Here is a 52686-nt window from a genome sequence, read left to right as displayed (position 1 = left end):
GGACCGAATGGACCGACCGGACCGGACCGGACCGAATAGGACCGGACCGGACCGGTCCTGATGAAGTTCGGTCCGGTCCAGGGTGGGAAAACCCTGGACCGAATAGGTCCGGTCCGGTCCACAAAACCTCCCCGGACCGGACCGGACCGGACCGAACTCACCCCTACTTATGTGCATGCTTTCAATCATCTCCAAAAGAATCACATTTAATTGCAGTTAAGCGCATTCTTAGATATCTTAGTGGTACAATTAACCTAGGGTTATGGTACCCTAAACACACATCTTTCGATCTAATCAGCTACACAGATGCAGATTATGCTGGCTGTAAAATAGATCAAAAAAGCACTAGTGGAGCATGTCGTTTCTTAGGTCATGCACTAGTTTCCTGGTTTAGTAAAAAAATAAAATTCTGTTGCACTATCTACTGCTGAGGCAGAATATGTTGCTGCAGGTAGTTGTTGTGCTCAAGTTCTCTACATGAAGCAACAACTTGAAGATTTTAAACTCATGTATAATCACATTCCAATCAAATGTGATAATACAAGTACTATAAATCTTTCAAAGAACCCAATACAACATTCTAGAACTAAGCATATTGAAATAAGGTATTATTTTCTTCGAGATCATGTATAGAAATGCGATATAATATTAGAGTTCACAAATACACACGATCAGTTAGCAGATATTTTGACAAAACCTTTAACAGAAGATAGATTATGTATGATCAGAAGAGAAATAGGTATGATGCATGTTATGAATATCTCTTAAAAGATAGACCAGAGTCAATAAAAATAGAGATAGATTTTTTAAATACTTTTACATAAACTTGAGATTCTTAGCGTCATATTTGAGACGCTCATTCTCTTCATACAATATCACGTCATTCTTATCCATGGGAACCGGCAAGCGAAATGAAGAATCTAATAAAGATTTCAACTGTTTATTCTTCTGCCGAATGATTCCTTCCCTTGTGTGAGACTCTTGAACAATTCGTTGAAGTACAACAATTTGTTCTTTGAGCTTTTCAACTTCGTGATTTTTGGCTTGTAACCGCTGAGAAAAAGCAACAATAGAGGAAGAGTAGCGAGTCCCAAGACTCACCAAGCCATAAATAGCATCAGAATCTGACTTATTAGTCAGATTATTATTTTCTTGCTGCAACATGGCACCAATGGCAGCTGCAGAAAGGACAGGAGGTTGAGATGCAGAATGCCTCATGGATGGATCTAGAGAAATGTTAGAAGAATGAGCCATTGAGAAAAGAATAGAAGGCTTAAAACGAGAATGCTGAAAGAATGCAAATGAGTTATAGAGATGAGATGAAAACTTGATGCGGATTGGATGAACTTCAGGACTGATTTTATAGAGATAGCATAAAGAATAAGACAAACTATTATCTCTTCAAATCTTATTTAGTCAAAAGAAATATAAGATATGCTGGACACACATTGTCAAAAGTTTTCTTACTAAGCCAGCGAGATTAACAGTAGATTGTCCCTATTTTTCTAGTAAACGATGAACTTCTGCTGTTATCTGCCGATGTTGACCTTGTATCTGAACCCTTTCTCGTTCCAGCTCCTCTATTCGTGGTTGCAGATCATGAGCATACCAATCTGCAAATTTTTTCAACTCTTGGTTTTCTTGCTTTAGCCTTTTATTCTCACTATCCTTATTAGCAAGCTTCTGTCGTAACTCAAATATTTGCATGTTAAGATGATCAATCTCACTCACCCTCGCTATTAACCTCCGAGACATGATCGTAACAGAGGCAGCATAATGACTACTGAGCATTCTTGATTCTGCAATAATCTCAGAATCAACCTTACTAGAAAAACGGTTCACTGCTCCTATCATGGTATTGACGGCCTCAGGAGAGAAGATTGATGATTGATGCGTCAAGGGTTCCTGATTCAAGTCTGGAACATTAGTGGAAGAGAATTGCTCAGCCATTCTATCGTTGTGGAAAAACAGAACTCAGGTCAAGAAGTGATTATTTTTTTTTTGCATCCGATAGATGAAAATGATCATTTTTTTATAGCAACTCAAAGCCTTCAATCACATTTGTCAACAACATCAGGCGATTGTTTAAATCTCCAACCGCACTAAATTCATAGAGTTGGGCCTCGAGACTTTGCAGCATTTGTCGGGTCACGGACGGCTCCTTTTTCAACTATCTACAGTGACTATTAAACACATCATTTTTTTCAATCCATTTACTTGCTACCGATCCTTTTTAATGATGCCAAAAGAGGGAGAAGTTTTAGATTAGAACATTAACATTGTTTAAATTGCTAAACTTGTTATATATGCTTGGAATTATATTTATATTTTTGCTTGAAAAACTAACGCATATTTTCAGGGGGAGCTGAAGTATTAATACAGGTTTCAAATTCTATCAAGTATTTGTCATCATCAAAAAGGGAGAGATTGTTGAACCCAAGATTTCAAGTTTCATGTGATTATAAATCTACACATGGATTTTGATGATAACAAATTAATTCAAAGAATAAAGGAGTTTCAAGCTCAAATTGTCCACACAATAGAGTCAAGCACATCAAAGAACCAAGCATGAGCAAGAAGGAAACAAGTTCACATTAAAGTCATAGAGTAATGTTGTAAATCTCTTAAAATTCGAAATTAGGATTAATGCTCAAAATTAATATTTTATCATAAAGTATTAAAATACATTTTCCACATGTGCATGAATATTTTTGAAAATTAAATTTGAAAATTTTGAAAGATGATTGATTGTCATCTTTTACATGTGCATGCCTTGATTAAAGGGTTGAATTTTGAAAATATTAAAGATGATTGATTGTCATCTTTCACATTTGCATGTTTTATTTGAATATTTTCAAAAGTGATTGATGCCTTTTTATACTTATACAAAAGGTAGATGATTTTGTTTGAAAAATTTGAAAAGTAAAGTGTGCTCATTTTGTCATATACAAAAAGTAAAAGATTTTGTTTGAAATATTTGAAAAGTAAAGTGTGCTCATTTTATTATATGCCAAAAGTAAAAAATTAGGTTTGATTTTTTTTTTAAAAAGTGAATGATGTTGTCTTTGACATGTGAATCTTTTTAAATTTGAATATGAAGTCTCATATGCCTATAAATAGATCATTTGAAAGATTCACATTCACAACACCAAGAGCATACAACATTCATTCAAAACTTTCATTCTCTCTTCTCTAAGCATTGAGCCTTAATCCTTGTTCATTTTGAGAGATATAGTTTGCGCTGTATTGTTCTTATTTCACTCATTGAGGAGTGTTTTCTGATAATCTACCCATTATCAGTTTTTGTATCAGAAAAAAGCTGTGTATAACCCTTGTGCGTGTAGAAAGTATTCTACACGGGGAATAGTTGAATCACCACGTGTAAGGTGATTGCAAGTGTAAAGGATGTTCTACACGGATCCTTTGTAGCGGTGTTGTTCAAAGGTGTAATAGGTTTCTATCTCCACCTGAAGAAGGTTGAATAGTGAATTTGGAAATCCTCAAGGGGTAGCTTGAGGCGAGGACGTAGGCAGTGGGGCCGAACCTCATTAACATACTGAGTTTGCTTCTCTCTTACCCTTACTCTTCATATTTATTGTTATTTCATATTTTGTTTATATTTTATATTATATATTTGATTTATAATTGTTATTTTTTTAATATAACTCAATTCACCCCCCCTCTTGTGTTAGTCATCTGGGCAACATTTTGTATTTTCTTGCAACTAATAGACTAGACATCTTTAGCAACAAGACACGTCCACAACGCATGGCCTACATTCTCAAAACTAGATTACAAATGGGACAAATATCATTAGAAACAACCTTCCTCTTGTGTAGATTAGACATCATTGGGATAGCCTCATTCACAGCTTTCCAAATGAATATACTTACCACTTTTGGGACTTGCAAAGTCCAGATAGAATGCCAAAACTTGGACTGAGTGTCATAAAGTGAAGGTCCCCATGAGATCTTGCTACCAATTCTCTATGTAAGTAATAAGTACTTTTTACTGAGAAAATTCCATTAGAAGTGCCCCTCCAAACTAGTTGATCTCCTTTGCTGCCTGCATACACAGGGATGCCTTTGATAAGATGAACCTCAGATTCACTAAAAAGCTGCCTAATATTTTCCTCTTTCCACTAATTAATATTGGGATCAATAAGGTCTGAAACCATATTGATATCCACACTAGGGGGTCGAGCTAAATTAATCTTAAAAGAATGAGGATTTTCAAGACACCTGTCCTCCCATATTCTAATACGCTTCTCATCCCCAATCCTCCATAACAGACCCTCTTTAAGCAAGTTTAATCCAGCCACAAGAAAGATGGTCTTGACCCTATACTAGCATCCAGCAGCTCCCCATTTGGGAAGTAGTTAGATTTGAAGACCCTTGCAGATGGAGAATCAGGATTAAGTAGCATATGCCATGTTTGTTTTGCTAACATGGCTAGATTAAAACTTGTAAAATTCTTGAACCCAAGCCCTTTATGCCTTTTTGATTGACTAAGCAGATCCTAATTAACCCATTTTATCTTGGACCGGTTCTCATTAAATCCTCACCAAAACTTTTTTAACTGCTTGTTAATTCTACAAGTAATAGAATTAGGCAACGGGAAAACACCTATTGCACAAAAGGGAATGATTTGTAGGACAGATTTTTTAGTAATATTTCTTTTCCAACAGTAGATAGGCTCTTTGTCCTCCAATTTGTCACCCTAGAGTCATAGCCCATATCATATCAAGGAGAGAATGAAAAGCACTTGCTTTAGATCTCCCAATCACAGGAGGCAAGCCAAAATATCTCTAAGAGGACCATGTGGATTTAATAATGGGTTTGCCTTCCTCAAACTTATCACTTAAGCGATAACGTAATTATGTAATTGCATCCTTTTCTTTTATTTTCCTTTTAGTATTTTTTCAAATATTTTTAAATATTTAAAAAATATATATCATTTCATTAATAATCAATTCCTTAACCATTAAAAAAATTAAAATATCCGAATGGTAAATTTCAAGGAACAAAATCATGGAATCAAGTAGGAGTGTAAATCTATCTGGTCAAGTCTAGGGGAAAGATGGATCGAAACTTTCAATCCATCATTTTCTCGGATTGGACCAGATTGATAATCTCTAGTGGACCTGATTGGACTAAACCATTAACTATCAATTTGTTTGGTCTGGCCAACTTATTCTATTTATTTTGTTTCATTTTCTTTACAAATAAAATAATAAAAAATTATTTAAATTAATAAAATTAAAATTAAGTAAATTATTAATATAGATTATGTAACTAATTCATTAAAAAAATATTTAACTTTAATTATATTTATGATGTTAATAGTTGCTACTTACTAACTTAGACTTTAGTATGCATAATTATTAATAATGTCTAATATTAAAAACTAAAATTCTAACATTTTATATATTGTTAATGAATATTGAACAATTTTATTATATATAGATTATTTATACTTCCTTGCAACTTAGGTATTTAAAAAAATTATTTAATTATTTTAATTAAGTGTAAATAATAGAATATGTATGAATGTATTATATATTTATATATACTATTATATAATTTATTGTACATTATTAATTGATATCATATATTATTTAACATTTATATTGTCAATGATAATAAATTAAATAAAAATTAAATAATTAATTTATACAATTATTAATTCGGTCAGGCTAAATCCAAAAATATAAATGTCAATGATAATAAATTAAATAAAAATTAAATAATTAATTTATACAATTATTAATTCGGTCAGGCTAAATCCAAAAATCACAGACTTGGGACCGAATCGAATCCCACTCTGTCTACCATCTATGGTATTGAAACCGACAACTCACAGTTTCGGTCTAGTCGATTTTTCAGGTACAAACCGAAACTTCTTCACCCCAGGGCCAAGAATCATTTTCCATTAATAAAAGTTATGGTTTACTGACTTTTATGGTTTAGTGGCAAAGGACAATGATAGACACGTGAGAAAGTCTACCAATTACGTGTACCGACATGCGTTTTTTTTAACACTTGTGTTTGTATATTTTTTAATATTGTGTTTTTTGTATTTGTATTTAGAAAAATACAAAAAAAAAAAAATTAATACCGTCAATACAAAGTGTAGGTCGGATTTCTCAGTGTGAGTAGCTCCCGTTTGGGCCACCGCTGACTTTTTATTTTATTTTATTTTTTTAATGATTAAGAAAAAATTGTTTAATGTTATTATAAATTTTTTATATTTTTTGAAATATTTAAAAGTATTAAAAAATGATTTGAAAAAATAATAATAATAAATAAAGTTTTCTTAAGCGGTGGCGCCCAGCGGGAGCCTCTAGCATCATCCAATGCATAAACCCCACAAAGCTTGCTCAGCGCAGAAAATGTGGATTAAGATTCGGGCCTTTCCCACTCTAGATCAGGAGTAGACTTCGGCCAGTGAGTATAGGAATCCTGGTAGATAAAACTGGGAAACCGAGCAAACCTCACTGCTATCGGTCTCCATTTTCCTCTTCCGGCGCGTTTTCTTTACTTTCACTCTACTTCAAAGCTCAGGGGTGTGTTTGCTGTCGGAGAGCCAGAGACACACTTCGCATTCTGGACACTCACAAACTCGATCAAATTTGCAGGAACTGCTTTGTAATAACGACCGTAGTGTGGAAATCGCAAGTCTTCGTCTGCTAAGGTATAGAATCTCCGCTGAAACTGAAAGGGTTTTACCTTTGTTCATCGCGTTTACTTGGCTCTTTTCCTAGCTAATCATAGGTAGAATGTTGCATTACAGTACTCTCGGTCTGATCAGAAATCAGAACCTAAAATTGTAATACGTAAAAGAAAATTCGAGAAAATCAGTTTTAGTGTCGACTGTGATAGTGTATGTCTAGCTATTCGCATTGATCAAGATATTTGAATTATATGAGATAGTATATGTTCTTCTTCTTCTTCTTCTTTTTTGCTGTTATAATCAAACGATTCGAGGTTTCTGAGAACTGAGTTAAACAAGAAAAAGATTGTGCATTGACACGTGCCTAATCTTACTTTGATAGAGAGAGAAATTATACAGATTAATTTTAACATATATTAGATAAAACAGAGTGCAGCTTGTGACTCGTTTTGCATACGTTTGGAACTCTTATGCATTACGGCTGTCTGTCGCAGAATATTTCGTCTGTGAAGGAAAATGAGAAGAACTGATTGATTTCTGATAGATCTCGCTCGAGTGCGATGAAGTTTTCATCTCGTTTTAATCTCAAATTCCAGAGGCCATGTGCAATGATTTGGTTATGGATTGCTTTGGTACTCCTGCTGCAGAATAGTAGAGGACTGGTCTCAGCATCCAATTATTTGATTGGGCTTGGAAGCTATGACATTACAGGACCTGCCGCTGATGTTAATATGATGGGATACGCTAACTCAGAGCAGATCACAGCTGGGATTCACTTCAGGCTCAGAGCTCGCACTTTTATCGTTGCAGAGCCAGAAGGGAACAGGGTAGTATTTGTAAATCTCGATGCTTGCATGGCTTCACAAATTGTAACAATCAAGGTGATTGAGAGGTTGAAGGCAAGGTACTTAATATACCATGTCCCAAGCTATGGCTCTACATTTTCTTATCAATATGTATATCTTGATAGCAAAAATAATTTATTTGTCATATAAAGTTCACCTACAATGTAAGAGTGACATTTATTGTAATACATAAACTCTTCTATTCATGCAGGTATGAAAAAATTTGCTTTGTTATTTAAAACCTCTTATGATTGGTGGGTGACGAAGATGTGGGGAATCCCTCCCCCCTCACCCCAAAAATCTACAATTTTTCTATTCTTCCAAAAAGAAATTCTAGTGCAGACCGGCCCCTTCAGTTTCAATTCCTAGCTCCATCCCCAGTTGGTGCATACTGTTTTTAAAATGGATGGACTTCAATTTCTGTTGCTAACTGCCAAATTTTGAGTTTATTGGGCATTTCAGCATCTTTGTCCAACAAACTGAAACTACCCAATCTTTTTATTTGGCAGGTATGGGGACCTATATACTGAAAATAATGTAGCTATTAGTGGAATTCACACGCATGCTGGCCCTGGGGGTTATCTCCAACATGTGGTGTATATTGTAACATCCCTTGGATTTGTACAACAGTCGTTTGATGTCATTGTTGACGGGATTGAGAAAAGTATTATAGAAGCCCATGAAAATATCCGGCCTGGGTCAGTTTTTGTAAGTAATGGTAAGGGAAAGAGCTCTTATGCTTCATCACATCATTTGGATGTTAAATGTCCCTGATGGTCTTGTTTTTATGTGTCATCTCTCTCCCTCTCTTTTTCAACATTTTGCACCATTTTCTAATTTCTTAAGAACATCGTGGCACATTGATTGCTAGCATTTTTCTCTTTGCTATTAGATCTAAATCTCATGTCATATAAAATTAAAGAGATGTAGAAATTAATATTTTCAACTTTATGATATTGTGTGTGTATATATAATTTTAATTAATAATTTCAATCAAATCTAATGAGCAGGAGTAAGAATATGATCATTTGAAAACAACAAACCTTAAAAGAATCTGTATATATTTTTCTTCGGGGAAAAAATCTAAAAGCATTAGTTATTACTGGTGTGGCTAAAGATCATATATAATTGAAGGTAAACTGAGTATAAAACATGTTGCATTTGACATCACTGGGGTAATTTTTCATAAAACAAGAAAAATCAAGGTTAATCATCACCTTCTCCAATCAAGTGACCCAATATTACTTCAAGGCAATATTGACATTAAAGTTACTATCTCAATCTAGTCTTTGAAGTGAAAAGCATTAAATTTCATGCTGTCTAATATATATTTATATTGTATTTTTAATTTTCTCACTTTTATTCTTAAAGAGTTATATATTCCGATCATGGTAAATTAAAGACCTAGCTAGTAGCTTCACCCCTACTTTGAAGCCTCTTTCAGCTTTCATTTTAAATAACTCTATAGAATATATATGGTTGATGCCATTGACGTGACGGGGTTACCTGTAGTTTTAGGAGGACGCGGTGGCTTATCTTTATTCCCATGTACTTGCTTTTCATAATTATTGATTTTTATCTCTTTATCTGGTTTTGCACATATATAGCTAATGCCAGCTCTTCAGCATGCATGGCTAAAAGTTGGTTTCTTTAAAATCAAGGGCCGTGTCCTTGCTTTCTAGATAATTTTAACCATCTGCTACTTTTATGGATGCACAAGTCACTTAAATAAAGGGATCAGTAAGAACCTAAACAGGACAAATAGGGGTTCTGAAATCAGATCCAACAGTTAGATAACAACTTATATTGCAATTCTTTCATCCTGCCATGAAATATTTTATGGCGTTTTGAGAAAGTGGTGGTATATATTTTATTTGTAAATCATCGTCAACATGCTGAAATAGATTTTGGTTGTCAACTTACAGGGGAGCTCTTAGATGCTGGTGTTAACCGCAGTCCTAGTGCTTATTTAAATAATCCTGCAGCAGAGCGAGGTAAATACAAGTATGATGTTGATAAGGAAATGACCCTTTTAAAGTTTGTAGATGACAAGTGGGGTCCACTTGGTAGCTTTAACTGGTTTGCGACTCATGGAACTTCTATGAGTCGTACAAATTCATTGATAAGTGGAGATAACAAAGGTGCTGCCGCAAGATTTATGGAAGACTGGTTTGAGCAGAATGGTACTGAAATCTCATATTCCAGTAGACTTGGAGCTGATGGAATCCCACGAAGAGTCTCAAACATAATTCCTAACCTTCATAGTAACTGTGAGTTGCTAGCTCGTACTTTTAATTACTGTGAATTTATTTTACAACAGACTGGAAATTGTAGCCTTAAAGAAGTAACATACTTGCGGTATAATTTCTTTTGGGACCCAAGTTGATTACTATAAAAGAATAGAAATAATAAGGCACTAAATTTATATTACTGTTCAGTTACTTGGTTTATTTTTGGCTTTGTTTAACAATTTTAAGTTGTCAAACTTTACTGACTTTAACATATGCTTTCGCAAAAGGCGCTTGCATTTTTGCCTATACTTAATATCACTTGCTCATGGTGGTAAGAGATGTTACACAATTTGACATTCGTTCCCCTTGGTTCTCTAGATTGTCCCTTTTAAGATTAAGTCCACATTTTCAGAGATTAAGGTATGGTTTGGTAAGTGAGAATTTTGAGTTTTAAGATGAAATATTAAAATATTATATTTTAATATTATTATTGTTTTGGGATTTGAAAAAGTTAGAAAAAAGTTGAATTATTTATTATATTTTGTATGGAGATTCGGGAAAGTTGTAATGATGAGATGAGAATTTTGAGTTTGAAATGAGAACTTTCTTGGGCCAAACCAAACCTAGCTCTTCAAAGAGATAAAAGGAAAAAACTATTTTTTGGGCATGATTTGTAATTATCCTTTTCTCTCTTGCAGAATTGCATGTAAATTTCTCCCTGCCAACTCTCCATCATGCTTTATATTGAGAGTAATAGCCTAATAGGTGCTGTACAGAAATTAATAGGTTCAAACAGTATCTGGTGTATTTACATTGGGTCTTGTTGCTTCTTGGGTCGTGGGTTTGGTGACGAATGTCTGCCTAAAAAGGTATTGGTACTTGAATGGATATGATTCATGCCAGTAATCAAGCTATGTCAGCTTCTGTGTTAATACATGTGAAAAACAAGCTAAGATTAATATTTTAATATGAAAGCTAGCAAAAGTACAACCAATAGGCAATTTAAAAGAAGAGAAGAGAATTTAGGGAAGGTAGCTATACAGTATCTACAACCTTTAATAGAAGAACAGTACAACTGAAATTTAGAAATTACATTGAGTGACTTGTCAAAAAAGAAAAAGAAATTAGGTTGAGTGAAAATATTAATCACAGGAATATACCAAGATCTGCAAAATGAAAGGCAAAGGATCCAGGTTTTTCTTTCCATAATTTCAACATTAGTTAAGTTAATACGAACGGTAGTGAAGTATGCTAATTTGAATGTGATGTATATAGTTTTAAGAACTTGGATATGATATTGGATAGTTTAATGATAAACCTTGTGTCAGGTTGGGACATGTATAGCTTGGATTTTGAAGGATTGCAGAACTTAATTTTTTTATAAGAAAATAAAAATGGAACTTACTTCCATTTATATATGTTTTGTACTTTTTCTTCTTTTGCAGACCATGAATTACTGGAGCTTGCTGCTTCCTTCCAGTCTCCTCCTGGTGGACCAGCAGACAGCAATATGAGCATTGCAAGACGTGTCAGGGCTGGGCAGGCTAACAAGCCTGGATTTGTTTCTGCCTTTTGTCAATCAAACTGTGGTGATGTTAGCCCAAATGTTATTGGAGCATTCTGCATAGACACTGGGCTACCTTGTGACTTCAATCAAAGTACTTGTGATGGGAAGAATGAGTTGTGCTATGGTCGAGGACCGGGGTACTCATCCCTCTGCATGCTAAGATCTTTTATTTTTTTATTTTATTTTTATTTTTGCACTGTAACATATGTATCTGCTGCTTCTGTGGAGATTAAGTTGTGTCCACACATAACATGGCAGTTACCCGGATGAATTTGAAAGTACGCGTATAATAGGAGAGAGGCAATTCAGAAAAGCTGTAGAGCTTTTCAACAAAGCATCCGAACATTTAACTGGGAAGGTTGACTATCGCCACACTAACATAGATTTCTCACAACTTGAGGTGACACTTCCTAGAGAGGGAGAGGGAGGAGGTTCTGAGGTGGTAAAAACATGCTCTGCTGCAATGGGATTTGCATTTGCTGCGGGAACAACAGATGGACCAGGAGCTTTTGACTTTAAGCAAGGAGATGACAAGGTAATTGGTAATAGCAATTTTTTATGGGCTGGGCATTATGAAATGTTCTTGTTACATTCAGGTCTTACATGTTTTGCAAGGCTACTGTTTACTCTGATGCTATTTCAGGGAAATCCTTTCTGGAAGTTGGTGCGCAACGTCCTCAAAACGCCAGACAGGGAACAAATTGATTGTCAACAACCAAAGCCCATTTTGCTTGATACTGGGGAAATGAAGCAGCCATATGACTGGGCTGTAAGTGGCAGACTTGGTTTATATGAGCATGCATGTTTTTGTGTAGATTGTAATACTTTAATGCCTAAACTTGGTCGAATTTTTTATTTCCCAAATCAAATTATCTTAGTCAGCATGTGGCAGTGTATAACAGCATTAGTTCTTGTAGTGCCATCTTGGTAAGCTGTACCTGGATGTACTTTTTAAAATTTAGGTCTGAATTCCTTTATCTCATATGCTTCTTTAGTATATTTCTGTAAGTTTTGATTACATATTGCCTTCTGTGCAGAAGATGCCCCTGTTTAAGATATATAAAAAGTTACTGGTGAAGGGTCTAGCCTGAGTATCAAACTAGTCTTTCTGGCCTAAAAACGTAGTATTTCTGATGTCAAACTTAGGAAATTGGTATGGCTAAGTGTGTAAAGCTTCATTAGAATGTCTTGCATAGATGATTTTCCCAAAATTGACTGCTTGCTATAATTCATTTGAGCTCATAGATTGGAAGTTGTGGTTATTTTTTTCGGTATGCTAGATTGTCGAGGTTCGGGATATCCACATAGTTGCAAAAATACCCTAAGGGTAGCCATAAGGTGTATTAAATGCATTTTTATAAACTGGTATTCCTGCCTGAGAAACAATGCATTTTTTGTTTTTTTCAGAAGTTCCTGAGAAACAATGCATTGTAAAAAGATATTATTGAAAGATTGTGATCATTTGAGTATGAAGTGGTTTTGGGAAATTTACTATAATCTCTGTCAAGGTGTTTTTTCAATAATATCTCCTTGAATTTATAGAGACCACCATTCAGTCCTTTTGAAACCCCCCCCCCCCCCCCCCTCTCCGGGGTCTCTCTGTCAAGGTGTTTTTTCAATAATATCTCCTTGAATTTATAGAGACCACCATTCAGTCCTTGTGAAACAACAACACCCCCCAACAAAAAAAAAAAACACACGCAAGAGGCTGCGTAAAGACTGATAGCAATAGTTACTAAAAATTTTGTTTGTCCATGCTTATGCAGCCTTCAATACTTCCTCTCCAGGTCCTACGGATAGGACAGCTAGTCATTCTGAGCGTACCTGGAGGTAGTGGGTTGCCTTGTTTATTCTTCCATTCTTCTATTGTAATGTTAATTATAATATAGGAAGATTCGTATGTGTTTTCCTTGGCAATCACTTTTTACTGTGGCTTCCAGCAACTAACTACACATTTATGCTTCTTTATGTTAACAGATGTGATCCTTTACACTTGACTTTCTGATTGTTAATTTGCGTTCCTTTACACTCTTGACTTTTCTGATTGTTTTGGTTCTTATAGAATTTACAACAATGGCTGGGAGGCGTCTCCGTGATGCCGTGAAGACAGTGCTCACAAGTAATGGTCATGGCAATGTCCATGTTGTTATAGCAGGGTTAACTAATACCTATTCGCAGTATGTGACTACCTTTGAAGAGTACCAGGTTCAAAGATATGAGGTCAGTCTTAATATCAAGGAACAGATATGCATGCGGAGTTCTATATTCAAATGCTATAATAAGCGAACTCTTAATTGAAAGTCTTTGATATCAGTAGTGTAGATGATATTACACCCAGCAGGAGAGAGAGAGAGAGAGAGAGAGAGAGAGAGAGAGAGAGAGAGAGAGAGAGAGAGAGTCAACAAATGTTACATGTGACAACTTCGTTATTCGAGAACTTTTTTTCTGTTGTTCATCAACCATAATAGATTGCTTGCCAATGTTGCCATTATTGATATTTTTCCTGTTTGGTTAGGTCTGAACCTAACTGCTTTCCCTAACCCCTACCCCCCAATTATATGGCAAGGCCCAAGGACAGCTGATTAGGAAGTTTTTAAAGGCAGTGAACCTTGAAATTGCTTTAGTGTCATTTCAAAAGATAAAAGTCAGGCCATACTGCATAACTTTAAGATGGCCCTGAATTCTTATTTACTTTTTCTATGTAGCTGCTTGGGTCAAAACACAGCTACTCCCACACAAAACTAAAATAAATAATTAAAATGCAGTAAAAATGGTGATCCTTACAACATTTTCTACTTTTATAATGTGACAACCTTTTGCCTATAATTATTTTCCCTTTTCATTTACTGATGTTGTACTTCTCAGGGAGCCTCCACACTATATGGTCCGCATACACTCAGTGCCTATATTCAGGAGTTCAAGAAGCTCGCAAGTGCCATCATTAGTGGTGAAGCTGTTGAACAAGGGCCACAACCCCCAGATCTCTTGGATAAGCAAATAAGCTTACTTACCCCTGTTGTGCTTGATGGAACAAGTAGTGGAGTAAATTTCGGGGATGTCAGCTTTGACGTTCCTAAAAATTCAACCTTTAAAAAAGGTGACTTGGTGAATGTTACCTTCTGGTCAGCTTGCCCCCGAAATGATCTCATGACTGAAGGTACATTTGTCCTCGTGGAGATCCTCCATGGAAAGGATACATGGGTTCCCGCTTATGATGATGATGATTTCTGCCTGCGTTTTAAGTGGTCAAGACCCTCCAAACTCAGCACACACAGTCACGCAACGGTAGAATGGAGAATACCAGAATCCACACCTACCGGTGTGTACAGGATCAGACATTTTGGTGCTTCAAAGAGTATCTTGGGATCAATACGCCATTTCACAGGTTCATCAAGTGCTTTCGTGGTAGCATGAAGATCTCCTTACTGTTTAGGTATGTAAGTTTTTTAAATCTGTACGTGAGCTATATGATACATGCTTGGTTAGCTTGGGAAGGTCTCTTTATTTGCGTATATATGTCAGGCAGTGGCTAGCTATTAGGTACCACTGCATCATATTCCTGTATTTGTAGCATTAAATTCATTGCATGTTTTTGCCCCACTCAGAAAAAGATACATCTAAAGTAATTACTCCCGGCAAATTGGTTAAGAAGCACGATCATGTCACAAGCTGAAGAATGAATGTTCGATCAAGTCAGCTTGATCAAACCATCGTTTGATCATGTATTAAAACAAACCACGGATTTATCTTGCATTCTGTTGACCATGGGTATGAGCGTGCACGCAGTGCTGCTATCTTTGTTCAAGAACAGGTTTTCTTTTTTAACTTCTCTTTACCTAGGTTAGAGTATCTTCATAGGTTAAATGTAATAAAAAATAAGGAAAAATTTAGTTGCAAGTACAACTGCGTACTAATATATGTACTAATTCAATGTGATTGGTAAAAAAATATATTTTATTGAAAATAGTGCTAAATTAAATTTTGAATATAGAGGAATCAGTATTGTTATGCAGATTAATATGCAACTTTATTTATACATAGCAAAACTCAAAAAATAAATCTGTTTATTTGGCACACTAAAATATGAAAACCTATCAATTGAATTGGTAGAATGGTGTCACACCCCGAGATGAAGGGATAAAAGACTGGGCTTCACTTCGAGGGTGAGCTCCTCGAGAAAATTGTAGAAGAAAGAGAGAGAGTAAGATAACAGAATTTGTATAAACTTTTGCTCAATAATACAATGCTTTAATTTTGGTCCCCACTTATATCTGCCAACACATCCACTTATAACAAAAAATGATAAGAAGGAAAAATATATAACTTGGATTCATACTAGGCCATAATGGGCTAATAAAAAAGTAGAAATAACTAATGACCTGAGGCTCCCAATCACAAAATGGTGTGGACTTAGTCTAAGTGGTAGAAAGGATCCAACGTCTATGAGTCGAACCATCCAATCCACGAACTGCTTCTTCAACTTTACTCATGCATGTGACAAAAGCCACTAGTTAGAGCATCTTGCCCGCAAGGTAGGGGCAAGCCTCCTTCAACTGCGCATACAGTTCTCAGGTAGCATTCTTTGCTTGTTGACCTTGCCAACAAACCAGGAGCTCGACCAAGGTTTGGTTCTTCGCCTTGTTGAGTCTACGAGACGACACTTCTTCTAGATTGGGTTTGAGAATGCACTTGGAGTCCATTGGAGGCAAAGTTGGAATGGTCGTGACTTGTTACCCGAGTTTCTTCTTCAAACTGTGAAACATGGAAGACATGATGGATGGAAGAGGAAGGTGAGAGTTGAAGCCAATAGGCCATGACACCTATTTTCTGAATAATCTCAAAGGGGCTAAAGAATCGAGGTGCTAGATTCAAATTTCACCGATGGGCCACCGATAATTGACAATATGGCTGTGCAATATAAGGTAAATCCACTCTCCAACCTCAAAACTTTGCTCCTTTCGTTTCTAATCCGTATACATCTTCATGTGTTCTTATGCATTTTGTATATTATGTTGCAAGAGCTTATCATCGGGTCCCTAGACCAAAGACTTCTCTACTACTCCCACTTTGGTAGTTCCAGACATAGGGAATTAGTTGTGGGGTACATAGCCATTGAGGACTTCAAAAAGGGCTTATGCAAGTAGATGCATGTTGTGAGGTATTGTACTACCACTCGGCTAAGGATATCCAATTAGTCCATTCCTTAGGTTTAGGGATGGTAGGAATTACTAAATGCCAATTATGTACCCTGAGCCTTAAATAGTTCCTGTCAAAAGAGGCTAGTGAAAGTGCTCCCTCGATCTAAGATGATGGAATTTGGCATTCCATGCAATTTCAGAATGTGCTTGATAAACAATTTAGTTACTTTCTTAATCGAGAAATGGTGGGTCAGAGGGATGAAATGAGTATACTTGGTGAGCTTGCCCACTGCTACCCACAAGCTATTATACTCCTAATAAAAGGGAAGGCTTTCCACAAAATCCATAGTGATGTGAGTCAAGGGGAGTGAGGGAATGGAGATGGGTTGTAATAGGCCACTTGATTTGAATTGATCCGCCTTAACACTTTAACGAATTTCACATTCCCTAATAAATTTTTGTGTGCCTACCCTTAGTCTTGGCCAGAAGAATTCCCTTTTGATTCGATGCAATGTCTTGTCATATCCTGAATGTCCTGTTAAAGGGCTGTTGTGAGTGATCTGTAGTAGTTGATGTCTCAAGTCTCCATGGTTAGCTATCACTACCCTTTGTTTATAGTACAATAACCCGCTCTAACCGATAATTTTGGGGGTAAGGTTTGTTTTCATACTAAGAGATCAAGCCCACTGTATAAGGATCCTTAACATAGGCTGCCTTAACCTTTTCCCACCATTCAGTAGAGGGAATAGACAATGCTGCCATGCTGACCTCCACTTCCTGCTTAGCACCCTCATCCATTCTAGAAAAAGCATCAGCAACCTTATTTTCCTAAATTCCACCACCAGATCATAACCCAGCAACTTAGAAATCCACCTTGCTGCTTAAGGGTTCTTACCTTATGTTCCAACAAGTATTTGAGGCTTTGTGGCATGTCCAAGTTGTAAAAGACTTGCCCAAGTACTTAAGGCCTTCATTTCCGTATGGTAGCCACTGGAGCATAAAGCTCATTTTCATAAGTCGATTAACTTAGAATTCTTCTCTTAAAAGCTTGACCGAAATAGGAAATTGACTTATTTCTCTGCATCAATAAAGTCCTATAGCTTCAACTAATGCATCATACTCGATGGTAAAGGGTAGGGAAAAATCTGGCAAAGCTACAACTAGTGGTTGCATAATTGCTGATTTTGGCTTACAAAAGGCTTCCTTGGCCTCATGAGTTCAAGAAAACTAGTTCTTTTTTAGCAAGTTGGTTAGTGGCCCTGCTATGCCTCCATAACTCTTAATAAATCTTCTATAATATCTGTCAACTCAAGAAATCTCGGGATAGATTTAAGAGAAGTGGGAAATGGTTATTCCTCCATAAGCTTGAGTTTTTCAAGGTCAACTCTTACCCATTTTGCTGAGATTAGGTGGCCTAAATAAGCCACATTTGGGCTAGCAAACTCATACTTAGATAATTTGATTAGCAAGCTATGTTGCCGTAGAATCTCTCAAGTCTCCCTCAAGTGCTTAACATGGTCCTCAGCTAACTTGCTATACACCATAATATCTTTAAAGAATACTAGAATAAATTTCCTCAAGTGAGGTTTAAAGATCTCATTTATCAAGCTTTGGAAGGTGATGTGGCATTAGTTAATCCAAAAGGCGTCACAAAGAACTCATAGTGGCCTTCATGAGTCCTAAAAACAGTCTTAAGAATGTCTTCAGCCTTAACCCTAATTGGTGATATCTTAATAGTAAATCCAACTTTGAAAACAACTCAACCCTACTTAATTCATCCAATAACTCTTCCACAACTGATATAGGATATTCGTCATTTACCGTCACCTTGTTTAGAGCTCTAAAATCTACACACATTCTTTAAGACCCATCAACCTTTCTTACCAATAGCATAGTGGATGAATAAGACTGGCTAGACTAAGTCACTATTGTATTCAGTAGCCTTTAACATTTTTTTTATCTCATTTTTTGGAAATAGGGGGTACTTGTATGGCCTTTATATTCTCAAGCCATTGTGTATTCCACTTTTCCACTAATTTAAGCAATAACCCTCTCTTTTCTAATTTAGTGTGCTTGTTCCTCAATCTAAGCAAAAGGGTTAAGTCCCATAAGTTTGACTATTCTACTAGTCTATTGGAATTCCATTGACAAGTCCACAAAGTTTCATATAATGGGTCCCAACTCTCTTAACCACTGAGCCCCCAACACCGTATCACACCTAACAAAAACCAACACATGTACATTTTTGATGAACACCAAACCCTGCACTTTAAATCTCACTTTGTACATTTCTCTTCACTTGCAATAAGTTCCCCCATTGGCAACTTGAACCCTCACTCTTTCAACACCATTGGTTGTTAAGTTAGCCTTTCTGACAACTGAGGGATCTAAGAAATTGTGAATACTCTCAAAATCAATAAATACAGTCACTTTTTGAGTGCCCACCCTCCCGCTAACTCTCATATTTTTTAGACCTTGGGAACCAACTAAAGTATACAGTGAGATCTCAGGTTGGTTGTTTTTCTACCTCAATTCCACCTTATCCTCCACAATTGGGCCCTCTTTCGTCTCAAGTCCTTAAGAACTTCTTCCTCAACATCATCAATTAAAAATAATTTGAGAATGGAACATTTGTGGCCTGGATTCCACTTGAAATCACCCTATTAACGCAACCACATATCCCTCATTTCCTTCATCTGATGTTGGTTAATCTTTTGAGTGGACCTAAAGCCTTGGAAGCTCCTTTAAGAGCTGTTACAGAAGTTGTAGAGGGAACCCTTAAGGGCTAGTTTGGTTGTTGGAATGCACTAAAATCAACTCAATTTAGTCTAATTTTAAGCCGAGTCTAACATCCAAACATATAACTCTCAAATTACCAAATTCATATTAATTCAAAACCTCATTACACATAGAACCCACAACCTTTTTCAACTTCTTATAGATATTATGAAACTCATCTTAACATCCAAATACATTTAAAATCATATTAGATGGGCCCCACAGAACTCACTTCACCATATCAACTCACTACTATTCATAAAGAACTGATATCAGCTCAACATCCAAATGTAGCCTTAAGCAATCCTTAGTCAGGGGAATGTGGCACCCCCTTCCAATTCCTCCTAGTAACCCCAATATGTTCTCAATATGTTCCTCCTATATTTTAACTAGGCTATAAACAGTGAGTAAATTGTCACTATTAAACATCTTCACAGGCAATCAAATATCATCCCTTAACCCACTAAGAAAACAACTCAACTTATAGGAATCAAATAATCCCCTTAGTCGATTGGACAATTCCTCAGATCTGGACTTATACTCCTCCATTGTGCCATTTTGTTTCAGACGATTTAGGGCCTTCCATGGACAATGCCTTGGTAAATTCCTCCCAATTACTCAAGTTCCTTGACTCTTCTAAATCTTGGAACCATATCAGATCCTATCCTTCCACATAGAAAGAGCCTAACCTTCGTTTTTGTTACGATAATGTATTATAGAAAGTGACGAAATGGTTGGCCTTATATAACTACCCGTTAGGATCTTCACCATTGAAGTTAGGAAAGTTAATTTTTACGGACCTTGAATATGTTTCTCCTCCATGTTCGGACGATGCTGGTGCAAACTTGAAGACTCACCATGTGAATGGTTGTGGTTCTTCTTTTGCAACTCCATAGTTAAGGCAATCTGTTGCTAGATTACAGATTCAAACTAGCATTTCATAACTAACATTTCAGCTTCAATAGTTTTGAATTGGGAGTATGATGTCTTTTGAGAGATTAAATACTGGGCCTCACTTCGGAAGGGGGGTGAGCCCAAGAGAGAGTGAGAGAAAAAGATAACGGAATTTGTATAAACTTTTACTCAAAGATTCAATGCTATAATATTGCTCCCCACTTATATATATACCAACACACCCACCAAGCACGAAATGGGGTGGACTTAGTCCAGGTGGTAGAAAGGATCCAACGTCTACAAGCCCAACCATCCAATCCATGAATCTCTTCCTTGATTTTTTCAATGATTGTTACGAATCATAATAAATAATGTATTTACGCGCCAACTTATAGAGTTCAGTAACAGCTAGAGCTTTCCAAGAACAGCTAGAATTCATGCCAATTGAAATCCTCATCTCTGTCTTTCCAATGCACGTCTGTTCTTAGCTTTGGTGTTCTGTTTAAACTTTTTATGTTCCTACTTGAGAGTCAGGAAAGCTTCATACATTGGAGTAACTCCTTTTTCTCTCTCGTCTCATGCCCATAGTGCCCGGTTTTCTTTTGTTATTTGGTTTTCATTTTTTTTTTTAGTCCTCTTTTTATTAATGAGGAATTTGAAAATTTGAAGTTCACATCAACCGCCCTCTGCCAGCCACCCATCTGTCTCATGTACCATTTGCTCGGTGACAAATCTGTTCTGACTTCCATTACCCGTGAGACGCTTTCGCTTTCAGCTAGAGATGCTCCAACAAACAAGGTGGGAGTGAAATATCTTCACCAACAACCTGAGTCCAATCAATATTTTCACAACCTGCTTTCCTCTCACAACTTTCAAGATTCTTTGCGGTTGTAACTTGTAATCAGTCTCTTCTCTGCCAAAAACATCACATTCATGGCGACCTTTTTCTTCTCCAATATGGCTATCCATTGGCTAAAACAAATCGTGAGGCTAGACCGCTCCATCGATGCCCATTGTAGGTCATCTAACCTTTAGGCTGCCTAACTGCTATCACTATATTCTAATTGTTTTTGTGATCAGAGAAAGAGTTTTTGTTACTTATAAATAAAAACAAAATCACGAATTAATTTTCGTATTAATATTAATTTTTTATATTTAAAATTTAAATTAATATTAATTTTTTATATTTAAAATTTAAATTAATATTATTTTCAATAAAATTTATTTTTTGACCAATCACATTAAATTAATACATATATTAATATACAATTGTGCTTGCAATTAGATTTTTTTTTTTAAAGAAATAATATTAAAAGTCTAAAATGTGCCAACGCCGTATAATTTTTTAAAATAGATAAATAGATATGAAATGTGAAAAAAAAAACTAATTTTTTATTAGTAAATTCTATTCTTTTTTAAAAAAATTACACATAATTTACACACTCTACAATTATATATAACATTAATTTTGTGATTATAGGGCCCACTTGAGATTTGACAAAAAAGTTCATAAAACAAGAACATACTCGTCACTTGACATAATAGAATTACTCTAAACAACAAATAGATTGCCCAGAAAGATTAAAAAAAAAAGCCAAGATGAGAATGCATAACAAAAATCCTCAAAATGGGTTTTAAAACACAACAATTGAGTTGTGGGCAAAAGCGTAGCACCTAAGCTTGAGGCCTCGTCTCGTCTTCCTCCTCTTCTATCTTAGGAGCCAAGTAGAACCTAATATAACCCATCTCTGCAATCTTGTATTCAACCACGACAGGCAGCTCTGAAGACAAGCTAATTGTAACCATGCTCGATAAAGGTGTCGCCTTTGTGAAGGAATTCATGTATCTCAGCGCAAACGTCAGGGATACTGGCTCATTCATCTCAATGATCGTTGCTTCTTCTGGCTGCATTTTTTTCATATAAATTAACAAACCCACCATGAGATACAAGTTTCACATTGCAGTGCAAAAGTCTTAAAAAGCAGTATAGCCATGCTCAAGAGGTGCTATAATTGTAATAATCGCATGCTCAATAGACAATTGTCACTGTTAATCCATGGATTGGAAGAAATTTGCTCAATCCAATTCAGAATAAATATTTCCTAATAATTACACTATAAAGAGCATACCTTGTCTACTGTGGTGTTTTGCCTGCAAACAATATTTGCAGTTCCAATATCACCTCTTGTAGAGAACTTCACACCTTCCTTAGTCACAGAGATGACAACTGCAAGACACATTGACCCAAAATGTTTAGTGATTCACTAATGGAAAGAGCAACTGAAAAAACAATGAACCAATTAATCCAACAACAGAGCCACAGTACCAGTATCACCAATGCTGCTGAGATCTTTGCAAATCCTAGCAAACTCAGCCGAAGGCATTCTAACAATAGCATGGTATTCTGCCTCTGGAATTCCAAGGTGCTCACTATCGATGTCCATCAGTTTCATTTCAAAATCAGAAATTTTGTCTTGAGCTTTAGTCCAGTACCCATTTGGAAGCAGAACAATCCATCAAAACAAGAACATGTCGGATAAAAAAACAGGACACAGTAAAAAAACCGCAGTCTCAAGTTATTTAAAACTTTTTTAAAGAAAAAAAATGTTTTTTTCTCATTCCAATTGCAATAAATGTTCATCCTTAAATTTTCTCAGAAAACCTTTCAGTGCTAAGAAAGGGGGAGAGAAAATAGAACTTGAGCTAACAGAAGGACTTTTGCCATAATTTTTCTCGCAGCATAACTGAAACATAAATATAATTAAATTTCATAGCTCTTTCGTTTCCCAACATTTTTACAGCAACCAAACACGGCAATATGTGTCTACTAAACATCTAAATAGAAACCACCCAGCTACTTGAAAACCGTAACTAGAAGTAAAACCCAGCAGCATTCTCAAATTCGAACATGACCAGATTAAGAATTTACAGAACCAAAAGAACACTTACTAGGGCTCTCAAACATGAAGGTGACGGTGTCGCTGCCATCGTCGGCCTTGATGGTGATGATGTCATCGTTGCCAGCGCACTTGAGCATCTTGGACATGTTGTTGAGGTTCATGCCCATGGAGATGTTGCGGTCGCAGCGGTAGTGCTCGAAGCCCTCGGATCTAAGGAGCAGAGACACCAGCGCGACGTGGCTCGAGTCCATGGCCTGGAGCGAGAACCCGGTAGCAGAGCAGTCGAAGTTGGCATCATTCACCAGGTCCTTGATGGCCTCCATAACTTTCTTCAGGAGCGAACCCTGGACTAGCCGGAGTTCGAGCATTTTTCTTGACTTCGAGAGAAGTAGGGTTAGGGTTAAGGCCTGGTTTTTTTTTTTTTTTTTCAGAGGACAGCAATGGTGGGCAAATCGGTTCGGTCAGTCGGTCTGGTCGGTTTATATAGACGTCGGAGGGGTTAGTGGGAAAGTCCTTTCGAATTTGTAGGGTTCAATTGGCGGGTTTCAGTTGAGTGTGGACATTTCGTTCCCGCCAGACTAAATTTCGGAAAGAGTGATGCAAGGTGGTATTAGGGATGCTGCCACCGCTAGGCAAATTTATTTTTTATTTTTTTAATTTTTTTTAATATTTTTAAAAAATAAAAAAAAAATTTATAATAATATTAAACAATTTTTTTTAATCACTTAAAAAAAACCAACAGTAACCTCCAACGGAAGCCACCGGTAATGGCCAAAGCATTTTCCATATCAAATATATAATTCTAGCATAATCCTTATAAAAAAATAGATTGAAAAAAGTAATTTATATATAGTCATAAACTGTATAAATGTTGTATAATTATTTTAAAAAATTATAGAATATTATTAAAAAATTAAGTTTCTATTCATATATGTTTTGTATTTATTTATTTTTTTTAAAATAATTACACAGTATTTATACACTCACGTCTGTAAATATCATTTTTTTAAAATTATTCTTGATTAGTAAAATCCATTTTTTTACAAAAAATTTATACAAAATTTAGCTATTTGAAATTTATACCTAACATTACTCTTCAAATATATGCATAAATATTTTATAAAAATGTACATCTCTTAAAAAAAAAGTAAACTTTTTATATTTTTTATAATAAAATCTATTTTTTTTATAAATAACTTGCACAAGATTTGTGCATTTTATATTTATATATATAATTTCTCTTTTAGAAAGTATACGATATTTTGCGTGTCTATCAAGTTGTTATCTCTTGCTGCTCTCATTTTGTTATTTAAGAAAAAATAAATGATTTAGTTACAAAATATCTTATAAAAATAAATTTATAACATAATTTAATATTTGTAACATTATCCTTAAAAAATTTACAAAACAAATAATTATTATACTTTTATCTCATTATAAGGTCCAGATTGGTTACATAAAATTAAAAATTTGATCTCAACTCATCATTATAATTTTTTTAAATCTCCATACAAAATATAATAAATAATTTAAATTTTTCATATCCCAATACAAAATTATATTACAACAATATTTTATTTACTATTATTTAAAACATCTCATCTCATGTGCAGTCGTATGAACTTATCAAAAAAAAAAAATATCTCATCTCATCTGTTTAACTAAGCGGGACCTAAGGCAAACCCCGATCATGCTTGGATTTCAACTACTTGTGCTTGCAACTAAGGTTCGGTCTAATAAGTGAGATAAGAATTTTGAATTTTAAGATAATAATATTTATTATATTTTAATATTATTATTCTTATAAAATTTAAAAAAGTGACAAAAAATTTAAATTATTTATTATATTTTATATAAAAATTTGAAAAAGTTGTAATAATAAGACGATAATTTAAATTTAAAATAAAAATTTTATAATGTCAAACCGAACCTAAAGCTCTATTTGAGATGTATAATGAGAAAAAATATTTATAATCGTAAATTATGTAACTGTCGTGTAATTATTTTTAAAAAAATAATAAAATTTAAAATTTATATTAAAAATTTAATTTTTTAATAATAAATTTCATTCATTTTTAAAATAATTACACAATATTTACTTATTACATAATTATATCTTGAATTATTCTATACAACTCATGTGCGGCCTGAAGTTAGCCAAACCCGAGCTGCCAGGCACGTGCTAAGCTATATTTGTCAAACTTTCCCCGCGCCCAATGCGGGAGGTTGGCGGCTACCTGCCTGGGTTACCCAACCTCGGTGCTTGAGTTGGGCACTGAACACCTCAAATTCTTTTTGTTTTATTTTAATATATTTTCAATTTTTTTATTTTTCTAAATTTTATATTTAAAGTTGTTATTTTTTCCTAATTCTAGTTTATACTTTATATATATTTTTGGATTTAAAAAAAAAAAATGTTTTATTTTCTTCTTTTAATTTTTCCAATTCTCTTAATTTCATATATGGCTTAATAGGTTTAATATTTTTCAGTTTTTTTAATTTTAGTTTTCACGTTTCCGCTTATTTTCTAATTTATTTTGTTTACTTTTATATTTTAAAACCATTTTATGTATTTTATAATGATATTTAAATATAAATTTATTTTTATTATTTTAACCATGTGGCATCCTCATCAAACTTTTCTTGAAAGATCTAACAAAAGATTCTAATTGAAAAAATTACATATATGAGAATTAAAATGATAAAATTAAAAAAAAAAACCACTTCATTTAAATTAATCAAAACTCACTTAATTTAATTTAACTTATGACTTTGCAACGTGCCATACATCAATTTATTTATTCTTTCTATACACAATTTAATTCTTTTTTTAAATCATTAATTATTTTAAATATTACTTATAACTACTAATAAATTTACAATATTTTCATATCTTTTAACATTTACAACTTTTGTTGTATGCTAGTGTGATTTCAATTTTTTCATTTACAACAAATAACAAAATTAACCCAAATAAAAATGAAAAAGGGAAGTTAAAAGATAAGAGTATATTATGAGAATATTTTCAAGCCTATGGTAGAGGGCTGAAAAGAAAATAGATGAAGAGTGAATATGATTATGAATGAAAGGAGGAGAGAGAAACAAAACAATAAAATATTTTGTAACGTTAGATACAGTTCTAAGATGTACAAACTCAATATATTTTTTTAAAAAGAGTGAGATTCATCATTAAAAAATTAGTTTTTTCATGCAGATTCAATATTTTTCTATTTTTTAAAGGGATTGTGCAAGACTTATATATTATAAGACTGCAACTATCATTTCTCATATTTTGTAAGAGTTTTACTACATACAAGCAAAGTCGTGTACTAATCTACGTACCAATACTGATTCATTCATACTTAAATTTTAAATTAGCATTATTTTCAATAAAATCTACTTTTTGTCCAATCACAATAAATTAGTGCACATATTAATGCACGATTGTGCTTACAACTAGATTTTTTCATATTTTGTAATACTAAATACAAAATTTCTCATACTTTGCAGTATAATTTAATGGTGAGTGGCAAAAATGCAAAATGGATTTTTTCGTACATAATCTAATCGAGGCACTTTTCTCACAAGTTATTGGCCATTTTTTCATATAATTGCAAAATGACTAATCCATTGTGATTTGTGAATACTCAAGGCAGCAATTCATTGTAAACTCATGTCAATTGGGAAATTGATGTTGTGTCATAATTCGCAGGTCAGCTTGGCCAAAGTAGTCAAATATTTAAGATCTATTAAGAGTTTAAGTGACAAATCAAATCTTAATAAGTATATGATCATGCACAACTTTAGAGTTTAAGAGGAGGTTTTGATAGTGAGTTATGATAAAATAAAATTGGAAAGTTGAATAAAATATTATTATAATATTATTTTTTAATATAATTATTATTTTGAGATTTGAAAAAGTTAAATTATTTATTATATTTTGTATAAAAGTTTAAAAAAAATTATAATGATTAAATGAAATGAGATGATATAAGTTGAGAGGCTTTTTTAATCTGAACAACCCTTAAATGACCAAGTTGAGTATTTAAAAATTGGATTTTAATAAACATTTGAGATCACCCAAAAGTTTTTTTTTTTTAAAAATTAACCAAAACAAACAAGTCCCACCATAAAATTTTATGGTTTATTTTATTTATTTATTTTTATAGTCATGTTCACAAATTTTTTAAATGATTACATAAGACTTACACATATTATAGCCTTATTTAGTGAGATGAAATGATAAGTTAATGAATAATAGTGAAATAATTTATGAATAGTAGTTAAATAGTAATATATTTTATTGAATTTTGGGAAATGAGATAATTAGTTAAGTAAAAATATTATAAAACTAAAATATTGTTAGCATATAATTTTATTTTTAAAAATTGAAAAATTTGAATTATTTCTTATATTTTGTTTAGAAATTTATAAAAATTGTAATAATTAGATGAAAAAATCAAATATTTAAAATTAAAAAGTGTTTAAATTTTAATAATGATTTAAGATGAGATAAGATATATTCTCAAACTAGGCCTAAGTATGCACAAATAATTTTTATTTCGAATATACTTACCAATTAAAGAGAATGATATTTTCGATTTCACGAGATGAAAATTTTACAACTACAAATATTTATTCACACGATTTTACATAATAAGTTCTATATTTTTTTTTAAAGAATATACGTAAAACTTACATCATCTGCATTACTCTAATAAAAATTCAAAAATTTTAATAAAATCGTGTGACGTAAGCATCAAGTTTTGAAGAGTGTTTCAACAATTAAATATGAAGAAGTGATATTAACAAATGAGATTTAACAATTAAAATAAGCTTAAAAAATGATTAAGCATCCACCCAAATCATTGAAACGATGGTCACGAGGAGGAGGTGTGAAAATTGAAAAATCCAGTTGCACGGCCATCAATGGTGGCCATCCTCACGTCCCTTTCCATTCATTATGACTATTGAAATCATTCCATAAGGCCCTGAATTACCCTTCTTCAACTCTACCGAAACTGAGTCTCTATTACCCAATCCCTGCTTTCCAGCCTTTCTCTGCAGCTTTCAATGGCCGATCTCAAGCCCCAGATCGAAATCTCATTCGCTGAGATGTTCCTCTGCAGCGCTTTCGCGGCTTGTTTCGCCGAGGTACTTTTGATCTTTCTGGTTTTGCTCAAGTTTAGTAGATTTGTTAATTTGATTCGTATTATTATGGGTTAGTTTAATTTAGTACAATTATTTTGTGTGCTAAGCTCAAAGAGTTCACCTACTAATCCTTTAAGACTAGCCGGCACTTGAGGGGTTGGGGGGGTGGTGTTGTTTGGAAATACACGGGAAAAGCTCGGGGGGATGTTGGATAGTCATAGGTATTACTTATCAGGCAGCAATGCCATAAATTTTATGTTACTCCCGGAGAGTTTTAGTTAGTGGATCTGTCATTATTCTACATTATGTCCTACATTCATCGTTTTCCCTCACATTTTAAAGCTTCCTTGTTTTGTATTCATGGATCTTTTGCAGTTCTGTACTCTTCCTTTGGATACTGCTAAAGTCAGGCTTCAGCTTCAAAAGAAAGCAGCGGGGGTAGATGGAGTGGGTGTTCCCAAATATTCAGGCTTGTTGGGTACTATGGCTACTATTGCTAGGGAAGAGGGTTTATCAGCACTCTGGAAAGGCCTTATTCCAGGATTACAACGCCAGTGTCTTTATGGAGGCTTAAGGATTGGCTTATATGGTCCTGTGAGTTTATAATAGGTTATTAACTTATTTTCATGAATGTGATTAGTTATTTATGAGTTTTGTGGAGAAATTGTGTGATATAAACTGCATATTGGACAGGTCAAAACATATCTAGTTGGCAGTGAGTTTATTGGAGATATTCCTGTATACCACAAAATACTTGCTGCTTTTTTAACGGGTGAGTATGTTTGGTGACTACCCTGCTTGCTGTTCAAAATTTTATGCAACCTGATTAGCTTTTTGTTTTGCCTAGTGCTCAAACTATTGTCACAATTCCCTTGCTGCCATATTTGCTAAGTCGGTATGTTACACATCAAACTCTTATTTAGAGTCTTTAATTTGAAAATTTTATTCTATTTTTACCTTGATAGGTGCTATAGCAATTGCAGTGGCTAATCCAACTGATCTTGTCAAAGTTCGACTACAAGCTGAAGGGAAATTACCAGCCGGGGTTCCTAGGCGTTACTCTGGAGCTTTGGATGCATATTTCACCATAGTGAGACAAGTTAGTTTGCATGCGATCATATATCCGCTTTCATTTTTAGAGTCTCTGCTTATCAATTCTAATTATCTTCCAAAAAATAGGAAGGATTAGGGGCCCTGTGGACTGGCCTTGGCCCCAATGTAGCACGAAATGCTATAATAAATGCTGCTGAACTAGCTAGTTATGACCAAGTGAAACAGGTAATATTGTAATGCTAGGTCTTTTAGGTTGAACTTATTCTAGGTAGTTGTGTTAAGTTCAAAATGTCCTAATTTGCTATGCTTATGCAGATGATTTTGAGAATTCCGGGGTTCATGGACAATGTTTTAACTCATATGCTGGCTGGTCTAGGTGCAGGTTTCTTTGCCGTCTGTATCGGTTCTCCCGTTGATGTTGTAGGTGTTCTTTTTCTGCTTCGTTGCATTTTTAGCCATGGGTTATAAAGCTTAAAGTCCTCAAATAGTTCATTATCACCTTCATATACGTTTTAAATTTACGCTTATAGATTGTAGGAAATCACCCTGCCACAATGTTTTTAGTATCCCATTCGTTTCCATAATTCTTGAAGATCAGGCTTTTTTTCTGCTTTTATATCTGACTCAGTCCTGCACGTCTGGTTTTGTTTCTGAAAGCTTACATCAGGAGTTTTTTGAAATTTTGCAACTCTTAGGGTAAAACATAACATCGTATACACGATGCATATTTTGGATATTATATATTGTTTTAATTTTGAAAAAGCACTACACAATCAGTATACATAACCAACCTTTTTGGGCTGAACTAGGGATGGACAAATTAGAGAACAAAAATTATCATGTGCTGTCTCTCATGCATGCAACCTCGTAAACAGTATCGATAACTTCCAGGCATTCTAATAAGTTCATGTTGATGGTGGTGGTGATATTGTCATAGAAGTGAATCTGTTCAAGTTATCTCTGCTTTTCTAATTTTTATTTGTCGTTGCTTCTGGTTTCCAATTGTAGCATAATATGCTAAATTGTTCGCTGCAGGCTTTAAAGCGGCTGTGCTAGTGAAAGATTATGGTCAAAATTTGTTTCTTATCGTATGAAGAAATTTTTTTATAGTTTTTAAGGACAAGTTAGTCAGTCAATGTTGGCTTGGATGCCATGCTTATTATGTTCCAGGTGAAATCCAGAATGATGGGAGATTCAACATACAAAAGCACGTTTGACTGCTTCATCAAAACTTTGAAGAGTGAGGTATGTTGATTTGCCTCAGAAAATAGTACTTCTATTAACATACTTATAAATAATATTTGTTCTCTCTCGGATCTACAGAGCAGGAAAACACTTCATATTGACTCTTAAAATGATTGTCTATTCCTTAATGAAGATCACCCGAGAAGAAAAAAGAAAGAAAGAAATAAAATAATGAGAAGGCTGTATTCTACTTTGTTAAATTAGAGCACAGGCATTTGCTATAGACTTTAAGTAATAGGCTAGAAACAAGCTTCTGACAATAACTTCCCTCGGGTTCTAATAGTTGTCTTCCAGATTGCATCTCCTCCCCCTTAAAAACAGGATGGAGGATGAAGTCATGAGTTCCATACACTTTGAGAGTGTGTGTGTCATTTACCCATAAAAGAACTAATTGAATTTGTGTTTTGCCATAATCTTGGTGAAAACCTTTACATAAATGTTTTTTTAAAGAAAGTTAGAAACCGTCAGCTGCAGTGATAACTTTTTTTTTTTTATAAGTAAGATCAGCTGCAGTGATAACTACTTACTCATGGACACTGATACATTGCAGGGAATTTTTGCCTTCTATAAAGGGTTCTTCCTTAACTTTGGTCGGCTGGGAGCTTGGAACGTGATTATGTTTCTAACTCTTGAGCAAGTAAGATAGACAGAAGATGCTCTTGCATGCATCTTGGTATTGAATCTATTGATTTTTTGCTAAATTCTGGCACTTGCATTCAACTGATTCTGGATATCTTTTTTACTTCCAGGTTATAAGTTGCTATAGAGTATACTAGTTCATTCTCTTTTGCATTGTGAAATGGTACTAAAATTTGGAATGTTGAATCATTTTATGCTAGATTAAAAGAATTGCATATGCATGCTTAGCTAAATGCTAGCAAGGTTATGGTAGGTTTCATTCTTTTGTACAAAGCCAATCACTTTAGCACACTTGAGAAAGTAACATTAGTAGACTTGAGAAATTAACAATTGAACAAGATAAATTTGCCTAGATTTTGGCAAAAATTTGACCACGGCCTCGTGCTTTTCTTATTCACACTCCTGAGAAAGTGGTCCGAACTTTAGCTTTTCTGCTTTGGAGGGTATCATTCATAGAGTATGGATCTACCACTCGAAAGTGTGTCCATTGTGTCTGCCAGTGAGTTTCATTGGTCCAGGTTTGCTCACTGGTCTTCCATTTTTCTTGCAGTTTTGAATTAGACTGATGAAGCTCATACATAGTGAGCACAATTCTACAATAGCATGCCCATGTTTACATTCAAGTTTTAGCTGCCCTTGGAACTTATAAATGATTCTCAAATTTGAAGTATCCTCTACTTTTGTAGTGGCTTATATAAGCTACCTACTTAGATGTCATTTAAACCACTCTATAATTGAAATTTGAAAATGCTCATCATTTTATCTGCATGACAGGCCAAGATATTTTTCGGAGGGGATGCATAAATCTATGGCTTTCCTGCTTGAGATTTAGCAAGCGAGAAGGCACAGCTATTGCTTGGAAATTGGATTATTTTTTTTCCTGAGAGACGAGATTTGTCTGTTTCTCTGCATTTTTTGCTTCCCACTCAGTTATATACGAAGTCTTTTTGTAACAGTGAACAGATTGGCAAGCTATATTTGCATGAAAGTGTATTCATTATCTTAGATTCATTACGACGACAGACCCTTTTGTTGTAAGTGCAAAAGCTGCTTTCAAGTTTCCTCACCATGTCCCCATCAAACAACATATTAGTATATGATTACGATTTGAACTGATTGAAATAAACCATTTTCCTCTCCAATAGATTCTTACATATCATCCATCTTTGGATTGATAGAATTGTCTATTCATTAGCCGTATTAGCCCAATGGTGATATCTCGAAAGTGCATTTCCTACATTTATCTCATAATGATTGGTGCAGGTGTAGGGCATTCTAGCCATTTGAAAAAATAAAATAAAAAATGATTCACCTAAAAAACTCACTCATTTATTTTATAATAGGTTTCACTTTTTTTTCAAAAGAGCTAAAAACGTTATATCTTATCTCAATATTATAATTTTTTTTTAAATTTTTATACAAAATATAATAAATAATTTAATTTTTTAAAATTTTAAAATAATAATAATATTATTAAAAAAAAAAGAATTTTTACCCAAATTAGATTCTTATACAGCTGACTTATTAATACGATGAATATGATATGATAATTGATATTCACAACATTTACGTAAAAATATGCTACATCAATTGACAATAAAAAATTATTTAATGTTGTAAAATAACATTGTTGTAAAATAAATTATATGACCACTTTGAGCTAGCTGTCAAATACATAGTGCATAGTGCTAGCATAGTACTAGCATAGTGAGTTGGCCGACATATGCATAGTGTATAGTGCTAGCATAGTGCAGCATAGTAAGCTAGCATAGTTACCTTTGTACGCTTATATATATCGTTGAATTCTTTAAGAAATTCATAAATTTCATAACTTCTCTGAGCTCTATCTTTCTCTCTCTCCTTTCGATAGTTTCATAACACGTTATCAACACGAAAGTTCTGACGATTTTGAAGCTAATAGTCCTCTACTTCAAGTAAGTTTTTCAATATATTTTTGTAGTTTTCAAAATAAATATGAAATGTTAAACATACTTATGTTCCTGATTTATATATGTAGAAAATGTCAAATCTTACAAAATTGGAATTCGTTGCTCTTGACATTTCTGGGAAAAATTATTTATCTTGGATTCTTGATGCTGAGATCTATCTTGATGCAATGAACCTGGGAGATACAATTAAAGAAGGAAATCAAGGGTCCTTGCAGGACCGTGCTAAGGCAATGATTTTCCTTCGGCACCATCTTCATGAAAAATTAAAAACTGAGTATCTAACGGTGAAAGATCTACTTATTTTGTAGAATGATTTAAGGGAGATATATGAACACCAGAAAACTGTAATCCTCCCAAAAGCTCGTCATGATTGGATGCACCTGAGGTTGCAAGACTTCAAGAGTGTTAGTGAGTATAACTCTGCACTCTTTAAAATTAGCTCGCTATTGAAATTATGTGGTGAAAAAGTCACTGATGATGACTTGTTAGAGAAGACATATACTACTTTTCATGCCTCGAATGTACTCCTGCAGCAGCAGTATCGAGAGCGAAAGTTCAAGAAATATTCTGAACTTATATCTTGTCTTCTATTAGCTGAGCAATATAATGAGCTTTTATTAAGAAATCACCAGTCACGTCCTACTGGTTCTATATCATTCCTTGAAGTGAATGGTACTAGATTTACATCATTCTCAGAAGCGAATGGTACATCTTTTCAAAGAAAAAGAGGGTGTGGACGTGGTAAGAAAAACTATAGAAGTGGAGGTCTTAGAAGTGACCACACTAAAAGGGATAATAATAGATATACATCGTACTACCAAAAGTGGTTCAACTCAGAGAAGGGCAAATGTCCTCAAAACAAATTTTTAAAGAAAGATGAAGATAGATGCCATAGATGTGGTATGACTGGACATTGGGCTCGTACCTGTCGTACAGCTAAGCACTTGGTTGACTTATACCAATCTTCTATAAAAGAAAAAATAAAGAAATTTGAAACAAATTTTGCTGAACTATTATATGCTTTAAATTCTATAGATGGAGAAGATATTACAAGTCTTGATGTTTCTGATTTCTTTGAGGATTCTAGTGGTAGAGTTGATCATGGAAGTGTTCCTTTTTAATTAATGTATTTCCTTTATATTATTGTAAAATATTTTTATTCTGCAATGTTTTTTTTAGTAATGAAAGTTTTATATATTTTGTAGAATCATGAGTCTTATTGATGAATTTTCTATCTCCGAGATGAATAATAAAGATGTATATCTGGCTGACAGTGCTACAACTCACACAATTCTTAAGGATAAAAAATATTTTCAAAATCTAACATTGAGTAAAGCCTATGTTCATACCATTTCCAGTTCATCGAATCTAATTGAAGGCTCCGGAAGAGCTTATATTGTGTTGCCTAATGACACCAAATTTTGTATTAATGATGCTCTATTTTCTTCACAATCCAGAAGAAATTTATTAAGTTTTAAAGATATACGTCGTAATGGTTGTCATATTGAAACTATTAACGAAGACGATAAAGAGCATCTTCTCATTACTAAAATAATTTCGAGCCAGAAGCTCGTATTAGAAAAACTGTCTGCCCTCTCATCTGGATTGTATTATACAGAAATGAGAACAATTGAATCACATGTTGTAATGCACCAGAAGTGCATTGATCCCAAAATATTTATGACTTGGCATGATCGCCTTGGACATCCGGGATTAATAATGATGAGACGAATAATTGATAATTCGTATGGGCATCCCCTAAAGAATCAGAAGATTATCTTACCCAATGAATATCCATGCTCTGCATGTTCTCAAGGTAATTTGATTATCAAACCATCTATCTCAAAGGTTGTTTTTGAATCTCCATCTTTTTTACAAAGGATTCATGGGGATATATGTGGGCCTATTCAACCATCAAGTGGACCGTTCAGATATTTTATGGTTTTAATTGATGCATCAAGTCGATGGTCACATGTTTGTCTACTTTCCATTAGAAATGCTGCATTTGCTAAACTTCTTGCACAAATAATTAAGCTACGAGCACAATTCTCTGACTATCCAATTAAAACTATTCGATTGGATAATGCAGGAGAATTTACATCTCAAGTTTTTGATAATTATTGCATGTCAATAGGAATAGATGTTGAACATCCAGTTGCCCACACACACACTCAAAATGGTTTAGCTGAATCATTGATTAAAAGGCTTCAGCTAATCGTTAGACCTTTACTCATGAAATCAAATCTTCTTATTTCTGCTTGGGGACATGCTATAATTCATGCAGCATTATTAATTCGAGTTAGGCCATCAGCATATCACAAATATTCACCATTACAGCTTGCATTTGCTCAGCAACCAAATATTTCTCATCTTCGTATTTTTGGATGTATTGTATATGTTCCAATTGCACCTCCACAACGTACAAAGATGGGCCCTCAACGTAGACTTGGGATATATGTTGGGTTTGATTCTCCATCTATTATCAGATACCTTGAGCCTCTTACAGGGGATATGTTTAAGGCACGTTTTGAGAATTGTCATTTTGACGAATCCATTTTTCCAACATTAGGTAATGAGAAGTCGGTGCCTGAAGTACGACAGGAAATTACTTGGAAAAATAAAGTTATTTTCCAATTTGATCATCGTACAAAAGAATGTAATCTAGAAGTTCAAAAGATTATTCATTTGCAAAGTGTTGCAAACCAATTACCGGATGTATTTACTGACACTAAAGGTGTGGTAAAATCATATATTCCTGCTGTTAATGTTCCAGCAAGGATTGCAGTCCCTGAAGGACAAGTTGCCAAAATAGCAATAGGCGAATCTAAGATACACCTGAAGCGTGGACGGCCTATTGGTGCTAAGGACAAAATTCCTCGAAAGAGGAAAATACAAAATAAATTTGGTACTCCTGAAGAGTCCATACCAACACAGGCCATAAGAGTAATTGATGCTCCTGAAGAGAGTAAATCTCTTGAGAAAGAACCTCCTGAAGAGGTATTTCATGAAATGACTTCCCTTGAAGAGGGACAGGTACCTAAAAATAACGAAATCTCAATACATTTCATGAGTACAGGAGAAATTTTGAATAGAAATAAAACTGTTGTCGACAACATATTTTCATATAAAATGGCTCTTAACAGTACCAGAAGTAATGAAGAAATTGAGCTAAAAACTGTCGAAGAATGTCGACGTAGAAATGACTGGCCAAAATGGAAATCAGCTATTAAAGCTGAATTAAACTCGCTAGCAAAGCGAAAAGTCTTTGGACCAATTATACAAACACCAAAGGATGTAATGCCCGTTGGATATAAATGGGTATTTATACGTAAACGTAATTAAAATAATGAAATTGTGCGATATAAAGCACGACTTGTTGCACAAGGTTTCTTGCAAAAACTGGGGATTGATTATGAGGAAACATACTCTCCTGTTATGGATGCAATCACATTCAGATATTTGATCAGTTTGGCAGTTATAAAAAGATTGAATATGCAATTGATGGATGTGGTCACCGCATATTTATATGGATCATTAGATCATGACATATATATGAAAATCCCTGAAGGATATAAAATGCCTGAAGCTTCTAATCTGAGTACATCCAGAAGTATGTTTTCTATTAAACTTCAAACATCTTTATATGGGTTAAAACAATCTGGACGCATGTGGTATAAACGCCTTAGCGAATATCTATTAAAAGAAGGATTTGAGAATAATCCAATATGCCCATGTGTTTTTATTAAGAAATCAGACTCCGGATTTGTTATTATTGCGGTTTATGTTGATGATCTAAATCTTGTTGGAACTCCTGAAGAGATCAGAAGAACCGCTACATATTTAAAGAATGAATTTGAAATGAAAGATCTTGGCAAAACGAAATTTTGTCTCGGCCTGCAGCTCGAGCATTTGCCAAATGGAATTCTCATTCATCATTCAAATTATACATAGAAAGTCTTGAAACACTTTTACATGGACAAAGCTCATCCCCTGAGTACTCCAATGGTTGTTCGATCACTTAATGTGCAGAAAGATCCATTTCGTCCTTGTGAAGATAATGAAGAAATTCTTGGTCCTGAAATACCTTATCTCAGTGCAATTGGAGCCCTGATGTATCTTGCAAATTGCACTCGGCCTGATATTACATTTTCAGTTAATTTACTTGCAAGATATAGTTACGCACCAACTCGAAGACATTGGAATGGCATTAAACATATCCTTCGATACCTTCGAGTACGGTTGATATAAGATTACTTTATCAACATGGTTCAAGTCCACAATTAGTTGGATATGCAGATGCAGGTTATCTTTCAGATCCACACAGAGATAGATCTCAAACTGGATATGTATTTACTTATGGAAATTCTGCTATATCATGGAGATCTGTCAAACAAACACTATCTGCTACCTCTTCAAATCACTCAGAGATCATTGCAATTCATGAAGCAAGTCGAGAATGTATTTGACTAAGATCAATGATCCAACATATTCAAGAAAAGTGTGGTCTTCCAGTGATTAATGATAGCCCAACAACTTTATACGAAGATAATGCTGCTTGTATTACTCAAATTAGAGGAGGATATATCAAAGGTGATAGAACCAAACATATTTCACCTAAATTCTTTTATACTCATGAACTTCAAGAGAAAGGTGAAATTAAAATCAAGCAGATACGATCAAGTGATAATCTGGCAGATTTATTCACAAAAGCATTATCAACTGCAACATTTAAGAAGATTGTGCAAAACATTGGAATGCGGAGACTTGAAGACCTTTTATCATGCACTTTTCAGGGGTAGTAATGTCTTGAAGACTTATACTGATTGTACTCTTTTTCCTTCTCTAAGGTTTTATCCCACTGGATTTTCCTTTGCAAGGTTTTAATGAGGCAATCTTAAAGCATTTTACGGTATACATGAATATTGTACTCTTTTTCTTTCGCCATTGGTTTTTTCCCACATGATTTTTCCTTGGCAAGGTTTTAACGAGGCATATTCATTATATGTGGTCATCCAAAGGGGGAGTGTTGTAAAATAAATTGTATGACCACCTTGAGCTAGCCGTCAAATGCATGGTGCATAGTACTAGCATATTACTAGCATAATAAGTTGGCCGACACATGCATAGTGCATAGTGCTAGCATAGTACTAGCATAGTAAGCTAGCATAGTTACCTTTGTACGCCTATATATATATCGTTGAATTCTTTAAAAAATTCATAAGTTTCATAACTTTTCTGAGCTCTATCTCTCTCTCCTTTCGATAGTTTCATAACATTTAAATTATTTTCGTATAATAATCACTATCGGAAGGTTTATCCCCACGTGACTATTATTTATAAAATCCTTTCATAATTTCTTCAAAACAAGGACCCGACCCACCGACTAGGAACAGTAAACCGACACGAACATTTCGGGGCAAAGAAATCTGATTCACGAAAGCAAGCAGCAGCACCATAAATATTATTATGATGCATGGATTCTGATTCACGTTTGAAATTGAGTCTCCAACTGATCATCTGTTGATCTCCTCGATCGATCGGTCACCGATACTGATACTACTTTCTCAACCCAACCCGGATGATCAAGGTCAACTGATTGCTCGCAGGTTAGTGATCATCATCATCTCTCTTGTATCTCCATCGATCCCTATTCTTCCCTTTTACTTCTTTCGGCCTATCGTTACCATTATGCTTCAAAAACCATTTCGTATTCCACTTATTTTTTTCTTATTGCATGTATTGAATGAAGGGCTTGAGGTGAGATTTCAGAGAATAGGAATGGGAGGCGATGGTGAATCGGTGATGACGAAGAGAATGGGGAGGGTTTGATCTGCAAGTAAGAGTTTATAAACGTGTTGCTTGTTAGTCGGGTTGATTGGTTTGAAACCGAGTTTTAGCGGGTTCGACCCGAAATGTAATCCAAACCAGTTTTAACGGACGGGTCTATTCTCGGGTCCTTCGGGTTTTTTTGCATAGGCATCGAAGCTCTGAGAGCAAAGTGACCCCAATCCAAGACAGAGAAAGAGGTGCTATTTTGACCTAGGGCAGAACCGAGTCGAACATGGCCCATAGATTGCTTAGAGATCTGGAGGCCGATGGCTGGGAACGCTCCGACTTTCCCATCATCTGTGAGTCCTGCCTCGGCGACAACCCCTACGTTCGAATGGTATGATTTTTTTTTAACTTTGTTTAGCCGTGTTTAGGAGTTTTATTTGTAAATTGGAAACCCTAAGTTTTGGATTTCCATATAAAAGCTATAAGAATTTGCAGTTAAATAGTTCATGTGATCCAGATGGTAGTAAATTTTTTGTAATTTGTAAAGCATGAAACTTAAAATGGTTGATTTTTTATTGTTTGTGTTTCTATCCAATATCGCCCGCTTATGTGAGTTCAGACGTTGCTTACAACATATATGTATGAAATTGTTTTGAGATTTAGAACATGCTTGGTGTTTGGTACTGTACTTTAGTAAGGAATGGCCTAGGAACATTTAGATGCTCTAGAATTCCTTTTTGGTGCTAATAAGTAAGATGGCGTGAAAATAAAATAACACATTTCAATCTGATAGTTCATTGTTCTTATTGTTAGATTTTATGGAAAGTGTATTGTAACCTCATTTAGCTTTGACATGTTTTATTATTCAATAGGATAAAATGGGAAAATTTTGGGTGGAGTTATCCACAATCAGTAGTTATTCTCTCTTTTTAGAAATGCTGTAAGAGGCTGTAGAAATTTGTTCCAGTTCAAGCACGAGCCAGATTGTAGGGAAGGTTGTCAAGAAAGAGGCATACAATAATTGAGAACACATAAAATTTAAATTGGATACTCCACATAACCTCTCCCCCCAAAATATACCACCTATTTGCAATCAACCATCCGAACTTTCAATTTTCATAATCACACCACAAATGACCAGTACATTCCCTTCTGAAAAGAATTTGACATAAGTACTTTTGAATTCAAAAACTCGAAAAAAGGATAATATAATAGAAATAAAAGTTATTTAATTAAACATAACAAGAACACAATAAAAAAATGCAGCCACCTTTTGGGGTGATCCCAATGGTTGGAGCCAGCCTACAAGGGTGAATGTGAATGTGGCCACCCACTCGAGGCACTAGCACTTGTGTGACCAAGCACTAGGGTTTTGTGACACCTAGGTCATGTGATTTCTAATTGGGTGGTAGTTTGAGCGGGTTATGTGTAATTTTGTGCATATATAGATTTCATAATGGTGGCTTCAGTTTTGAAACACAGTTGGAAACATCCTTCAACTATTATTAAGTGTTGGTAATTGCTTATCTGGATGCAGACAAAAGCAGACTTTGATAAGGAGTGCAAGATTTGTACACGGCCATTCACGGTTTTTAGGTGGAGGCCTGGTCGTGATGCCAGATTTAAAAAAACTGAGATTTGCCAGACATGCAGTAAGTTGAAAAATGTTTGCCAAGTCTGCCTTCTGGATCTGGAATATGGTTTGCCGGTTCAGGTCCGAGACACTGCTCTTTCCATCAGTTCCAATGATGCCATTCCCAAGAGTGATGTTAATAGGGAGTATTTTGCTGAGGAGCATGACCGCCGGGTACGACTTTTCATATTTCCAGATTACTCTTACACATGCAAATAGTTGATTTTCATCTCCTGCTTCTGCTTTTTGCATGCTGTTGCTGGCAGTTTGTTCTTCTACCTAGTACCATTGTGTATCTTCTTTCTCCATGACCTAGTTCTTCTTTTGTCTTAGTAATAACTGTCATTCCTTTGATGCTTAGACTTTGGGAAATTCCTTCTGCTTTCTTATTTATAGCTCCTTGGTCGCTTAATACCTATTTATCTGTTTCCTGATCATACGTTCTATTTATTTTATCATCATTACTAGTATAATTACTTATAAAAAAGCAGCTGGTAGTATAATAGTATTGACACGAGACTTCAAATTTTCATTCCATTTGACAAAAGCCCGAAATGAAGTATATGCTCTCTCTCTCTCTCTCTCTCTCTCTCTCTCTCTCTCTCTCTCTCTCTCTCTCCTGCTTTTAGTAGAATGCCAGAGCTTTTGGAAAGTTGAATGATAAAGCCATATTGTCTGCATTGTCCTGTGGCCAAAAATTGACATAGTGTTCATACTTTATGCAGGCCAGAGCAGGGATTGATTATGAATCATCATATGGAAAGGCTCGCCCAAATGACACCATTCTGAAGCTTCAAAGAACAACACCTTACTACAAAAGAAACAGAGCACATGTCTGCAGTTTTTACATAAGGGGTGAATGCACGCGAGGTGCTGAGTGCCCGTACCGACATGAGATGCCTGTAACTGGGGAATTGTCACAGCAGAATATTAAAGATCGTTACTACGGGTATATCTAGTTGTTATAATTTCTTCCCCCTTTTGGTATAATGAGGCGAATTTAATCCTTATATTATAATGAGGCATATTTAAGCTTTACTTATAAAAAAATTCAGACATCTTTAAGCTTAATATTCTTGTTTTCATTTTCTGATTAGATGTATATCTCGTATACTTTTTGTTTACATTGATTACACTCCCATGAATATTACTAAAATCACTTGCTTGGTGTATTTAAGCTGACCCCCCCACCCAATTTCTCTCTCCCCGCCCCGTGGTGTGGTTATCCATGTTCTCTTGTCGGTTGTATTTGATTTTCTCAAATTTAACTGTCATACAACCTTCTTTGTGCCCAGTAGGTAGGATGTTTTTTACTCTATTCCCTGTTGTGCCCAATTTTCAAAAGACCAATTTCAAGTCACTTGCATGCTTTGCACAAGTGCACGGTTGCAGAGAGACACATCTTTCCTCATGAGCATGTGATATGCATAAGCTTCATAAGTTTGTTGATATTTCACAATCTTTGAAAAATTCAGAGTGAATGATCCGGTTGCACTGAAGCTACTCAACAAGGCAGGAGAGATGCCATCTCTGGAAGCTCCTGAGGATGAGAGCATTAAAACTCTCTATGTTGGTGGGCTTAATGAAAGGGTTACCGAGCAGGATCTGAGGGACAACTTCTATGCTCATGGTGAAATTGAATCCATAAGGATGGTGCCGCAGCGAGCTTGTGCTTTTGTAACCTACACAACCAGAGAAGGCGCAGAGAAGGCTGCAGAAGAGCTCTCAAACAAATTGGTCATAAAAGGCCTGAGACTGAAGTTAATGTGGGGTAGACCTCAAGCACCAAAACCAGAGTCAGAAGGCGCAGACGAAGCAAGGCAGCAGGCGGCAGTGGCTCATAGTGGGATGTTGCCTCGGGCAATTATATCCCAGCAGCAGGGTCAATTACAGCCACCTGGCAGTCAGGCCCAAAACCAACCCATGCATTACTTCAATATTCCACCACCTCCGCCTCAGCAGGAGAGAACCTTTTACCCATCAATGGATCCTCAAAGAATGGGCGCCCTTATTCCATCCCATGAGGGTACTTCTAATGGGTCCTCAGGGTCAGGTGAGAACAAATCTGGTCCGGAGAAGCAGCAACAAGCCCAGCATTATCCTTATCAAGCTATGCCGCCACCACATGGGCAATATCATCAGCAGTTCTATCCCCCATATGGATATATGCAGCCAATGCCTCCTTATCAGCAATACCCTCCACCATATCATTCGGGAATGCCACCTCCACAGCCTCCACCTGCAAACCAACCTTATCAGCATTCTGCACCATCTGCTTCTCACCCTGGGTCTGCACCGCCAGCATCCACTGTCCACACAGGTTCTACACCACCAGGATCTGCACAACAGGGGTCCAGACCTTCAGGATCTGCACCTCCGGGGTCTGGACCATCGGGATCCTCAACACCAGGTTCATCGCAGCAGTGAAACTATTTTTTCCTGTACTGTTTTTAGCTTTGGGATAGTATGAAACGTAATTCTCATAAAGTTGACTGTAACTTGCTCGCATCCAGGATACAAAGATATTTTTTTGGCTTGCGGTTGCGAGTGATTCTATATTCAAGAGTTGTATTATTTCTTGTCTCAGCATTTGTGCATTATAATTATGGATTTCTCCGATTTCTCCGGTTTTGTTGTCTTCCACTCGAGCCCTAGAGGTTGGCTGGTCTTTAGTTGGTATGCTCCTTCCAACATTGAGCTTTGAATTCTATTAGAGCGTGAATAATTTTTCAGCTATTGAACTGAGGGATTTTTTTTTTTTTTTTTTTTTTTAAATTACTCGATGTGTACTTAATATATAATCGAACGATAATTGTAAAATAATCGTAAGGTGACAAATGACTGTTATCCTCTACCTTAAATTGATGTTGTAGCGAGGGTTAGCAGAGCAGCACTATCTCAAAAGAGAGTCCTACTCATTCGCCGCTAAACCGCACATCTTGATACGTCAATTTTCTATTTTATATTTTCCTAACCTAGTCCTAGATTTTCCGATTTCCCCATTTTTCATCTGTTGCGTCCACGTCTCTCTCTCTCTCTCTCTCTCTCTCTCTCTCTCTCTCTCTCTCCCCTCAAAATCACAGGCCAGGCAAGCCAGCCAGCCAGCCAGCCACCCCGCCCCCCCACCTCTCTTTTCTTCTCTCTGACCATCAAAAGTGACATTGGCTGCGTCTTAACATGCCACTCAGCATTTCGTCTTCTCCTTCCTTTCTTCACCTCTTGTGAAACCAGGCCTAGTTTTGTTATAAAGATGAAAAGAAAGTTAAAAGTTAAATAAAATATTATTTTTATTTATAAATTTAAAAAATTTGAATTGCTTATTGTATTTTGAGTAGAAATTTAAAAAATATTATAATAATTAAATGAAATGAGATAAACTTTTGATATGCATAAGTTTGTAACCAAACGAGACATTTGGATACAAGCATACTCACAAGGACAAGAAGTTAGTCAACAAAATAAGATTACAGACCCCTAACACAGTTTCTCAATAAATAAAAGGAAATTAGGTGTATTCGGATACCCGTTCTAAGTAAAACAAGCATGTGGTGGAAATTTATTAGCAAGCACCTGAGTGACTTCGCCTCTATAGTTGATAGATGTGGGACCTTTATTTATTTTGTGCTTCTTTATTTCCAATCCTTCTGTTGCTGCTTATTTCTCATGCTACGTTGTATTATGAAGACAGGAACAAGATGGGACCGTCGAGGAAATTATTTATGGCAATGGGCATCCCTTAATGTTCCATATTTCTTTGGCATACTGAGCGATTGTCCGGTCGCTGCTGAATTTGCCACTCCCTGCAGTGCTAAGTATAGACATCTTTAGCCACCTTTTCCTGTCCCTGCAGCCAAAGACATTGATTGTGTAGCATTTGTTACAACCTAGATGTCAAAGTTCAGTGCTGAATGAGGATCAAAGTTACACTAACATTTACAGGTCAGCTCAGTTGAATGGCATTAACAAGTTCAGAAATGGTCTTAGATAACAAAATTACTGTCGTTTGCAATAATCAAATGAAAAAAAAAAAAAAGGCTCGGGCTAGGTTTTCATAATTAGTACAGACACTAATATGTTCAGCACATTGGATCGAGCTTTGCATTTAGTACAGACACAAAGGGTAGGTCGTCAGTTTAACGAGCCATACAGAGGCTGTAGTTTCGTAATAAGGGTGAGATTGATTTATTTGGTGGGACTGGTTTACTTAGGATGGTGAAGGGAGCAGCCCAACTAGCCAAGCTTGAGCTGTTTACTAGCAGCTTACATATTAACAAGTCCAAGTTTCATTCTAGGTAGGATGTATAGTGATGTTATGACTGAGGGGTGCTGAAATCTTACTTGTAAGCTTCGTCTACTCTTGCCTGAGCATCCATGTAGCTTGGGAAGTCGTGACCTACAAGAAAATAATCACCACGACCATAACCGGTATTTCCCTCTAGCGACTCGAGGAGTGGGTTGTAGTCATAACTTCCAAATGCTCCTCTCCTAATAAAGTGCTTGGCCTCCTCAAACCGGGGGTCTGGTTTGAACTGTGTCATTGACAAAAAGAGCCAATCCGGATAAAAGGATTGGCGGCAAACTGGTAAGCCTATATGTTAAATACAGGTAGGGAGAGGGATAGTAAGAAAAAACCATTAACTAATGAGAATGAATAAGGATAAGCAAATGCTAGCTTTTTCTGTTTTATAAGTCTGTTTCTAATTGTTGCTTGGCAACACTTACGGAGCAAGTTAACAGAGTTTTAGCACACCTATAGGAATAGAAGCACTAGTTTTTAATCACGGTCACTTTATGGAAGTACCATGTGTAGATTTAATATCTAACACATGAAATAACGAAACCATGTCACTAGCAATTCTTTGTGGTATTTATATGTTTATGGATCTCAGAATACCAGAAGTTGGCTTTACTAAGCCACAGGCTTCAATTTATATCAATTAGATTTTGGCAAGTTTTTTAGCCATTCAAGCTCTGTGGCACTAGTACCATTTCTCTGGTTGGAAAAAAGCATGTTCATTAATCTATAGGAGTGAGAAGCTTTTATATAATTTACTTCTCCTGATATAAAAATTGGCCATCGGACTAGGGGAATTTTCCCTTGAATTATCCGAGGTGTACTTTTGGAAAACTCTTTGTCGAGAGCCTATGTACCTCCAGGATTAGTCGGGACTTTGTCCCTAATACTAGTGCCAGTAAAAAAAAAGAAAAAAAAGGAGAGATTACAATTGATTTATACCAATTATATGGAAATTGCAAAATTCATACCAGTCCATTCTCTCTTTCCTTACGCAGCCTTGGAACTTCATCTGCTGTCGCACCAAAGAGGAAAAAGTTCTCCTCCCCAATTTCCTCTCTGATTTCTACATTAGCTCCATCCAAAGTACCTATAATGAGACAGCCATTGAGTGCAAATTTCATGTTGCTTGTACCGCTTGCCTCCATGCCTGCTGTACTAATATGCTGTGACAACTCACTTCCTGGAATAAGTATCTCTGCTACAGATACATTGTAATTTGGAACAAAAACTACCTGCAATATTTATGTCAGTTATGAGCAGACAAGTCTATAATAAACCTCGATAACAATAAGCACATATGCAGAACATGTAAAACGTGCAATGCAATCTAATAAGAAAGATTGATAATACTGAATTAAGAAGAGATAGCATGCCAAGAACTTAACCAAAATCATTTGTCCTGAACCATACAACTGCATATACAGTTAATCAAAGTAGGTAATAATTAATCAGCCCTGATGTACACGGGTTCATGATGCTGCTTATTACAAACCAACCTTGTCAACAGCATGGGTATAATAACTTTATATGGAAAGTCAAATCGAATTAAATTACCTTCAAATATCTATTTATATCAGGATCATTGTTGACAACAGCACCAACATCATTAACCAACTTGACTATTCTTTTAGCATTTGTATATGTTGCAAATGCCTTTCCCCCGAACATGATGGTGCGAGGAGTTGTGTTCTTTCGCTCTTCGGCACTCATCTCCTATAAGAATGCAGTTTCAAGAAAGTTCTCATAGGTGGTACAAGAATAATGCAAAATCAAGTATGATTGTGTGTGGGATGTCTTTTTTACCTTTAACTTCTTGTACCTATAAATTGCTCCCAGAATATTCAGAAGCTGTCTTTTATATTCATGGATGCGCTTGACTTGTATGTCAAATAAGCTATGAGGGTCAATGCTCTCCCCTGTTACTCGTTCTATATACTGTGCCAAACGCTGCTTATTAGCCATCTTGGCAGCAAACCATTCGGCTTGGAAGTCCGCGTCATCGGCAAACTAATTGGAGATAGCACCAGTAATGAATGATGAAAATTTGATACCACAGGAGGCAGTCCTAAAATAGAGAAAAGAAAAAAAATATTCCCATGTTTGGAATATTTCTTTATATGTACCTGTCGAAGACCTGCAAGTAGGTCAAGGTTAGTGACCCATTGTTCAGATCTTAACCTTTTGGTTATTATGCTACTGAGCTCAGGACTGCAAAATCGAAGCCATCGACGAGGAGTAATGCCATTGGTTTTATTTTGGAACTTTTTTGGCCATATAGAAACATAGTCTGCAAATAACTCAGACTTCAAGATATCACTATGTAACTGGGCAACTCCGTTTACCTACAGAGGGGTAGCCAACAATAACTTACCAAAATTTTCAAAAGAAGAATTAAGATCAACGGAATAAAGATGAGATAAATAGCACAAAGACTAGATTCCATAGCCAACAATATGGGATATACTCTGTAGATTCTCAACAATGGACCTCTTACCGTATGTGCAGAAACCACACAAAGATTTGCCATTCGCACTACTGGCTTTTGGGGATTATCATCCACAATGCAAATACTGGAAAGCCTACTTTCAAGGTCAGTCCGTGTCTTACGTATCATTGCAATGAACTGCATGGCATTTGGAATTCAGGAGTCAACATACAAATGTTATATGCGAAACAGACAGTAGGGGGGAAGTAAGCAATATACTCTCTTATCAATTTCTTCTATGATCTCCATATGGCGAGGAAGAAGCTTCCGCATCACAGCTAGTGACCATTTCTCAAGAGCTTCTGGAAGGACTGTGTGATTGGTGTAGGCAATAGTCCTGGTTCAATCATTTCAATCAGTTAATGCATAAAATTGAGCTACAAACAAAACTGCACTGCAAACATGCTGAAGGATCAGAAAGAAGGTTGTGCTGCAACAACCCCAGTTAAAAACATTCTAACAAACATAAAGCACAATGCACCTTGTTGTGACATCCCAAGCTTCATCCCATCCAAGTCCTTCATGATCCATTAGTAATCGCATCAGCTCTGGAATCGAAAGTGTAGGATGAGTATCATTCAGTTGTACTGCAACCTTGCTAGGAAACTCAGACCATTGCCATGATCCCTTCCCTAGTTTCCTCTCCTTAAATCTGAATATAATATCCTGAAATTCATCAAAATATTAGAGCCAAAGACTTAAAAACCGCACAGAGTTATCACTGAACACAAGGAAAACTAATTTCCAAAATTCCAACTAGAAGGCTGCCCTTGCTGACATCAGAGAGTTAATGCTCAAGGCATCCATTATGCACTACAAATTTGCATCATCTGAGTAGAATCCCCTGATATCACAATTTAAATGTTTTGGCCTCCATTGATTTTTTATGTTTAAGAGAGGTTATCGTATACATCTTGATGCACTGTAGTCTATAACCAACATAATATGAGTTTGTATCTCTGTCCCAGATGTATGTTTTTTTTTTCCAAGCATCTCTCCCTTAGATAAAGGTTTCTTCTTACTTCTTGATTACGTTACCAGGATAAGTATCTCATTCTTTTTTAGATTTTTGGTACCATGTCAGGTCAGCACAGTTGAAACGAGTTATAGTGATTAGAAGAAAGAATGATTTAAAAAGAAGAAATTAGATAACCTGAAGTGATGCACTACAAAGAAAGAATTGTTGCTTCAGCCGTAAGAGCTTCCCATTTTCTGTGGCATCCCCAGGATACAGAACAGCACAAATCTGCAAACAAAGAATTTAGCACCAATCCATTTCAGGACAACAGAAAGAAACATGTACGAGTGCTAACTATAGCATCCTTAAATAACCAGCATATTAATCAATTCAAGATCTTGTCATAATTATATATTTAATAAAAAAGAAAAAACCAAAACTTCCTGCAAAAGGAGAAAGGCAAAGGCTTACTACAGCATGAAACTTATTTTTTACAAACTAAATGGCACCTGCTCTTTTTTACAAGGGTTTGGTCCACAAGTGCTTTCTAGACAACTCTTTTCATTAAAATAAAATTATTAATCAATTATCCCATCAATTCAGGAATCAGTACGGTTGTGCAATGGTCTCTTCTTTTGGTGGGGCAATTATATTTTTCATTACAAACAGTAATTGATACCAACCTGTTGAGCTTGAGAATGGAGCTGTGCAGCAGCTTCATATTGTCCATCATTAAACTGGAATAGGTTGAAATCTTCGGCACAAGCTTTTGCTTCCCAGAGACGAAGACTAATAGTGTTCTTGGTTTTGTATCCTGGAATTGGTACATCGTAAGCTAGAGCTTGCACCACCTCTCCACATACCCATTTTCGGCTGTAATATACAGAAATGTCATCAGTAAACTTAGTTTATTATTTTTTCATGTTTGGTTACGAAGAATTTTGAGAATTTTTGAGATGTATTGTTTATTGGGTTTTGAGAAAGAGAGAACAATTTGAATAAAAATACTTTTGAAAATAAAATTTTGTATGGGGTTTTGTGAAAGTGGATAGGTATTATTGAAAATTTGTTTGAATATAATTTTTTTAACAGTGGTTTTTGTTTTGGTGTTTGTAAAATTTGTTTTGATTTTTGTGTTTGAGTAATGATTGGATGAAAAGTTGAAATATAACTTTTTTTGAGATTTGAAGATGTTTGATTGGAAATTTTCAAGCTTTCTTATTTTCATGAATTTGGAAAATAAATCCATCCTTACTGTATGATTTTTGGTCATACAAAACGTCATAACTAGACTAGAATATATGTGTGTTTATATATATTAACTAAGAATTAATTCTCCAACTTACGATCCATCAGGATTAACCTCAACATGGCCAAAGAATCTGACAGGATAGACTATGTCATGCCTAACAACTTCCCATGGACTAAACTTCTGCATAATTTCCAAAAAAAGTGTAATGAGCATTCCACCAATTACAAACTATTTGACAGAATTTGCAGGTTAAATCAAACCTCAAGCCAATCCTCGGCACTTTCTACTTGGCCCTCCTTGGTGATCCGCTGCTTGAATAGTCCATATTTGTACCTCAAACCATAGCCCCATGCAGGCAAATTTAATGTCGCCATTGAGTCTAGAAAACATGAAGCAAGCCTTCCAAGACCACCGTTTCCTAGAGCTGCATCTTTCTCCTACAGAGATTCATTTCTGATGACCATATATCTATTGCATGTAAAACTAAATAAAACCATACTACTGGAATCAGATTTATGTTTTGGGCGTCCACAAGTTTGGGATGAGGCTCTATGATTATTGATTATGCCCTCGGGGTATTGGTGCCACTTCATTTTCTGTGAAGAGTGGAACCCGTTTTAATTTCCTTTCCTCTCTGATGAGAGGAGAAAATCTTAATTATGTGGAATGCTAAGGCTTCCATATTCACAAGAAAATTAGAAAAAAGGGGTGACATTACTGATCTTTTGTGCCAAGGATTATCCACAACCAGATAAGACCAGTTGCATCTCATTACCAACTAGAATTGTGAAAGTGTTTTGCTACTTATAAGCTAGTGTGTGAATACGGCAACTTACTAATCAATGAACCATTACAATTATTAAAAAATAAGTCAAAACACCATATTCTTTTTTAATCTCAGCTGAAGTGGTAGGCTTCTACATTAATGGTGTGTTCAGTGTGTTACTGAACAGATTTGCCAAAAAAAACTGTTTCATTGTAAAATCCTTCATATTGTTGAACAGACTGCATAGAAAGAGGCTCAATAAAACAAGTCTTACATGTTCTTTTGTTTTTGGAAGCTTAATTACTGGAGAAAAAGGGAAACTACCTGCTCAGCTATGTCCTCAAGTTCATGCCCCAACTTTTTCAGAGCATCACCATATGCATCTTGAATGTTTAAATTCCCGATAGCATTAGTCAAAGCTCGTCCTTGGAGATACTCCATTGATAAGTAGTATGTTTGTTTGGGATCAACTTTGTGAAAATGACGGTAGGTCTCATTCCATTGCTGTAAAAGTGATTAACAATGAACAGAAACACCATTAGTCCAGCTTTTGCGGACTACTAGATAAAAGTAACCCAATACTTAGTGCTGAAAATGGACATAATCATTAGATTAAACTCAAAACCAGCTGCAAACTTCCTTCATTTCACTCTAGAAATTTCAAATTTCAATGGTATTATCCCATTAACAATATAAGATCACAATTTACACATAAACGTGACATCAACATACAATTAGAATCCAAGAGCTTATTCACGACGCACAGGTCAAAACTTCACCAAGAGTACTTTCAGATTTTTGTAATTTGCAAACATATTGAGCTATTCGATTGAAATAGTCAAATGATTACGGACTAGACCTAAAAGCACCATGTCATGCAGAAATATCCATAACAGAGTCTCCATGCTCGTTTTGAGTTGTTTCTCCTACGCTAATATAGACTAAATGCTTGAATTTATATATGATATCAAGATATACTCAAAAGGCGAAAATGAAAACACAAACAGAGGTAGCACCTATACAAGCTCTCACAAAAGGGAGTTCGAAATTACATTTATAAAACTAACACTACGTGCACGAAGAAAGCAGACTTGAATGCAATTTCGGAAATTAGCATGATATTAAAACTCCCGAACTATAATAGAAGCACAGAGGTTCATAAATCGTACTTGTACAAGACGATCGCGAACGCTCTCGGCCGTCGCGTGGTACGCTTGCTCCGGCTCGAATTTGAAAGGAGAGAAATGAGGGCTGAACTTCGCGTGGTAACTGATATTTGACGCGATTTCAGCTGGTTTCTCGGCTAGAGGATGCGCCACGGCAGGGATTTTAGCAGAAACGTCATAAGCAGGGGAATCATTAACTTCTGCGGTAGCCGCCATGTCTAACAATCGCTCCTATAATCTGTAAAACAAGATTTCTAACAATTGAAGGACAACCGAATATCAAAGAAAGGTAAAGAAACACACTGAACTGAGTCTTGTAGTTGTAACGCTTACACTTGCGAAAAAACGAAAGAAGAAGATAGTCTGGAATGAAAGCACAGGGAGAGAGAGATTCCGGATCAGTAAACTGAAAAATATCAGAAAGGAGAAGCAACTTGAGGGGAATATATTTCTTCTTTTCAGGTATAGTCCCCGAGAGAGAATATGCGAAGTTCTATGAGACTATGATATTAAAGGGGAAATGGACAATGAGAGATAGAAAGACAGTGAAAGGAGAAGTTTTGGAGCGTTTGGAGGAAAAGAAAAGAAAAATATCAGTGATGGAAGAAGACAGGGATTGAAACGAAAGGTGATTTACAATCACATGGGAATGGAGCCAAAGAGAGTGCGTGCGTATAGGAGGGAGGGAGAGGTGGTAGACATGGCACCGCACACTTGGTGGAAGATTGGGCGGAATACACGTGGTGGCATTCAATTCAAAAGCGCGAACAACGAGAGTGAATCTTGAGCTGACCGTTGATGACAAAAAGTCTGTTTTACTTCGTGACACCTGTTTGTTTCTCTGGAAAATTAACGCATTTCGAATAATTTTAATAATGCTAGTAGGCCACTCTTTTTAATAATTTTTTAAGAAAGCGTGCGGTGTTTAGGTAGTCATAATATACATCATTTTTCTTTCGAATATATATCCACAATTATTTTTATAAGAATTTTATTATATACAATTATTTTTTATGTATTTTTTATATATTTTATTCTTGTAATTAGTCATAAAAATTATTTATATTAAAAAAATGATACAGTCAATCATATTAATAAAATATTACATAGAAAGTACTTAAAAATAATTACTAATAGAATTTTTATTTTTTTATAGTAAAAATATTTTTTAAATTGAGAGTTTTCTTATAAAATATTATTATTTTAATAAATTATTTTATACAAATATTTATTATTTAAAATAAAACTACGTAAAAAATTATATAAGTGGTCGAATATATGTCATCTTCCTT

The 52686-nt window shown here is 35.3% G+C and overlaps 5 protein-coding genes across 12 annotated transcripts; 3 read left to right on the top strand and 2 right to left on the bottom strand.

Moving 5' to 3' along the window:
• Positions 1 to 6333: 6333 nt before the first annotated feature.
• On the top strand, positions 6334 to 14915 carry LOC122294634 (neutral ceramidase 2-like). 2 transcript variants are annotated; one of them, XM_043103537.1, is made up of 10 exons: positions 6336 to 6693; positions 7167 to 7576; positions 8027 to 8235; positions 9443 to 9787; positions 11194 to 11452; positions 11574 to 11850; positions 11959 to 12084; positions 13082 to 13145; positions 13378 to 13535; positions 14181 to 14915. In XM_043103537.1, exons 2-10 carry the CDS (start codon positions 7233 to 7235, stop codon positions 14727 to 14729), a joined length of 2331 nt encoding a protein of 776 aa, XP_042959471.1. In that variant the 5' UTR covers positions 6336 to 6693; positions 7167 to 7232; the 3' UTR covers positions 14730 to 14915. The 2 variants fall into 2 exon arrangements, with proteins under 2 accessions (XP_042959470.1, XP_042959471.1); XM_043103536.1 differs by having other exon boundaries at positions 6334 to 6693; positions 11574 to 12084.
• Positions 14916 to 21559: 6644 nt separating this feature from the next.
• Positions 21560 to 23616, bottom strand: LOC122293349 (proliferating cell nuclear antigen). The gene is made up of 4 exons (XM_043101903.1): positions 23075 to 23616; positions 22452 to 22604; positions 22255 to 22352; positions 21560 to 22030 (listed from the first exon to the last, which is right to left on the bottom strand). The coding sequence occupies exons 1-4, from the start codon at positions 23391 to 23393 to the stop codon at positions 21800 to 21802; spliced, it is 801 nt and encodes a 266-aa protein (XP_042957837.1). The 5' UTR covers positions 23394 to 23616; the 3' UTR covers positions 21560 to 21799.
• A 4253-nt stretch (positions 23617 to 27869) lies between these two features.
• On the top strand, positions 27870 to 32255 carry LOC122294795 (mitochondrial uncoupling protein 2-like). Of its 5 annotated transcripts, none has more exons than XM_043103770.1 (9): positions 27870 to 28179; positions 28552 to 28770; positions 28870 to 28948; positions 29142 to 29266; positions 29356 to 29454; positions 29545 to 29649; positions 30400 to 30474; positions 31025 to 31111; positions 31888 to 32255. In XM_043103770.1, exons 1-9 carry the CDS (start codon positions 28099 to 28101, stop codon positions 31915 to 31917), a joined length of 900 nt encoding a protein of 299 aa, XP_042959704.1. In that variant the 5' UTR covers positions 27870 to 28098; the 3' UTR covers positions 31918 to 32255. The 5 variants fall into 5 exon arrangements, 4 of the variants coding, with proteins under 4 accessions (XP_042959704.1, XP_042959705.1, XP_042959703.1 ...); XM_043103771.1 differs by having other exon boundaries at positions 27872 to 28179; positions 29142 to 29275; positions 31025 to 31147; XM_043103769.1 differs by having other exon boundaries at positions 27874 to 28179; positions 29142 to 29275.
• A 6171-nt stretch (positions 32256 to 38426) lies between these two features.
• On the top strand, positions 38427 to 43089 carry LOC122293387 (zinc finger CCCH domain-containing protein 40-like). The gene is made up of 6 exons (XM_043101943.1): positions 38427 to 38668; positions 38812 to 38898; positions 39039 to 39228; positions 40375 to 40644; positions 41196 to 41419; positions 41946 to 43089. The coding sequence occupies exons 3-6, from the start codon at positions 39124 to 39126 to the stop codon at positions 42895 to 42897; spliced, it is 1551 nt and encodes a 516-aa protein (XP_042957877.1). The 5' UTR covers positions 38427 to 38668; positions 38812 to 38898; positions 39039 to 39123; the 3' UTR covers positions 42898 to 43089.
• Positions 43090 to 43795: 706 nt separating this feature from the next.
• LOC122293386 (alpha-glucan phosphorylase, H isozyme-like) lies at positions 43796 to 52053 on the bottom strand. Of its 3 annotated transcripts, none has more exons than XM_043101941.1 (16): positions 51734 to 52049; positions 51398 to 51632; positions 50553 to 50732; positions 49723 to 49899; positions 49557 to 49642; positions 48894 to 49083; positions 48406 to 48498; positions 47734 to 47918; positions 47472 to 47589; positions 47262 to 47390; positions 46891 to 47109; positions 46571 to 46774; positions 46322 to 46480; positions 45736 to 45999; positions 44809 to 44999; positions 43796 to 44314 (listed from the first exon to the last, which is right to left on the bottom strand). In XM_043101941.1, the coding sequence occupies exons 2-16, from the start codon at positions 51608 to 51610 to the stop codon at positions 44188 to 44190; spliced, it is 2535 nt and encodes an 844-aa protein (XP_042957875.1). In that variant the 5' UTR covers positions 51611 to 51632; positions 51734 to 52049; the 3' UTR covers positions 43796 to 44187. The 3 variants fall into 3 exon arrangements, with proteins under 3 accessions (XP_042957875.1, XP_042957874.1, XP_042957876.1); XM_043101940.1 differs by having other exon boundaries at positions 51728 to 52048; XM_043101942.1 differs by lacking the exon at positions 44809 to 44999 and having other exon boundaries at positions 44075 to 44314; positions 51728 to 52053.
• Positions 52054 to 52686: the final 633 nt, after the last annotated feature.

Source organism: Carya illinoinensis, chromosome 14 (genome assembly GCF_018687715.1).
Source record: "Carya illinoinensis cultivar Pawnee chromosome 14, C.illinoinensisPawnee_v1, whole genome shotgun sequence".
NCBI lineage: Eukaryota > Viridiplantae > Streptophyta > Magnoliopsida > Fagales > Juglandaceae > Carya > Carya illinoinensis.
This window is presented reverse-complemented; position numbering and strand designations above follow the sequence as displayed.

What these genes read in the sequence shown, in the direction of transcription:
- LOC122294634 (XM_043103536.1), top strand. Translation starts at nt 7,233, where the DNA reads ATGAAGTTTTCATCTCGTTTTAATCTCAAATTCCAGAGGCCATGTGCA. An exon ending in TCCTAACCTTCATAGTAACT is followed by an intron (nt 9,788 to 11,193) that starts GTGAGTTGCTAG and finishes CTTCTTTTGCAG; the next exon opens with ACCATGAATTACTGGAGCTT. An exon ending in TGCTATGGTCGAGGACCGGG is followed by an intron (nt 11,453 to 11,573) that starts GTACTCATCCCT and finishes ATAACATGGCAG; the next exon opens with TTACCCGGATGAATTTGAAA.
- LOC122293349 (XM_043101903.1), bottom strand. Translation starts at nt 23,393, where the DNA reads ATGCTCGAACTCCGGCTAGTCCAGGGTTCGCTCCTGAAGAAAGTTATG. An exon ending in CTTCATGTTTGAGAGCCCTA is followed by an intron (nt 22,605 to 23,074) that starts GTAAGTGTTCTT and finishes ACTGGACTAAAG; the next exon opens with CTCAAGACAAAATTTCTGAT. An exon ending in AAAACACCACAGTAGACAAG is followed by an intron (nt 22,031 to 22,254) that starts GTATGCTCTTTA and finishes AAAAAAATGCAG; the next exon opens with CCAGAAGAAGCAACGATCAT.
- LOC122294795 (XM_043103769.1), top strand. Translation starts at nt 28,099, where the DNA reads ATGGCCGATCTCAAGCCCCAGATCGAAATCTCATTCGCTGAGATGTTC. An exon ending in TCAAAACTTTGAAGAGTGAG is followed by an intron (nt 30,475 to 31,024) that starts GTATGTTGATTT and finishes GATACATTGCAG; the next exon opens with GGAATTTTTGCCTTCTATAA. An exon ending in TGTTTCTAACTCTTGAGCAA is followed by an intron (nt 31,112 to 31,887) that starts GTAAGATAGACA and finishes TCTGCATGACAG; the next exon opens with GCCAAGATATTTTTCGGAGG.
- LOC122293387 (XM_043101943.1), top strand. Translation starts at nt 39,124, where the DNA reads ATGGCCCATAGATTGCTTAGAGATCTGGAGGCCGATGGCTGGGAACGC. An exon ending in ACAACCCCTACGTTCGAATG is followed by an intron (nt 39,229 to 40,374) that starts GTATGATTTTTT and finishes ATCTGGATGCAG; the next exon opens with ACAAAAGCAGACTTTGATAA. An exon ending in CTGAGGAGCATGACCGCCGG is followed by an intron (nt 40,645 to 41,195) that starts GTACGACTTTTC and finishes TACTTTATGCAG; the next exon opens with GCCAGAGCAGGGATTGATTA.
- LOC122293386 (XM_043101941.1), bottom strand. Translation starts at nt 51,610, where the DNA reads ATGGCGGCTACCGCAGAAGTTAATGATTCCCCTGCTTATGACGTTTCT. An exon ending in ATATAAATAGATATTTGAAG is followed by an intron (nt 46,000 to 46,321) that starts GTAATTTAATTC and finishes TAAATATTGCAG; the next exon opens with GTAGTTTTTGTTCCAAATTA. An exon ending in AGAGTAGACGAAGCTTACAA is followed by an intron (nt 44,315 to 44,808) that starts GTAAGATTTCAG and finishes CTTTGGCTGCAG; the next exon opens with GGACAGGAAAAGGTGGCTAA.